The sequence below is a fragment of the Cajanus cajan genome, chromosome 11 (assembly GCF_000230855.2).
Source record: "Cajanus cajan strain Asha chromosome 11, NIPB_CcT2T_4, whole genome shotgun sequence".
Lineage (NCBI taxonomy): Eukaryota > Viridiplantae > Streptophyta > Magnoliopsida > Fabales > Fabaceae > Cajanus > Cajanus cajan.
In genome coordinates this window covers 34,597,040-34,657,987 of record NC_138527.1, presented here as the reverse complement: position 1 = coordinate 34,657,987, position 60,948 = coordinate 34,597,040, and the positions used below count along the sequence as shown (strand labels likewise).

Sequence of the window (60,948 nt, the reverse complement as noted above, 5' to 3'; positions counted from 1 at the left end):
AATCTCAATTAATTTCACTTTATTTAATCTGACTATCTTTTTATATAATTTTTTTAAGCAAAATCATTTAATATTGCATGGATCATAGAATTTATTGAAATTAAAACGAAAAGTAATGTAATTTTATACGAAAAAATAAAAAGATACCTTACATAAAAAAAGAAGAAGTGATCCTATGTTAAAGTTATTAAATAAATTACATCACGCACGCGTCATGCCGCAAGCACCGAAAGGACCGAGGAGCTATTAAAATTTAAAAGTAAAAATGAAGGGTGATTCAGTAATTGGAAAGAATAAAAAAAAGAATTAAAAATAAAAATATTCGAATTCTAAAGTCGAAACCTTGTGAGTGGAAAAGACGCCAGAAGAGAAAGAGCAAGTCGAAAAGTTTCTATCGCTCTCTCTCTCACACGAGCCATGAGCCTCTTCGGCATAGGAAGGTGAGTGCAAAAGTTTCCATTTTCACTACGATTCACACTTCATAACTTTCAATTTTCCTGCTTTCCGTCATTCGATTTTTTTTTGCATTTAATGGATTATTCTTTTCACAGTTTCTTCTGTGATCCGATCACTGCTTTGTTCATTATTTAAATGGGCGCTTTTATTTTTCAATTAAACAATTTTAATCTGGATCATGCTTTTGACATTCAAGTGTGCGTATTTGGGGCAATTTGGTTGGCAGTACTACGATGTTTTCAGTGATCTATTATTAATCCATCATACTCTTTGATAACCCCCTTCTAAATTTGGTGAGCACGTTCAATTGGAGTGGAAATTTGTCATGCATCATGCATGTTTAGGAATAGGTTATTTTAGGGAAATAATTTCTTTTTCTTCTAACGGAATAGGTTAAACTGGTTTTACTTGCTCATATGTGAAATTAGGATGAGTTTGGTGACTGGCGAGTGGGATATGTTTGGATATGTCGATCTTAAATTAACTGAGAAATATTCCATGGGATATAAAGGGGGCTTTGTGGTTACTTTGTTTATACACTGACATAAATTTGGATTGCTTGCATGGTGAACTTTCTTTCTGGTCATTGTTGAAGTTTCAGAAAGAATTAGCGTTTGAGATTTTGTGAAAGAGCCTTGTTTGTCTGGTTTAATTTTTTTCCCACTGTCCTGCAGAATATGATATTTAACCAATCTATCCGAGTTTCTGAATCTAAGTATCTTACATTGTTTGAAGTGTTTTTTCATTAATTTTGATTTGCTGTCCTCTTATCATTGCTAGACACTAATTGTAACTCTTAAACTGAGGAGATTTTTAACGTATTGCAAATACTGACACGAGTAAACATGTCTTTGTCCTTGAAAGTACGTGACAGGAGATATTTCTTCACGTCCCTTTTGACCAAGAGGAGACAGGAGATCACTCATTCGAATGACAAACAATTCTATGATCTCATTTCTGCAAATGTTATACGGATGACTTTAAATTTTTCTTTATCTGTGATATGTGGCATATGCCAATCGCATCTGTTCCCCTAGTTAATGTGAACCATATTTGATTTCTGAAGTATTAAATAGTAATCTATAACTAATAAATTATCACATTGTTGACTATTCATCATTTCCTCACTTCTGTAACTGTTTGTATTTGTATGGAAACAAACACTTGAATCTTTTAATTCTTTCAAATTTTAATATGAAGATGAAAAGGTTTCAGTTGTCTGTTGTTACCACTTCAATTTATTGTCTATAGAATTCCTTCACCGCCTCTAGGTCCTATCATCTGATCAGTAATCCATCTTTAGCATTTCAAAGCCATCTGGACCCTTTTATGTTGATATTACTTTTCCTTTTATTAATATCAAACTAACCTGATTTATTGTGGTGACAGAGACTGCTGTCATAACTACTCATATTTGGCCCACACTTTTTTATTTAAACATCTGCTGATTATTACTAGTTCAAGCAGATGTTTGTATGATTAAGACATTCAAGTTTATTAGACTTCCTCCCCTCACTAAATAGTTCCAAATGTGTGGAAATCACTAATTGTATGCTTGTCAAAAGTGCAAAAGATGTTGGTGATTATTTTTAGTTATTCAGTTTAGTTTGATTCTCTTAAATCCTTTGTTAGTATTCTCCCTGACATTATTCTGCAACAGAAACCAGAGAACTTTCCGCCCGAAAAAAAGTACTCCTTCTGGAAGCAAGGTTGGTTACTTTTATTTTTCTGGAATCCTTTGGATATTTAATTTAATATATTTTCTTTGTTTAAATTGTTCTTGAGTATTATAATCTTTTTTCTTCATTAAAATCCTTGGGCCTTGACATTATGAGCAAGTTAGTTTTTCATTCATTATTTCACACGTGCATGGGATTGGGCGTGTCTGTGGGTGGGGGCGGGGGGTGGGAAGGAAGTGATGGTGAAATGCTTATCTTACATACTACTCAACAAAAGACATCTTGAAACAAAAAATTAGATTTCTCTAACCACTAAAATGTTATTTTGTTAGAAAACTCTTTCCAAAAGCAACTAGGAAAATCTCTGCAACTAAATCATATTTCATTGATCTTAAAAATGCAATGTTAAAAGGATAAGAAAAAGGAACACATTTAGAAGTTATATAGATTGATCCATGACGCAAATGAGACTACTTTTTGTCAGTGAAGATTTAAGAAATGGATTTACATGATATTTACTGGATTCATTTTGAAGTATTTAAAATTATATTTTATAATATTACTTTGTTATGCACACGTACTCCAAAATTGATGACATATGTCTACTGAGCATGCATGTGCTACAACAGTAGTTTCCAAATTTTTGGTATATTTGTGGGTTATTTTTTGGAAGATGCACAAAATTGTCTTGATATGGCAAGTTGGCTTCTTTGTTTTTTATTTTTTTTCAATCTTTGTGGGAGTAGTAGGGGGAGAGGAAGGATGAATGACCAAATTTTGTCAATTTGGAATTGTGAGTGATTGAGTTATATATTTTCTCTATATTCGTAGATATATTTTAGATTTTTTATTTCACATCTTCCAATTCCCTGTATCTTAAATTTTTAGAAAATTGCGGTATTGACCAATAGTATTGTGCAATTATAACTTTCAGACTGCAAGATTGTTATCTACCCTTGATTTTAGTTATAATTTTAGTTTTCTACTCACTTCTTGTGATAAAATATGAGAGGGAAAAGACAATAATTGGATGGTCTGTCCTGGCTCTTATAAGATTCACCCTGCTCTAATAGAAGTTGAACAAAATTTTTCTGCTAATTATTATAATTATGATTATTGCAGGGAGCTCAACTTAGAAAACATATTGATGCCACATTGGGTAGTGGAAATCTGAGGGAAGCAGTGAAGCTACCTCCTGGGGAGGATTTAAATGAGTGGCTAGCTGTCAACAGTAACTATCTCTCTCTCTAATGCACTGTTAAGAGCAGTGTATATTCTCATTGCAGTTTTCTTTTGCCTTCCATTCTCTAGTTTCCTCAACTATGTATTCATACAATTCTGAAATGCAGTAATCTGACTCTTTTTCTCTGCCTTCAATACAGCTGTTGATTTCTTCAACCAGGTGAATCTGCTTTATGGCACCCTTACAGAGTTCTGTACTCCTGAGAATTGTCGGACAATGTCTGCAGGACCCAAGTATGGCATATTTAACTGACTGGTTTCCTTGTTTACCTTTCTTTTTGAGGGGAAAAGCATTTGTGTGCTTCTAGAAATTCAGTAGGTGATATTCTTTTAATTATCTTTGCGGTTGAATGAGAAAATCACTCAGCTCCTGTGTATCTATTATCTTGAGATAATAGGTAATTAAATTAAATGACTATATAAGTTTAAAACAATGGTTTGTGTTTTTGAAGCTTATATCACTTGCATAAATTGTAAAATCCTTTTGTGTATCCCCTTTTATAAGAATAATTTGAATTTAAGTTTGTTGCTTTTTGATAGTTGCTATTTATTCCATGTTGTATGCTTTTGGTCACTTTGTTGATAAATGGGGACCTCAATGCGTAAAAATTTAAAACAATTAATTATGTCTTCATTTCTTGCTATATGTTTTTGTTTAAAATTTGTGCCTGTCTAAAATCTGTGCCTTAACTATTTTTGGTAAAGAAAAAAATTTATTTTACATAGACATGTTAAAATTGTTATTTCTTCAATTATGTGTGTTCATTTCTTTTCTTTGGTTCTGCAAAATCATTATAGTTTGTAATTTGTATATTCAAGCTAGTTGTGCATTTTCTAGAATCTAGACAATGTGTAGTAATGAGTGAGTTTTGTGCCACCTTTCTGGAAATACATTAAAGTATGCCACTTGCATGTGTTCTAGATCCATTTGTACTAAATATTTATACATATATTGCTCTTATGTTGTCTTGTTTTTTGTCTGAAAACTTTAGGTATGAATATAGATGGGCAGATGGTGTACAAATTAAGAAACCTATTGAGGTTTCTGCTCCAAAATATGTAGAATATCTAATGGACTGGATTGAATCACAGCTTGATGATGAATCCATATTCCCACAGAAGCTTGGTGAAGATTTTAATATTTTCTTTCTTAAAGATTCTTAGATTCTATGATTATCATCTTTTTCATTTTGGTACCTTAAGCTATGAAATCATGTAGGTTCACCATTTCCTCCCAACTTCAAGGAGGTTGTGAAGACAATATTCAAGCGGTTGTTCCGTGTATATGCTCACATATACCATTCTCACTTTCAGAAAATTGTGAGCCTCAAAGAAGAGGCCCACTTAAACACTTGCTTCAAGCATTTTATACTCTTTACCTGTGTAAGTCTCATTTTTCTTATTTATTATGTATTGAAATAAGTTATTTGGCATGCTGCTTTCCAAAACTCTCTTTCAAAAAATAATAGTAATTAATAGTGTAAACTGCTAATTATTATCTTCATTTAGGGCAAGAAATTGTTCCTAATGTATGTAGGTTTTTTTTTCTTGTCTAACATTGTAGATTTTGTTTGAAATTTACAAGTTATTGCTTTGCAGGAGTTCGGGCTGATTGACAAAAAGGAGCTGGCACCCCTTCAAGAGATTATAGAAACCATTATCATCCCGTATTAGACATATGAACTGGGACCCACCCTCTGTGAAAATCTTATCCTAGGAAGCATAATTATTGTTTTACTATAAATAGAAACTGCTTTTTAGTACTTGACTTCAGAAAGTCTCGTTGTATTTGTTGTGTTAGATGTGCTTGGGAATGGGATCTAAGTTATCCTACTACGTAGTTTATACATGGCATCATATACCATGCATGGTATATGCGATCATATGTGCAATGAGGCATCATAATTAAAAAGTTAATTGTAATGGTTCATATATGCCAAATGAAGACCGTACTCTTGTTTTATCACGAAGTTGTAAGGTTGTTGCTGGAATATTGTTCATTATTAATAATTAACATATGAACTATGCTGATTTCTGTGCTTTTGTTCATGCTTTTTCAATAGGGGCAGTTTGCTTTCTAGTTTGCTCACATATGTATATACTTTTTGGAAAACTGCATACAAATCAAAATACGAGAAAACACTGTCTAGTGCAAATTGAAAAAGGTTTGGCTATTGTAATTTTAAAGTTAGATTGGAAGTGAATATAATTTTGATCAAATTGGAAATAGTCAAATACATCATAACAGAGAGTAAGAATTGTGGGTACAATATTTATAAGCTTAATCAAACATAAGTTCAAGTTGTATTAATAATAAGAATAAGAATGCAAGGAAGCTCATCTTGAAGTCAATATAATATTTTGTTTTTAATCAGTTGTGTCTATGAACATTGTGCTAAAAATGTTCCATGAAAATATAATGAGAAAGGCACAATAATAAATAAATGTAAGTTTATAAAATAATAGTGAGTTTTATTGTAATTATTTTTGTTATCTTGATTTCATATGTTTGAAGTTAAACATGAAAGAACCAATATCCGACAAACATTTGCTTGATAAACCTGTAGATGGGATATTGTAATTAACGTTCACAATTTGCTTAGTAAAGTCATAATTCCAACGGTAGTTTTTCTAATCAACTATTCTTTAGAAGAGTCCAATCGCAAGATCGAATAATTTCAACTTTCAACTTTCAAGAGAGGGCCAGAGGGTCATTCATTCATGACGTTCGTTACAAAAACTTAAGAACAAACAAGTTTAAGTATGATTCTCGTCGTATTTTTGTAATCTTCCTATTAATAATAATAAAAAATACTTAACACCAAAAACACGGTGACCCTAAACAAATCAAAACATGTTACTTAGCATGATAAAAAGAAGTTAGCCAGCGGGACCTCAAATTTTCAATCAATGAAGGTATCATGGCACAGCTTTTCATTCTTTATTATTTTGTCTATAATAATGGTCCTGGTAACGTGCAACACGACAGTTTAGCGAACGCATCATCTCAAGGAAACAGTACCAAAAACCAAAATCATCTTCTAATCACATTGCAGAGAAAATATTTTCCTTGTTCCTTTGACATTCGATTCCTAAACGTTGTTGCACCACAAAAAATGTATAACTTTTTTTTTTTTTTTTTTTGGGGGGGGGGGGGTGTGTTACTTCTCATCATACATGCGTGAACCTTTTGACTTCAATATACAGACACGTTCTATAAGAAACTATTTCCATTATCACCACAAAAAATAGCAACACTACTTCATTCTTCATCTAATCCTGCATGCAAGCTCATAACTTCAGAATTCCCATATCTTGAAGCTGCAAAGACATATGATGCCACAGTTCCCACAAGGACCGCAAGAACCGCAACAAAGAGCTGAAAGTTAGCAAGCAATTCACCCCGAACCTCACTATCAATAGAATTACACATGACATTATTGTCCCTGAGCTTACAACCACTTGGCATCATAGGGCCATAAAGAACAAACGCAGTCTGATAGAACCATAAGCCTTGAAGTGTTATAGCAATACCATTGCATAAATCCACTGGAAAGCTAGTTGGCAAAAAGGCCCCAGCAACTGAAGATAAAATGCAGAGTCCAACTTGGAAGACGAGGAGAGTGTGGTAATAGCCCTCAAGGCCCTTGTGTGTTGTTGAATGAAAGTAGAATAGGAGATACTCTGCAGTGAATGCAGAGGCAGCAATCAAACAAAGAGCACCTTCTGGCAAGGGAAGAAATCTGTGTAAGAAAAAGTCACAAAGGGAAAATGGTTAGAAAGATATATAATAAGAAGCTTGATATAGGTTTCATGCAGATCATGAAATAAAGTATATAATCAAGCACAGATCGCCAAAATGTTAGAAAAAAATATAGTTAAAGATTCAAGACTGATGAATTATGATTTGGAAAATAAAGACCTGTAGAAGTTGGAAAAAAATGAGCGGCATCAAACATTTTAGAACCAAATTTCAGAGTGTGCATGAAGTATGCGTCACATCACTCACAAGAGTCACGATTTCTTCACCTAATTTTTTATGATAATTAGACGAGTCTTTTTCAGTTTTTTCTTTACATCTTATCTGATTATTGCTTGACCAAACAAAACAAAGTATGTTAGATTGAAAAATTAGTCCTTACAGCTGAAAACTTTTTCCATTTCTTTTAGTCCCCACATGAAAAAACTTTACACTTTGTTACTTGCATGGAAAACGTTTATGAAATAATCTTTGTTATTTGTGGACATTATGAAGGTATTAAATTTAGTCCCTTAACAATATTTTTTGTCTTTTAGTGACCATATGAAAACAAATTTACTCGTTGTCTTGTTCCCTACATGAAAAACTAAATATTTTGGTCCCTATATCTAACTAACAATTTTCCAATTTAGTCCCGATAGAAATAATACTTTAGCACCATTATAGTATCAACGAAAAGTGGGGGACTAATTTGTATAAACTTGTTCCCGTAGAAACTAAAATATAGAAATTTTTGAAAAGGACTAAACTGAAAAATATGAAATGTAGACACCAAATTTTTAATTTAACCTAAAATAAATTAAGGTGAATAGCATAATTATTAGCCCACTCACAGCAATTTTTTTTTGTAGCCCCACATCCTCCAACAGACAATGATTCAATCATTGAATCAGTAACAAACTCACAGCAAATCAAACACAACTAAAAATTGTCACATACTACAGCCTATGAAATCTATAAGTGAAAAATGCAATGTGGCACAAAGAGCTAAGGATGCATCATGTACATAAAGTACCAAATCTTACGTTACACAATAGTGGGGACACTAGGCTACTTAAGAAATAAGAACTAATATATTTAGTGGACACACACAAGGAAACTTGGCCAATTCTTGAGAACGCCCATTTAAAGAACAATACAAATAAAAAACGTAGCTTCTTTATCGGGACACTCTCATGAAGTAGAAAGACAATTATGGGAAAGAATATATATGGTTATCAGATATACTCTGTAGAAGCAACAATATCCGACTTGAGAGTTAAATATCCAACAAAATCAATAGTGTGCCATTGTCTATCTAATGGAATAAGTGTTTATTTGACTATCTCTATTTTAAACACAAAATCTTATCTTGTATCTTAGCAAAGTTCTGTAACTATATTACTATCTCACCAATTTTTGTTAACTGTTTCAATCAGAATTCCATTTCTCATTTGTTTTCAACAATTTTAAAAAACCCAGTTTCCTTTGAAAGGTAACTTAGTACATAGTGTCACCACAACAGTATCAGTAAAACCCAAAGATTCATTTTGCACTATTTTTTCCTTTAGTTAATTTACAAATAAAACCAGATACCATGAATGAAAAAGGAAAAATCCAACTACTTCTGAAAAAACAAATCTATTACTATTAACCAATTTTTAACATTAGAAAAGGCAGAAAGAAAAGTAAAATCAAGACTTGGATTGACAAAACTCTAACCTGGGCTGATTAATTGAGTTAATCAGTCTTAATTCTTTAATAATAAATAGCATAGTTTATAGAATTATTTAAACAGGTATTGGAGAGAGGGGAACTAACCTGGTCTTTTGGGAAAGTAGGGCAACAACACCAAAGATGAAGAACATAAGAAGCATTCCTGAGTGCTCAAAGTCATTCATGTGGGAGGGGTTAAGGACTCCACCAACAAAAAACTTGAGGTGGGTTGAATATAAGAGCTCGATGCACATGTCAATGAAAGATCCAATTGCAATGACATAGAGCTCCAAGTGCTTGAGCTTCCCATCAAACCCTGGCACAGGATTCCAAACCCTGACTTGAAATGCCACAGGATTACGAACATATCTCACCACAGAGCCCCATATGTGCCACAATCCAACTAGAAGAAACAATGTCCCTGGCAAAGCATGACCCTTGAAAGAACCCATGCTTGTTGTGATTAACTTTTACTACTCCACAAAATATAACCTCCCTAGTAGTAATCAACTTGACTCCTAATGATTCCTTAGCTGGACCAAATCAAATAGATCGTCACCGAAGAATCCCCCCTTTATGAAGTTACCTATTATTCCTGTTAACAATAATGGCACCATCAGTTTTCAAACATCGAATAGCAGCCTTTTTGGACAGTATCTTATAAATTATAATTATAATAAATCTGCTTTTCAGTTTCCGTGCCTGCTCTATCTGCTGGAAAATTTTTAAATTCTTTATTACTTTTTGCTACAACTTAATCAAATTGTTTAAAAGCTCTCCTTTACAACAGGATCCGATAAGGCTGTTGAATTTCCCAGAGAAACTAACAAAGCCAAGAGCTGTTGACTAAGCAATCCTAGAGACGTTCTGGTTCAGTGCTTCTAGAGATTCACTTGAAAAAGAGTGATTTTCAGAGTCAAATCTGAATTCCCATTCTTCAAGGAGAGAAAAACAAACACCGACCAAATTTCTCTTAACCCAAGTCAACATTTGAAACGGTGAGGAGAAGTTGTTCTCATTCACACAAACCCATCAGAAAACCAAAATAGATCAACGAAAAGCCCCTCCAACCAAGTCAAAATCAACAGAACAAAGAACTCCACCAGGAGGAAAAATTTAGAGAAGGAAACGGAAGAAGAAAAAATAGAGATCCATCAATAACTCTGAAAAAATTTCAACTCCTATCATCAAAACCCAACAAACTCTAACCCATCTTGTTCTGTTGATTAAATCAGAAAGCATAATTTTCCATTCCCCTCCCTAGCATATCTATCAGAGACAGATTGTGTATGTGGGCATGAAAGGTGAGATTTTTATAATCTATATCAGATGCATAATTAGGCACTTTACACTGTGGATAATGGGGTTCTGAAAAAAAGGCATAAGCATAATAATAATCATAAAGTAAGAAAACAACAATGATGAAAAAGAGAGAGAGAGAGAGAGGGTGCTTTACTTACCACAGTAGTGATTGGTTTGGATGCAGAAAGTACTGTCTCCTCTCTTTTCTCTCTTCACTCTCTCTCTCTGATTCAAAAAGCTTCCTACGTTCGCTCAAATCACAACTTGATTGAATTCATAAACAGAGACAGAAAGAAAGAAAGAAAGAAGAAGGTTTGGTTGCGCAAACTGCAAAGAGTGGTGTGATGAGGGGGTTTGAGGGATCTGAAACGATTGCTGTTTGGTTTTTTGGTGTAAAAAAAGGTAGAACAACGTAGTTTAATCGACAACAAAAGTCTCTTTCCTCACTTGTTTTTGCATACACAACTGGGCACGTACATTTAACATTATCATTTATATAACATTATTTTTTATTTTATTTTTTGTTTTGAGGTGGGGTTAAAGCGATATAACAATAATTTAAAACGAATATAATATAGATTAGGTGGCTTATAAAGAAAACTGTTTGTCAAAAAGATAAATTACATGCTGTGTGAAATTAATGTCTCTGTCAATATAAGTATATTATAGAGTGTCTTAGAACAATCCGAACCTACGCTTTCTTTATTAATAATCGAAAACACGCTTAAAGTTTGACCTAAACATTTTGTTCATACTATCTCAACTTCATCATCATAAGACTGACTCTAATGAATCTCAGAACCTGTTTGTTTGATTAAGTTCAACTAGAAATCATAAAAATGTAACTTAAAAGAGTTATATAAAGTTTATTGCATCAACGAAGTCCAACTTGTGTTTCGTTGGTCAAGATTATGTTAATTAGAATTTGATTAATTATAGAAGGAAAAAAAAAAGGCATTCTCAATTGAGAGATAAATTTCATGTTTTTTTTTTTTTTGTTAAAGAGAGATAGGCTTCATACACACGAAAAAAACATTACAAATTTATTTTCAAAATAAAAAAATTGTTTCACTTTAATTTAATTTTAATTAAAATACTTTTATAAAATTATTGTCATTAAAAAGCTAAAATTAAACTTTTTCTATAAAATATATTTTTCAATTATAATTTTTAAACATAAAAATAAAATAAAAAATCTCCACTTTAAATTTAATTGAAATTATTTTATAAAAGTAATATAGCTGAAGATTAAATTTACAGGCAATTACTTAAACATTGACCCAATATTTTGCGTGCACTCTAATTCTTGATTATCAACAGAATATTGCGTAGGTTAATGAATTACTGTGATTATTACTATAATTATTATTATTAAATGATGCAAGAATTATAGTTTATGTAGGGTGGTGGGACTCTAGTGGGTTGAAGAATATGTTCGAGATTTGAGATTTCCAAATTTCAAATGTTCCAATCTTTTTATAGTCTGGCGCCTTTGCATTTGCATGTTACTCAAACGTGGTAAGGTACGCTGACAAGAATAATTTTACAAAAATAAATTTGTTTTCAAGTAATAAAATATACTTATTTTAAATTAATAAAAAAAATATAAATGGCTTGCTGAAATTAAAAATGATCTTTAAAACAAATTGTCGTGTGATTAAAACTCCTTTGTCTTGGTTTTGCTACTTCATCTCATCCAATCCAATCCAAATGTATATACTATTTTCTCTTTTTCGAAAAAAACTACAAGTTAATGCCTGTTTTGGCACTTGTAAATAAGAAAATAAGTCAATTTTACTAAAACAAAATTAAGTAAATATTATTAGTTGAAACAAGGTTGTCTTTAGTAAAAAAAAAATTGCAGTAAAAACCAAAGGGAATTTTTATATTTTTATGTTTTCTTCCTCTTCTCTTTATATATAAAATAATTTTGTAAAAAAAAGACTAATTTTTTATGTGAGAAACTAACATGTGTTTCTATGCTATATTTATACATAAATAAAGAGAATAATATTGTTTATGAAAGCTTTATGTATTCATCTATTTTAGGCCATTTTATCTTTAATCCTTAAACAGAAAAATATAAAAGTAGTAATTATTCTTATTTCTTCACCATTTTTTTTTATATTCTTTACCTTCTCTTTTATGCACATTTTATCAATCGGGAGTTACTTCTACTTTTACTACTCACATAAATTAACTATATGAATAAGCTATTCAAATCCTCCGATTATTAATAACATACTATTACTTTATTTAATCTTAATTATTTTATTTTATTTTCTAAATAAAATATGTAAAGATAGGAACTGTCTCGTTTATACTAAATTTTACCTTTTTAATTTAAAAAGGTTAATTAGTTTTTTTAAACCAAGAAATTTACTAAAGTTTCACAAATGAATCCCACTATAACCAATAGATTCAACATAATTGGTTGAACAAAATACATGAATATTGTAAATAGGATGAAATTGAATTTGATTTCATAGATTAAAAAAAAAATCCTATGATATACTTAATTTTTCACATTTTATTATTCATCTCAATTTCAATTTAATATATTTCAATGTTAATTGTTAAATAAAAAATAAATGCATAGTACATTTAACTTAAATTAAAATGCACTTTAAAATTTAAAATACATGAAAAATTTTGCAAATAAAAATTTATTAATAAATTCTAAGATTTAAATATAATTTTAGTTCTTGTAAAATAAATAAGTTTTGATTCTAGTCCCATAATATTTTTTTTTCTATCCCTCTTAAATTTTGAATTATTTTTGAGTTCTCCATTATTGTGTGATTTTTGTTAGTTACTTGAGTATTTATTAGAAAGTTAAGTGATCATCCTTGATGAAACTTTCAAATGCATGTGATATTATGACAACATGTGGCAATTCTAAATTTTTTTTTTATGGATTCTTAAAATATGTTATTCATCAATGAAATAAGCCTTAGGATCAAGTATACTCACTTTAGGTTTTAGAGAAATAAAAACATTAAAAAAAATATTGGGACCAAAATCAAAATTTATTTAAAGGGTGAAAAACAATCAAAATTTTTTTTTACAGAAACTAAAATTGAAACTCGTTGATTTTATAGGTGTTAAAAACATATTAATTCTTAAATCTTAAAACAGATGGACATGTATCTTAGAAAACTAGTTTAGGATCTTGTGCATTCCTAGAACAAATTGTGGGTGTCAGTGGTTCGAGTGAAGAATATTCCGAATGGCTCTCTCTTGTCGGTCAATGGCAAGCAAGGCTTTACCATGTGGAATGCCATTCTGAAGGCACTTTGTGGTTTTGAAGGAAGGCTTTGTCTTAAAGCTAGGGAAGGAAGGGGCTCTTGGATGTTTGGCACGTACCTTGGGTTCTTAAGGAGCCCTAGTTGGGTGGTTCCTTGGGTTGTCGTTTAGGATGTAAGGATGCATGTGAAGGATTTGTAGGATGGACATGTATGGAGGTTGGAGAAACTTTACACCTTGCTACCCAATACTATAGCTCCATAAATTTGTTGCTTGCAGTCGTGTTTGGTGGATTCAATGGATTCAACTACCTGAAGGTGCTGTTGCACTCAAAGTGGATGGGTAATCTTAGTAGCGTTAGTTTCCATGGTTTATGAAGGGATCACTAGGGGATGTTTCTTTTTGGCTTTTATGGTAGGATTGGGCAAGCCCTCATTCTTCATCCAAAGTTGCTAGCAATGTTGCATGGCCTTCACATTTGTTGGGAGAAAGGGTAACACACAATTTTCTACTACTCCAACTCCAAAATGTTAATTGATCTTATTCAGGGGTGACATTTCCTTGTTCCACAGGTTTGGCAATGAAATTATGGAGATACATGACTTGAGAAATTGGGATTGAGTTTGTAACATGAGCCATATTACGAGAGAAGGGTGGATGCTCTTGCAAAAATAAGAGCTCTTGGAGTTGATATAGTCTCATGGTTCCTCATAAGTATCCTGAGGCTATGGGTAGTATATTGCTAGTTGACTCTTTAAGGGTTACTTACCAGAGAAGTTCTTAATTTTGCATTACTCTTTTGTTTTCCTTTTTTTTATCTCTCTTGTAACCCAAAAAAATTAAAGCAAGTAAATTAAGAAACATAAAATAATACAATGCAAATTGTACCTCAAGAGTTTATTCTTATTTTTTTAAAGACATCAAATTGATTGAGGACATTGATAACATTGTTTGAACCAACAACAACAAAATATGCATGTCAAATTCACAAATTTTTCATTGCCATTGTTTATAAGATAGTAGTAGGATGAAGAATGAAGTTAAAAAAAAAAAAGCACAAGCAGAAAATAATAAAAGGATCTAGCAAAACAAAGTTATGCGATATAAATAATAAATATTAAGACAATATATGGATTTTAGCAACTAATTTCATCTAAGGGTTACTTTGATCTCAATAACTAGTTTAACCCAATGATTACATTGACCCCAACAATTAATTTGACTCAAAAAACTAGCTTTACCTATGACTATATTGACCTTAACAATTAATTTGACCTAAAGACTATTTTGACACCAATAACTACTTCGACCTATATCTTTCTATAACAATTTTACACAAGTAACTGTGATAGTGAAGTTGTGTCTCTAACATCTTAGTTGTATCTTCCATGAGAATATAAAACCCCCTTAAAGTTATATATTTCTCCTTATGACATCAATAATCTTTCATGGCCATCGATCTTTGATTTAGTTATTCTTGTGCTACCTTCATTTCTTGCAAAATTGGAACATGTTTCTTTATGTTTTGTTTTAGCTTTATTTTTTGTCATTTTTGTTCCCATTATACTATGGATAGGAGATAATGATATGTCAAATTTACAATTTGTTAGCATCTATGGGGAGATGATGAGATACACTCTTAAAGTAGATATTTTTGTTATTTTTTTTTTTTTGAAGAATTTTCATCCCATTCTAAATTTCATTTGAAATTATCTTTCAATGAACATCATGCATATTCTGAAGGATTTTCCTTCATCTTGATTCAAAATGACAAACACATCATTCACAATAGAGCAATTCTAGCTACAATCTCTCTAATACATTTTTTTATTATTGACTAAACTTTATTAAAAATCACAAATTATATTTAGATGTTAATTTTTAAATAAAAATAAAAATACAATACATGTTAATTAAATAAAATAAGTATTTAAAATTTTTTAAGAACATAAAACGTAAAAACGTAATGTAGACTAAAATTAATAATAAATTTTAAGACTTTATTAAATACGTTTTCAATCACAATAAATTGAATAAATTTTGATTCTAATCATTATATAAAAAATATTTTATTTTTTCATTATTAACTAATCATATGCTACTTTTGTTTCTTTTGTTTGATATTACTATCTTCATCCCATTTACACACACATTTATCTATCACCTATTTTTTTTTATTAAAAAAAACATAATTAAAAAATAACTTATAATTAAGATGCATTCCCTTTTTTTTTTTTTAATTTTATTTTACTTTTATACGTTTTCTTAATTTTGTGAAATTTATATTTTATTTTTCCCGTCACACCTTCTTCTTCCTCCTTTAACACTCCCTCACTCACCCTTTAATTGAGACTTTCATTCACTTTCTAAGTACCTCTTACTTTGTTTATTAATAGAAATTAGTTTTTTTTTATTATATAAAGATACACAACAAAAAAATATTTTTAATTTTTTATCGTATATTTTCATAAGACTTGTCAATATACACAAGAAATATATTTTTATTTTATGGTTTAGGATTTATATAGAATTTACATGTACGATAACAACACTTTCTTAGTTTCTTTATCAAATATTATTATTTTTATAATATTTTACGTAATTGTTTCTACAATGAAAAATTTCACAATTATACAAAATATTTATACCAATGTTTGACAAAGTATGATATAAAAAAATATTGCACATATAAGTTTTAAAATTGTTTAAATATATAACAACAATAAATATTTTTTATGCTATCACCGGATAATAATAAAGTTATTATATGTTATTTTTTTTATAACAACTATTTTAAAAATTATGATTGGATGACTTCTAATTGGTTAATAATATAAATTCTTTTTATATTATTAATACATGAATATTAAACTCTACGTACAAAAATATATGAATATTTGACCTAAAATGCAAGCATTAAGGACCTATACATGAGCTAAATAAGTCATTCTTTCAACTAAAATTGTACAAAATATTCCGATAAGATGGAGAATGAATATAAATAAATTCAAGCATAGGATTATATAACATAAATTATTCTTGAATGAATTAATATAAATATATTAGAGTGCGTAAAGACCTTCATTACATGAACTAGAAAAAAAGAGTTACTTTATGCTTCTATATATTAATATTTAAAAATATATTTTTTTTTGAAAAAAAAAAGTAACTGCATACGATTTAAAAAATAACTATGGATGCATTAATTGTGAAAGAGAATTATAAAAAGTTTGTATAAATTGAAATTAAATTTTCTAAAAGAAAAATAACATCAAAACAGATATCCTTTATTAGTATAGATCATAATATTTCGGGTCATAATAACAAGATGATTTCAAATTTTAGTATATGATGCCAACATGTGTGAAAGATCAGACCAAAGAAAGAATGAAGAATAAAAGACAAAACTAAGATCTATGTTCAAAGATTTGACGGAAAACGAGTTTGGGACTTTGATGCACCAAAAAATTTCTCTTGTTTCTGGTATACTAGGGAATAATCTAACTTTTCAAAGGCATGTACTTGTTTATTAAAGATGTATGTAATTGCATCAATTAGAAATGATTAAGAATACATTATTTTTAGTTAAACTAATTGTGTTCAGGCAATAATTTTGTTTTATTTTATTTAGGATGATTTATGACTTAAAAAAATAATAAATTATCAGTACTAATAGTCAAAATTTGGATAATACTAATTATGTTGAAATTTTGTTATTATTATTATTATAATTTTAACACATAAAAAAATAAGAATAAATTTTAAGTGAGATACAAAAGTATATATATTTTTTTTAAAAAAAATCATCGATAATTATAATAATAGTTAAACATATTATTAACTTTAAGTTCGTTAGCTATGATTGAACACAAAAATTAAAGTTTGATTAAATATTGATGAAAAGGTATACAAACCATTAATTGATGCATATAAAGAAAATAGCCTTTTTCTAAAATTCCTCTCTCAAAGGTTGAGACAATGTTGGGACTATAAAGTAGTCAAATCTCATGTTTGATGTTTGAACCATTAGATTGTTGAACTCCTTACAACCTAGTATTCGAAGTCTTAGATAATGAAATACTTAATGAATAAGACTCAAATATTAGAATGGTCGAATGTTTGAAGACCCCTCCAAATCATATAGCCAAACAAAAGGTAAAAAGAAAAGTAATCAGGAATACTAAGAACACTAATACACTAAACATGTATTAAAAAAATGGTCCATTAAGATATGTCTAAATAAGAAAATAAATGTCAAAGTAAATCTTTGTTCACTAATTTCTCATTAGCATTTATTGTTTTAAGTTGAATCATAACTTGACACCAAAGTATTTATTACAAGTATCTTATTTTTGAGAGTATTCAATAACCGACTACTTAATTATTAAAAAGACTTAACAATAGAAATATACATCAAAATAAATTATTTTTGTACCTTTGACAGATGTACATATTATGTTAACTTTTATAACCAAATAATTTAAGTCTTAAAGTTTCTCATAAGAAAATAGTATTCTTATTAAAAAGATGATAATTCTATCCTAAACTATTTTATTAAATAAAATTTATAAAGATTAATGAAATTTTACATTTTAGATATGTTTATTCTCTACCCGCTTTCCATTAAATCTATTGTGAAAAATATTATTCTTATTAAAAAAGATGATGGTTTTATCCTAAACTATTTTATTAAATAAAGTTTATAAAGATTAATAAAATTTTACATTTTAGATATGTTTATTCTCTATCTACTTCCCATTAAATCTATTGTGACTACCTATAACACATTAAAACACTATACAAACTAGGAAAGATATTTTGTATTTCATATATTAAAAAAAATAATTAAAATAATTAAAATTAAATATATGTAAGTAACTAATAATTATAGAATGCGAGTGATTTTGAGTAATTATTTTATAGATTCGTGCAAATTTTGAAAAATACATTAAAAACAAAGTAGAAAAAGACAATAAAAACTAAAAAGCAAAATAAAAACTAAAAAACAAAAAGTACATAAGAGAAATAATATTTTTGAGTCAAGAAACAAAACATGATTTCCGTCTCCCGGATGCAAATTTCGTGCAGATTTTAATTTTTTTTAAAGGTTTTATTATATATATAAATATAAATATTTTAGTTAAATAATATAAAAAGTTTGACTTAAATAAAAAATAATTATTAATTAAATGTTAATAATTTATAATATTAATAACTTAAATAAATATTATTTGTATAAATTAATAAAATTATTATTTATTAATATTATAAATTATTAACATTATACATTATTAAAATTATACATTATTAAAATTATAACTTATTAAAATTATACATTATTAAAATTATAACTTATTAAAATTCTAAATTATTAAAATTATACATTATTAAAATTCTATATTATTACTTATTAACATTAATAATAATTTAATTATTAATTATCAAAATTATTAATATTTTATACACATATATTTATAATTTATTTATACACTTTTTATAATATTTATTTTAAATATATATATAATAAAAAAACTTAAAACAAAAAAAACTAAAAAAAAGAAATAATATAAATAAAATACATAACTATTTTTTTTATTTAATTAAATATTTATATAAAAAATAAAACCTTTAAATGAAAAAAATTAAAACTTGCATGAAATTGGAATTCTAAATTAGGTGTGAGTGGAGACTGTACTGGTCAGAATTTGGCTCTCTGCAGATCAGATTCCGACCATGTATAATAAATAAGTTTAGTTTTATAAATATATTAACAGGGGTTCAGTTTTGTATTTTTTTTTAAAAAAATTTCAGCACGGAAAAAAATTTCAAAAATCACAGTGAATAAAAGGAATTTGTCTAACAAAAAGCTAACACTTCACATGTATTTTTGGCAACTGTTAAGGTAATTTTGACTTATATTTTTTAACACCAAACCCAACACAGAATAATTATATTTCAGCCTATTTACTTAAATTTAACTTATCACTAAACTTAACAGTTAGTATTACAACAAAGTTCATTTCACTAAAATACTTTTTACAATTACAGAAGCATCAACGGTGAGCAAATGCACAGAGTTAAGAAAAAAGTAGGTAAATTTTATATATATTCAGATGTACACTCATAAATTAAAACATCACTCCTAATGCACATTAATTAAATATAATGATTTTGCCTATTTTTTCCTTATAGCAGTCCCTCATTTGAAAAATTTCAATAATAATAATAATAATAATAATAATAATAATAATAATAATGTGATGCTTAGGTGTCCACAGTAGACAGTGAGGTGCTGAAATTAATTCCAATTCCTAATCCCAGTATACTGTTTGTAGGCGTAAATTAGTGGGCAAGCGCAACTAAACAATGACCATTACCCCAATACAAACAAATGTGCAAGCCACCCGCATCCAGGGCCATATCCGTCATTTTCAAAATGCTTAATATCACGTGGGACCCATCCCTTTTTCATCACGTACTCCTCAAACAATAATAATTATCCATTTTTTTTCTAATTGCACCCTGGTAGTGGTAACTGCTAGAGACTGGACGCCACCCCCGTTCAAAAATAGGGAAAGTGTCACGGCGCCAACACGCATTTCCCCCACACGGCCCAATCACATCGCTCCACGTGCCAAATGCTCCTCGCGGTCACACCCTTTTCTAACTTACGTGGGATCTCACACTTGCGCTAATTGCTAATTGCTAATTGGAATCTCCTCTTCAAAATTCTCTCTCTCCACACCACCGTTCCTCTCTACGTCGTCCATCGTCGTCGCCGATCCCGGCAAATCCAACTCCAACCAGGAACCGCTTCGTTCCGGGAATCGGAGAAGGCCAACTGCTACTAGCTCCAATGCGGAATTCGAATTCCGAATCGTAAGCTCCTCCAGAACAGACAACGAACGGGAAGTGCTAAAGTGGAATCGCCGGTTCCGCGATCCTCCGTCTCCGGCGCCGGTGATGACTCGTCAGGTCACGTAGCTCGCAATTGATCTCGCCGAAGCAGAGATTCTCCGTCTCCGGCTTCCGGCCCCGAATTGTGCTGATTTTTGGTTTTGGAAATTTGAAATTCGCTTTGCGGCGAAACGATGTCGTCGAAGGTGGTTTACGAAGGGTGGATGGTGCGGTATGGCCGCCGGAAGATCGGGCGATCGTTCATCCACATGAGGTACTTCGTGTTGGAGTCGCGGCTGCTCGCGTATTACAAGAGAAAACCGCAGGATAATCAGGCGAGTCTATCATTTTCGTCGAATTTCGCTTCTTCGTCCTCTATTTTAGGGGAATTCGCCGATTGTTATTGTTGTGCTTCAATTTTTATCGTTTGTTAAAGTTTGCGCTCTCCGGTATCGCCTTTTGGAGTATTCTGTAGAAAGGGATTTGCGATATTGCTTTTCGGCTTTTTTAAAATTATTATGCTTTCCGAACTTTTTTATTTTTATTTTTTTTTACTTTGTATCTCTTTTACCTTGTTGGAGAGCAGATGGTTCTGTAAACTTGACGACATGAAGTGTTTTTTCTCTTTGTGCTTTTATTAGGTCCCAATTAAAACACTGCTAATTGATGGCAACTGTAGAGTGGAGGATAGAGGCTTGAAGACTCATCATGGACATGTGAGTTCTACGATTAAATGTGCAATCGCATGCACACACGTATATATTTGTTTTTTTTTGGTAGTAGTGATGCTTACTGTGTGAACCTTCTGGTCTTGAAATGATCAATTGTCATGAACAGGGCTCAGTGTATGTTTGATATGTTTTGAAAGGTAACTTTTGGATTTGCATGTGTCAACTTTAATTCGATTAGGAAACTGAATGTGTGGAATGGAGGCTAGGAAATGGTTGAAGTGAGGGGATGTTGTGAAATGGTTTATGATTTGTGATGGATGCAATGATGGTTTATCAATAATACTATTTGCATTTAGTAAAACAACGAAAACAAATGGGCCTCAACATTTTTGAAGAGTAATTCTAGGCAATATACATAATTTTATGCACACGAAAATCACACCCTTTTCTGTACCATCAGTTTTACTTATGGAGCTGGGTAGGGTCCTATGTTGCCCAAGACAGATTCCCCCCCCCCCCCACTCTTTTAGATTTGAGGAAAAAATTCATTACAAGAAAATAATTCTGAAGTAGGAGGACAAGGTATCGTTCTTCAACGTGGCAGCAAAAGAAAAAAAGAATTCTAAAGTAGGAGGACAAGATACAATAACTTTGCAATCTTTCTTCATTTCTAAAAGGGAAATCTCCTGATCAAATGTATTACTGAACACCAAAGGGGTGGGAGTCGGGAAAGCTGTCATATACTCCTTATCCATTGTTGTCAAACACGTGAGTTAACTCATGGACTTTTCCGAGTTTACATGTAAGCTCATTTTCTGTATTAACCTTGTTGGTACCATCATTCAGATTATATGCTGGGTAATCCTCTAGAATGAGAGGTATGTGGGTTCACCTGCTATAGGCACCAGTAACTGGATTATCCATAGTCAGAAATTCCTTTTTTAATGAATAATTTCAGAAGAGGTAGCACATTTTTTCTCCTTCATGTAAAGTTGAATTAAACAATTTGACCATGGATGTTATTTTGGAAGTGGCATATGCTGGGTATTGGTAGTCCTATTTGTAGTTAATTTGTTAAAATATAACTGTAAACTATTTAAAATTTTTCCATACCGACAAAGATTTTGTTCTCTCTATTTGCCTGGAATTATTTATGTCCTTTTGTGCAGATGGTTTATGTTTTGTCGGTTTACAACAAGAAAGAAAAGAACCATCGAATTATGGTGAGTGGATTTTTCTCACTTTCATATATCTGACATATATTTATATCCCTTCTATCCATAAGTACTATCATGCCATTTTGTTGGTTTTTTTATTTATTTATTTATTTATTTTTTTACAGTTTATAATTTTTTGTTGTTGTGTAAATTTTGTATTCCTCTGGTTGTTGCTGCAGATGGCAGCATTTAACATCCAAGAGGCCCTAATCTGGAAGGAAAAAATTGAGTATGTCATTGATCAGGTGTGTTTCATCAAATTGCACAATCCTATTATGTTCTTTAAATACGGATCAATATCAATATTCCTAATTTTTGGTTAGACTGTATCTCTCCCTGATGAATGTTGGCATCGCTTGAAACATGAAAAGCATTTTCCTTGATACTAGGAGAAAATGTTGCATTGCAATATTACTTTGTAAATTCATCTCAGTAGCACATGCTTGTCTGTTATGTGAGATGATTCTATTGAGCTTCAATGCATGCAGCATCAGGGAGCACAACCATCAAATGGTAACAAATATATTTCTTTCGAGTACAAATCTGGGATGGACAATGGGAAGACAGCTTCTTCCTCAGACCGTGAAAGCCAGTAAGTATTTCTGTCCTTTGCTTTTTTCCGCTTACTGTTTGTAGAAGATGGCAATTTGTAAAGTTTACCTGCTTTTTCTGTGCTGTTGTTCATATGTTGTTAAATTATGTCTGTCTTCTTTCAGATTGTTTTCTCTCATTCCAATGTCCATTCTCAGGAGATGCTAATGAAATAATTGATTGGGACATACCAGAACATGATTTAGTTGTTTAGGGAATTTTTATTCAACTGCTGAGAAAATAGCTCCATTGTAGATAATTGTTGTATCCAATGTTATTGTTCATATTCACCTATATATTCATAACATCCAATATATTTTTTGGATCTCCAGGTTCAGTGCTCAGGAGGATGAAGATGACCCTCACCCAAATTTGTTAAGGAGGACAACAATTGGAAATGGTCTACTTTGTATCCCTTCAGCTTGTGGGCTTGCAATTACTCTGCTACGGTCTATATTTAAAACCCTTCCTTTCTTGAGATGCAGGTCCTCCAGAGTCAGTTTTTGACTGGACACGGGAAATAGACTCAGATTTGTCAAATCAGAATATCAATAACCAAGCATTCTCAAGAAAACATTGGCGTCTTTTACAATGTCAAGATGGTTTGCTACATTTATTTACATGATAACACAATTTCCTATCTTGATGACATAGAAGAAAAGTTATTCTAGGGATATATTAGTGTTAAAATAATTGGATATGTAGTATTTCTATAAACTGAAATAATTTTCTCTGAAATTGGCAGGACTTCGTATTTTTGAAGAACTTGTTGAAGTTGATTACCTTGTGCGTTATTTCCTGTCTTTCTTTATTTTCATGATGTACTACCTTTCATGGGATAGTTTGGGAAACACAATTATCTTCAATTTGCTTCATTATGTAGCCAAGGAGCTGTAGTAGAGCTATGAAGGCAGTAGGCGTTGTGGAGGCAACATGTGAGGAAATTTTTGAACTTGTGATGAGCATGGATGGGACACGGTTTGAGTAGGTTTTCCACAGAATTACCACTAATGTTTTTGTTTCTGCATATTTGTGGCTGTCATGCATGATGTATGACCAGTTTTTAATTTTTATGGAGGAATATTGTCGTGATGTATGGGAAAGTGATTACACCTGAGTCCTGACACAATGACACTAGAGGAGATTTTGATATCATCTAATGTTACTTTAGTAGAGTCAGTTTGGATAAACCTCTCAAGAAACATATAGGAAAAGAAAATAAAATGAATCAAGGAGTAAATAAATCAAAATTTTCTTACGTTAAAATTAACTTGAACATCTCAAATTTTCCAGAGGCTCCCTCATTTAATTTCTCCATAAGCATCTATAAACATAACAAGGCTTGAAATTCTTGTCTTAGAAAAGTCTTTACAGTAAGTTTTACAATTGAAGACTCCCATAAGCTAGAACTTAACAAACTGGACCATATTCTACAATGTCCTGGACATTGTAAAGTACCAAAACATTTGCTCATGGGTGTATAAAGTAGTCAGAATGTTAAGAAAAATACTAGGGGAGACTGGTCAAGGAGAGAAATGAGTCACTGCTATGTTATAAATAGTGATGAAGAGGGCATTGTTGGAGCTGAAAGCTACTTACATATTTTTGTGCTATTTCTGTGACTAGCGATAATTTTTTTCCAGGTGGATGCTGAAGTAGTGGGAAATGAGAATGTTGAGGTGGATAAGTTGAACAAACAAACAATATATTAAGATAAGAACATAAGGTTACAAATGGAATTATTTGGGATTATGTTTTGGAGTAACACCTATTTGAGAAGATGATAGTAACTTAACTATGATGGTTTGATCATGTGACAAAAAGAGCCGAGGATAAACAGAGGCCACGGTGCTAAAGTTGTACCAAATGGAGGAGGGTTACATTAAAAACGGTAGAGGAAGACCAAAGATAAAAGTAGGCCAAAAATATTGAAAATACATTAATTTAAATGAATTAATTGGAAGTTTGGTTTCCTTAGAGCTCAATAATGTCATATGATCCATATAGCTGACTTGACCTAGTGGGTTAACACTTGGTTGTTATCACAAAAGGTGAGCTGATGAGTCTTATTAAGATCATTTTGATTGATGAGGATTGAGGAATGTGACTGAGGTGCAAAATTGTTTAGTTTTGAATGCCAGGTCAGAGGAGTAATTAGTTTGGAACCTCTATTATCCTTTTCATAGTTGCAAAATAGATACGAGTGGATTGCAATTGATGCACCAAGTTGTTTGACATAATTGAGTCTGAGTGTGATATGCATAAACTGGGTTATAGAATCGATTTGGAAAACTTAGAATGGAAACTGCACATCATTATGTTCTTTTCAGAATTTTTTTTTGTCATCACTTTTGTTGTATAATCATTCATCATAAACACAAAAAGTTAAGCTTCATGTAAACTTACTAGATGGCAGTAGAACTGTTCTTGTGGACCTACAACAGGTCAAGGATGCCTTTAATCTGTAGTGATAAGGGAAATACATAAACTAAGTTTTTTTTAGATATTTGATGTTCCATAATTCTGCAAATATTTATTTTGTAGATAAATTTGGTTTGCTTCTTATTGTTTGCATGTCTGCAGATGGGATTGCAGTTTCCAACATGGTAGTTTGGTTGAGGAGGTGGATGGGCATACAGCAGTTCTTTATCACCGACTTCAGCTGGACTGGTTCCCAATGTAAAGATAATCTATCTTCTCTCCATTTATAATAGTTTACACTTTATATTAGGGTTAGCCTGATATATAATATATATATATATATATATATATATATACATATATATATATATTTATAAAAAAAAAAAAAATGAATGGAGATGCCTTTTCTTGAAGAACCAAGTTTACTCATATCTTTTGTCATAAGTTTTCTGAGTAAATTGTTTTATTTCTTGACATGTAAGCCACTAAGATTTGGGACTCGATAAATAATTAAAAAATTGGGAGCACATCCCCAAAGTAAAGTGGTTAACTGTATTAACCCAAACTGGCATGCATTTATCATTGCAGGTTTGTGTGGCCTCGTGATCTTTGTTATGTACGATACTGGCGCCGAAATGATGATGGAAGTTATGGTAAGAATTTGCTTTTTTTGTCAAAGATTTTTGGTATATGTTTATAGAAGTTGCTAATGGTGACACTTGTTGAGGAAACAAAAGTTGAGTATTAAATAAAAAATAAATAAATTTATTATACTGGGAACTCAAACATTTTATACTTCTCTTTAAGAAATCATGGTATTGAATGGTCCTTAATTAATGCCCTTAAAGCACTCGTTATCAAAATCCTACCATGTGTTTATTACTCTGGAAGTTTGCATGATGTTTCTTCTTCTTGCAGTTGTTTTATTTCGCTCTAGGGAACATGAAAACTGTGGTCCACAGCCAGGGTGTGTTCGGGCACATATTGAGAGTAAGACTCATTTCTTTATAGATTTGACTCTGTCCTTCAAAAGTCCAAGAGAGTTCAGGCACATTTGGCCTCTCTGGTGTTTTGCTAGTTTATTTTAAGTGCCTTGCTTCTTCTGATTTGTGTAAATGAGGCAGCTTTGCATCCTTTTTCGTTTTATTAGACCTTTTATTATTTTATATTTTCTGCTAAGGAGGATCGTCCCTTTAGCTCTTTTCCTGTTAGTATGATTATTTATTTATTTTATATAGAAGAAGAGGATGTGGCGTGCACATGAACACTTCCAATTTTAAATCCTAAAATCAATGGAGCTGTGTTTTGACATTTATTAATTTCATTAGAATATATTATTCTGAACAACAATTACCTTACCTTAGTTACCTCCAATTGAATGGATAGAATAATAATCTTTGGTTAGGAACAGCTAATCAGTTGGAAAATATCATGGAAATGCTACAGCTTGGATTTGAAGTTTCCCTCTTTTTATCAATTGAAACATGTGAAACGTTTCCATGATCTAAGAGATAAATATGGAACCCCGCATTATGTTTTCTGTCTGATTAAGATGAAGATCGATCTTTAAGATAAACTGATTTTATGTCATTTATTTATCAATTATCATTATCAATAGGAGACATTAGTTTTTGAAAAAGAATTCATTTTTTTTCCTTCTATTGATTGATGCATCTTACATATAGTTTACTTTATGTTCCTGTTATTTCTATAGAAATTTCTTAGGTCTAAGAGTAAGAACTGCTTTCTACAGGTGGGGGATTTAATATTTCCCCCTTAAAACCTCGAAATGGGAGGCCCAGGACACAAGTTCAGCATCTTATGCAGATTGATCTTAAGGGATGGGGTGTGGGTTACTTGTCATCTTTTCAGCAGTATTGTGTCCGCCAAATGTTAAATAGTGTAGCCGGTGAGTTGATTTTGTTTATGCAATTTACAATTTTCTTATAGAATGGTAACTTTCTCCCTTCTATCGTCATGTTATTTTTTTTATACCTTTCTCTCTCTTACTCTTTATCATTATTTTGGTAATTGAATGTTTAAGAGTGGAGATTGCCTCATTTTGGATCTCTCTCTTGTGGGAGACCCTGATGTGCAATGAGTTTCTAAATGCATGTATTTTTTTCTTCTCTATCTACAGGTTTACGTGAATGGTTTGCCCAATCAGATGAAAGGAATGCTCATCCAAGAATTCCTGTCATGGTTAATATGTCCTCAACATCTGTTTCTTCAAAGAAGAATCAGAAGCCAAATGATTTATCTGTCAATCCTCCTTCTCTTGATCAAATGAATGCTGCAAGCAGAAATTCTGCCTTGATAGATGAATATTCTGATGATGAAGAAGATTTTCAAATAGCAGAACCTGAACAAGAGGTTGTATTTGCATTCCCTCATCTATACTTTAGAGGTTTGCTTCATAATTTTTAAGATTTAATATTTTAATACTTCAGGCATACCAAATTGGCCTTGAGAATGATGTGAGAAGGACAGGTAACTGCTCGCTATACCTTATTTAGTTTATTGATAATTACAAACATATGCATGAAGCACCTGCACACAGAGATGCATGTACATCAGAAGCTCAATTAAATCTTCTCATAATGCTTTCCTAATCTGAAGCCTTGGAAGAAGAACCGGCAAATGAAATTGACTTATCTTCCTTTTCGGGCAATTTGCGCCGAGACGACCGAGATAAAGCTCGGGACTGCTGGAAAGTTTCTGATGGAAATAACTTCAGAGTCAGAAGCAAGCATTTTTGCTATGACAAGTCAAAGGTCTTCTCTTGTTATATTTTTTTATTCTTTCTGGATCAAAATATATCATTGTTTGGCTGTGTTCATTTTCCTTTGTGGTGAACTTTGAAGGTTCCTGCTGGCAAACATTTGCTTGATCTTGTTGCTGTTGATTGGTTTAAAGACACAAAAAGAATGGACCATGTGGCTAGGCGTCATGGTTGTGCAGCGCAAGTGAGTAATTTAACTTAACCTTGTCTTTTTTTGTTACTTGATGAAGATTGTCGTTAGGTGATTGGAACTAGGTATTTTGTTACAGAAAATAGGGGTAAACCTAATTACTGAGATCACAATTCCATCACAACACACAGAACAAAAGAAAACAAAAGATAGACCATTGTAGAACATCAGGGATCTGCAAACCTTCCTATCCAAAGGCCCAAAACTCACTTGGTTACTGAATCCCTTATCCCCTCTCTTTCCTCCCTTTTTATCTTTGCTTCTAACCCTTCTCCCTTCAGCCCTCCTTCCCCACCCTCCTTGCCAGGTGGGCCAGGTTGTTAAGATCCAAATCTCTCCTCTGCCCCTTACTAATTTTTCATGTGGTTTAGCACAGGAGGAGTTCCTAAGAATACTGTCTCCCAAAGGATCCTCCTTGTCCTCCATGTGGGAAGTCTGGGAGGTCATCTTAAGTATCCTGTAGCAACTGAAAGTTCTACCAGGTTCCCTAGTTTGAAGCACAATAGCCAAGTGATAACTGAAGAATAATAATTTGATTATTTCCTATCATTCCATGTCCGCTACACCTCAGTAATAGGGCTCTGTTGGTAGGTTTGTTATTTTACCCTGGTTTGAAGTGAACGGTAAGCTTGACCCACAGTAGGCTTCTTGTCACTTGCATACATGATTGATTTTTCTTGCACAGATATTCAATAATGTTTATAGTTATGGGAAGATTAAATTTCTCCTTTCTCAAGGTTTGTGCTCAGTTCATAAGATACCCATTCTATTTAGGACATAAAAACATCAACCCCTTTTAATTGAAATTGGACATGGTGGTGCTTAAAAATTTAAGGCTTAAATGCGTTTTTGATTCCTAAAGTATAACTGCTATGCAATTTTAGTCCTTCAAGTATCATAGTTATGCAATTTTGTTCTCTCAATTTTTAATTGAACAATTTTAGTACATCAGTACCACAATTATGTGATTTTAGTCTTTTAAATATTGCAATTATACAAATTTTTACCTATTTAAGTTACATATATTAGTAGTTTTAGTAATAATAAATATATATCATTTAATACATAAATGAAAATTATAATATATGCATAGTTTTAAAAACCGGACCGGTCATCGAACTGGTTAAGGTATTGGGTCAGTGGGTCAAAGGTTGAACCGGTGGGTCACTGGTTGAACCGCATGACTCGATTTTTATTTATTTTTATTAAAAAATATTCATATTAAATATATTTATACTTATAAATTTTAATAAATTCATATCTTATTTTAAATTTAAATTTTTCTATCTTATTTAAAATTATTTTTATTTTTATTTTATAAAAAAATACATTAAAAAATTACATGTTAAACGGTATATTAATACAAATTAAAAATATAAATAATATGTACATATATAATATGCTTGCAATTAATATCACAAAATAATATGTAATATTTACATAGATATTGAATTATTAAATATATAATTTAAAATTAATAATATACTATAAAAGTTATTTAAGTTGTATATATTGCAAACAAATATATTAGAACAAGTAGTCATTGTTATATTTAATAAGACTCCTTGCTTTTTCATTAAGAGATTTAATTTTCATTATTATTTTTGTGATTTATGGTCCCTTAAAAAATTTATAAAAAAAAAAAAAGTGGTTGAACCGGTTTGACCCACCGGTTCACCGGTTGAACCGGAAAATTGACCGGTTCAATCCGGTTTGAAACGGGTCGACTGCATAACCGATCCAACTTCAAATTCGGACCGGCTGGACCACCGGTTCCTGGTCCAACCGGTCCGACCGGCCGGGTCGGTCCGGGTTTTAAAACTGAATATATGTAACTTAAATAGGTAAAAAATTGTATAATTGCAAATACTTGAGGAGCTAAGATCGTAAAATTATGATACTCAAGAGACTAAAATTGTTTAATTAAAATTTGGGGAACCAAAATCGCATAATTGCGATATTTTAAGGATTAAAATTACTCAATTAGAACCTTATAGACCAAAATCGCACAATTATATTTCTAGAGGGATAAAAAATGCAATTAAGCCAAATTTAATGGAATTTCTTGTTAACTCTTAGCTAAAAATGTTATACGAAGATGGAGCAGAACTCCCCTCTCTTTCTAGATTGTCATTCATACCATATTTTTTTTAATACAATTAAAATTATTTGGAAAATTGAATGACTAAACCAAAAAATCCTTGTTCAATTTGATTTGTTTTTAATACCCTTCCAACCTAGGATTAAAGACACTATGCTTCATGTGTTATCCTTGTCATCCTTGTAAGGTTGCCGTGGCTGGTGATTGCAAAATGGAATGTATACAACTTGCTGCGACAACTACTGTTGTATTTTGTTGAATGCTCTCTCGGTTTAAAATACCCCACAGCTGCTCCATTTTTTAAACACCTTACTGCAGACCAAGACAGACCCAAATGCACAAACCCACACACTTGCAATTGAAACACATATATTAAAGGAGGATAATATCTTTGCTTAAATATGAGGGTTATCGGTTATAATATGTGCAAATCACAACAAGGTGAATTTGGTTACCTCATTTATTATTTAAGTTGTTGGGTGGTTGTTGGTATTGTAGTATGCTTTTTTAGGCTTTTGCTGACAATAGTCCTAATCTTTTGTGTCTATGTAGGTTGCTTCAGAAAAAGGATTTTTCTCTATTGTCATTAACCTTCAAGTGAGTTGCTTTATTCATGTGACTGAGTCAACTTTAAACTTCAAAGATTTTGAGTTTGAACTAAATGAATATGCTGTTTGGTTGTAGGTGCCTGCATCAACACACTATAGTATGGTATTTTATTTTGTGACAAAGGAGTTAGTTTCTGGATCCCTCTTGCATCGCTTTGTTGACGGCGATGATGAGTTTCGAAACAGCAGGTTTAAGCTCATACCATCAGTCCCAAAGGTATTTGCTGAAGTTTGTCATCATCATAATTAGGCAACTTTCTCTGCCTTTGCTAGTTAATTTTATAATCTGTGGTTGTATCATTCTTAGGTATTTAAGTCTTAATATGGGCATGTTAATAGCACTCTGTCATCCTTTGTTTATAGTGAGCGTGGTGTCTGTATATGTGCTTTGCCATTTGTTTCTTGCATTCACTATTTTTTTATATTCCCCGTCTGATTAATTTTGAGGAGGATGCTTTTATGTCACGTTTTTTTTCCAGTAGCATTTATCTTCTGCTTTTCTACAGATTTGGTGTCATAGTCTAGTAAATTACAAGAGAAAGTAAACTGTTTCCTTCCATTTCTACTGCAATCGAAATTATAGATGCTCCATACTGTATGTTACAAGCAAGTTTGTTAATCATGTGAACTTATATTTTGGGAGCACACTTGGGTGTGTGTGTGTGTGGGGGGGGGGGGGTTGCGGAAGGGATTTACTATAAGTATTAAAAAGACAGGTATCGTGTGAAATTTCAAAAGCCTCATCTTATTCAACTATGTAAGGTCAACTACATGGATTACACTATGCCTTTTGGCTCAGTTGAAGATTAAAACATCAGAGGCATTATTTAGTATTTACTATGATTCTTCTTTTCAGCTTTGAATGCATCACGCAACACCAATCTTTTTTCAACTAGATGGGGTTAGCTACATGTATTAAGCAATGCCACATTGTTGTGTTGTTAATCATGTGTAAAGGCAAATGATAAATCTCTATATCCTTAATGGTTTTGCTTATAGATTTTCTCAATCACCCTTTGCCTCTAGGGATTGAGCTACCCTTCATTTGCTTCATAAAACAGTATAAAAAGTCTGGAACAAACATGGAAATTGCATATTTCCAAGCTCACTTTTCCCAAGAGTCCTCAAAACAAATGTGCCTTAAGTTGATATATGCTGCTGTGGTGCTGCTTGCTACCAACTTGATGCATATATATTTTGGTCTGGCTCAATCCAAATAACTGAATCTCTTTTGGTACTATATTTTTGGTTTTATGACCTTCTCTTTCATTTTTTTCCTTCTGTTTATTTTTATGGTTTTTTGATTTTATTTCTTTTCCGCATCTATTTGTAATATGTAACCATCATCTTTCCTCTTTACAAGCATACGTTTTACTCTTTACACTCCTTGTTGATTTTCCATCTTAAAATTTCAGGGCTCATGGATTGTACGCCAGAGTGTTGGGAGTACTCCTTGTTTACTGGGAAAGGCAGTTGATTGCAACTATATTCGTGGTCCCAAGTATTTAGAAGTAAAATTTCATTCAAGTTCTTCGTGAATTTTTGTCTGTCTTGTTGTAGGAACTAGGAAGGTTCCTACTAATGAATGATGTTTGTATCCTAACTTGTCTGCAATGATTTTTCAATCAATTACCTTTTATTTGTAGATTGATGTTGATATCGGTTCTTCTACTGTTGCTAATGGAGTTTTGGGATTGGTTATTGGTGTGATTACAACACTGGTGGTTGATATGGCTTTTCTTGTACAGGTGCGTTTTATATACCAGTAATTTACATTTACACAAGTTTGAAGTGGAAGCAATTGGACTAGACCTATTTTCTTCTTGCTTTTAATGTGGAAACTTTCACGTCCATATTTGCACAAGCATAATGGCTTTGATTTCACATGTGCTAATAATACTTGATTTTAGTTTAATTCACTTCGGTAGAATAGACTCTTGTATGGACAGAAATGCACCTTAGAGATGATAGCTAGTTTTGTCCTCCTAAGGGTTGGGGAAAGACCTGCTTGCCTCTTTTCCCTTGCCTTTTTTTTTCAAAACGTGGAGGCCTGCTAAATGAAAACAAACCTGTGTTTTAACAAATTATGTTAAATTTCATTACCTGTCACCCTCCAACTGCTAGGAATTAATGTGTTTGTTTGTGATGCACCTCAACTTGTCTGAGGCCGAAGCATGGAATGGCGTTGAATGCCATTTTAAACAGAGATACAAATATGCTCTTTATCAAGTTGAGCTAGTTCTGTGTAAACAATGTCTTGAACTCTTGACCTTTTACCTTTGTGTGTGAGTTGAAGATTTGCGTTCCATAAAATTTATAATATTGATACTTAATAGATGTTTATAATGGCATAAGCAAAATGAACCACCAATTTGGTCCATCAAGTGTTACATTCTCCTAAGTATTGAATATTGTTCAATTTAGTTTCTAAGTTCACATATTTTACTAATGTTTAGGAACCAAGTTGGAGGATTTCTCTATTTGGGGGACTAATTAGCCTGATTTCTAATATTTTCACTTTAGGGACGAAATTGAGGATTTATTTGACAAAACCATGTACCTTGTGATATTTTGTTAATACCAACCGCGTGCTGCTTTTTTGCTTGCACTTCTGTAATGGCATGTATGTTCTGGAATTGAGTGCATTTGATTTACCTAGAAAAAATAAAAGTTTCACAGTTCACACGTAGTCATACTATTACGTAGACCAGTCTTCTATTAAAATATAACTTGAGTTTGTAAATCTATAAGCACCAAATAACCAGATGATTAGCAAACTTCGTAGTAAAAGTGGGATTTTGGTTGTTACTTGAGCTGAGGTCGGTATTGTACTGTGTCCAAGTGTCCATCATTTTAACTAATATGTATGGGAGAGATGGATCAGTAGATCATCATTATTAATAATAGCTACCTAATTTTTTGCTAAAAGTCCTCATAATTTGTTGTAAATATCTTGAATGTTCGAGTTTAAAATGTTGATTTTTCTATCACAACCTCTAATTTGTGTTCTGAACCGGGAGTATTGGAATATTGGATCATGTTCGTGCCATAGAAGGTTTTATTGCTGGATTTTATGTAAGAAATTATTTTAGAGATGTGATACACATAGAATTCATCTAATAATTTATATAATATCATTTTTTTTGTGTCTATTTTTTTTGCATTACATAATTTATTATATCTCAAATTTATCTCTCTTTTTCTTAAATGTACATATAACATTTTTCATTATTTTGCATATAGTAGCATTTCTATTATGCCCTGGCATGTGTGCATGAGGGTTAAAATTGTACTTGGTTCTGAATAAATGCTACTTGAGTTTAAACATTAATTTTCAAAATAGATTGGTAGACAGTTCGTTGATATCTTTTAATGTATCGTGAAATCGTGACAAAATTATTATTGACAGGCAAATACTCCTGATGAGTTGCCCGAGAGGCTTATTGGAGCTGTTCGAGTTTCTCATTTAGAGCTCAAATCTGCCATCGTCCCAAAACTGGAGCCGGATCCATCATGACCGACTGAGTCGTTTCTGTTCTTTTATACAAAATCATTTGTTCGCAACATGCACGTGTACCATTTTTTTTCCTCACTGGGATGTAGGTTCATTGTTTCCTAATTGCGTTCTTTTATGAAATATTAAAAGGAAAATTTCTTTTCATCTTTCCTTTTTTGTAGTTCATTTAAAGTGTTAAGCTGATAGGATCTGTATTTTGTCAATGTATTCATATTCGGATACATTTCATCTGATTATGAAGTATCACCATATAGTTCGAAACATTTTTTTTTTCTGTAACCCCCGAGTAACTTAGAAGAAAAAGGGAAGATTTCAGTCATTTCATCCCGTCATGGAATTTTCTTGTGTAATAATGTATATAGTTTTTTCCTTCGTGACATCTCCCTGCACCAAAGGTTGTATCTACATTTTGTAGTAATGCAGTTTCTTTGTCATTCCTAAGGTTCTCTAACCGAAAGGTTGTAATACTATTAGAATACGAGGGGAGAATGAATGTTGCCATTAAGATTCTGCACTGCCTTTATTTTATTTGGATTTGGAGTGAATAGAGAGAAAAAAAAAGTTTAAAAGTAATATGTTGGAAAAGATTTGCTGTGGATTCAGATCTTCTGCACTTTAAAATTGAACTGCCTGAATCTTAACCAGTGATTTGCATTTTTACTTAAAACAAACATTATTAGAAAAATAAAATAAAATATTGCTTCACAGGTTCACTATAGTATTCACCATTAACTTATCGTTGTCGAAGTCTCATGATCAGTGGTGGTGAAAGGTGATGACATCGAATTCAAGTTCCCTTTGGTTGACAGTAATCAATTAATATTCATCCCTCAATGATGTTGGTTTCGAATTTGAGGAAGACAAATAGTTAAATTTTAGGTATTAACCAAAGTGCACCGACCCAGGCTTGTCATTGCCATGACTGGTAGCTAAATCCATTATTTTAGTTGAAGGAATTACACTTAACCTGATAAACCGTCCACATTGTACGAAGAAACATACTGTTTTAAGTAACCAAGGACAAGAAGCCTAGACAGCTCTCTGCTTGATAAAATTCATAAAATAATCCAAAGCCTCCACCGAACTTCTCGGAAACCCATGCAGAAACTTTTCACCAAGAATCTCAGCATTCCTCTTCATCTCTTTATCACCCATCAACCTTTTGATTCCCTCAACTATATCATCCCTCGTTACCTTCACCGTCATATCTTCACTCACCATATAACCCACCTTAAGGTGCGACACCACCAACTTTGCATTATGGTACTGATCACCCCTAATGGGGTACACCAAGAACGGTACCCCTCGTCCAACACCTTCCACCGTAGAGTTCCAACCACAGTGGGACAAGAATCCCCCAGTTGAAGGGTGACTCAGTATCAACAATTGCGGGGCCCACCCACGAATTATCAAACCCCTATTTCCAACTCTACCTTCCAACCCATAAGGAAAAAATCCTTCTTCACTTTCATCACCCATGTTGGGTGGACCCGGTCTACCCGAACTGGGTTGTAGAACCCATATAAATGGTTCCTCACATGACTCAAGCGCTTGAGCCAGTTCTTCATACTCCTCCACGGTGGGACCCACCTCGGTGCCGAATGATATGTATAAAACTGATCCACGTGGCTTTGAATCCAACCATTGGGTTACTTCTTCTTCGGTAACACTCGACTTACGGTTCGACCGGACGTCCCGGTCGTGGAGAAGTGAACCGGTTGATTTCCAGTACTGCTCGGGGAGAAGCGGTCCAACGCCCCAAACCGGTTTTTTTATATGGTTCGCTATGAAATTAATAAACGGACGCTCCAGTTCGTCACACGTGTTGAACATCAACGCGGTGGCGTCTTCAAGCTCCTCCACCCACGGTGGCGGGCCTCCGAGCTTAGGCGGCGGCGGCGGAGGATGAAATCCGTGGCCTCCACCGCCGCCGTGCGGCGGTGGCGGAGGATGAAATCCGTGTCCTCCGCCGCCGTCGTGCGGCGGTGGCGGAGGGTGGTGAGGTCTTTGTTTGAGATCGGAATGCGTGAGCGCCATGTCTCGGGGCAACCCGGGAATTAAACGGGTCTCGCCGGGTTTGAGGTCTAACGGGTGGGCTTTCCAGGCGGCGAGTTCCATGGCGGCGGAGCAGGCGGCGGAGGTGAAGAACGCCACCGTGGGAATATGAAGTTTGGCGAAGATGGGGATGGTCCAGTTCATCATGACGTCGACGATGGCGCAAGCGGGTGGGGTCGGGTTGGCGGAGAAGAGGGTTTGGAGCTCCGGGACGAGGTGGTCGTGGGGTGGCGGCGTGGGTGAAGATGGGAAATGGGTGATTCGAAGCAGAGGGTGTTGGCGGAGCGAAGAGGGTAGGGAAGTGGTGAGGGTGGAGGGGATAATGAGAGTGATGGTGATGTTTCTTGAAGCTAAGTGATTGCATAGTTCCACGCAGGGGAATATGTGGCCTTGTCCCCAGAAGGGGACTATGCAAATTTCTAAAGACATTGTTTTGGTTTGTATTGGGTGTTTCTCAAAATCGGATTTTGTTATATAGATAGTGAATGCGACAAGGTTCTGTAACTGAAGGTCAAGGAAGGTAAGATCTTTACTCTTTAGTAAAAACACTTCCTTTGACTGTTAGTTAGGTAATGTCAAGTGTAATTCTTTAGAAAAAAACAGTGCCAGTGAATTAGTGATCTGGCTAGGACAATGTCACATTCCGAATTTCCGATTCCGGTTAGGACAATATTTTCTTTTTGCAGCCAACGCGTGTATGATTGAAAGAGAAATACTTTCTGAATTATTTTATTTTATTTTAACTAAGAATAAGAGACTGCATTAATTGTACACGATGTTGACTTTTCAACATGTAATAGAAATGTAAATGAAATTCAAACCAGGGTGGCCCAAACAAATTCATTCCAGGGATTAAAGTCTCTCTCTCTCTCTCTCTCTCTTTTTTTTGGTGAATAACTAAAGTCGCTTCTGCATACTCAAATGCAATTATCCATAAATTCAAATCCTTGCAACTGTGACTCTTCTCCTTTGGCAGCATGAAAGCTTACGAAATTCTTTTGTATAGTCTGGTTCGTTGTACAAGAATGAGTTAAACTTTTGTAGTTTCAAACCCGCAGATATTAAACTGAGCAAGTACGCATGGCTAAACATCATCTAAAATATATTTTGAGTTCTTAATTTATGTTTTGTTAGTCTTTCAATGCACTTACTTTAAAGAACTTATCTTGTTGTTTCTCGAAAAACATAAATAAAGTTCTTAATTCTCTTTATGAATTTCACATTATATTTTTATTTTATTTAAGTAAAAATAATAAAAAAATTATTGATAAAAACCAGTTCTTGAAGATTCTTATAAAAAAATAATGTATAAAGGTGGTTCTTACATCGTGACAACTACATTAACATGTTCCAATGGTAAGATTTTACAAGGACTAGGTTCTTATATTTAAAAATGCAACTAAAAACTCTTGAAGATGACTTGTTGATTGATATTAGTAGATGGTATGTTCATATATTCAAGATTTTTCTTTCGGGTAACGATTAAGAAATGTTATTGTTGTGCATAAGACATATACATCAAAATAATATCGTGGCTCTGAAAAAGACACCATTGTTGATTCACTATGTTATGGTACGTAGGAAACTAGAATTGCTTACAGCTTTCCATTCCTGAAATATCAAGCTGATGGAAGAATCTCAAGGGCAACTTCCTTGAGGGATGGCATACTTTTCTGCTGATGTATGCAAAAGTATCGACTATTCCCCACTCTTCTGAGGACCTTCCAGGGTCCTGGATAGCACCTGAGGAAAAGTTTAATACACACACAACCCGTTAGTAGTACAGGGACCAAAGATTAAGAGTCTGTTTGAATATATTTCTCTATAAACACTTTTAGGAGAATAAAAATAAACCAAGCTTTTATTTTTTTCTAAGTTAAAATTAACTTATATATAAGTTAAAAAATATATTTTGGTGAAACTAATAAAAGAATATTTAACTTTTTCTTCTTATTTTGTTTTTTTTTATCTGAGTAAGAGTAATTACATAGAAATTTATCTAAACAAACTAGGGCAGGGCCTATGTCTACTGACCGAAGTTCCACTTCATCTCTCAGCAAGATATTGAATATTTCCAGATTACCACAAATACTAAGCATGACATTCAACTAATTAGACCAATTGGAGTTAATTTAGCTAGCAGACCTAAAAAGTGTTCCTCCATTGCGGCCCTTGAAATTATGAATATAGTACACAGTTTCCATCATAGGTAGGAAGGTCTTTGTAAGTGCAGCAAGCCTTGGGTAAAAGAATGGTGGATAATCTTGATCCAATCAAGGAGAACAATTTTCTACAAAAGCCAAGAAAGAGATCGAGACTTTCTGATGTTACGCAAGTTTTCTCTCAAAATCACATTTTTTGACATTATTTTATGATCTAGCAACTCATTTTCTTATTACTACCAACAAATTTTTTTGGATGAAAATAAATCTTAATAAATGCTGCATAGGAGCATGTAGATCCATATTAAAAAACTGTACAATATGGTAAAGGATACATCCAGATCTTATACGATCGAGTTCTCCATTGAAAATAATCAGTTTTCGTTCAGTGTTCAAGACTGCCTCTTTATAAAGTTCTTCCACAACAAGCATTTCTGAAATGCAATGGAACACTAGTCATGAAAACTTTCATTGTTTATGTCAGCAAGAACAAAGGATATTTGGAACTACCATTGACATTAAAATATGGGTAGGCTACCAAGAAAAGTTCATCTCCAGTCTTCACTCTGTCTGACATTTTTACTTTCTCAACAAAACCAAAATCTTGAAAAAATGAAGGCTTTGTCAAATAGTCCAACTTAAAAGAAGATCCACTAAAGGCTGATTTTCTGGCAAAGTCAACTTCGTTAGCCTCTGGAAAAAACTGATCATTACAAGGTTATGCATCAATTTCAACTGGAAGTGATGAAACTGAATTATGACACTAAAATATTTTGCACGACCATCTTTATAGAACATGACAACAAGTCTGTTCATATACTAGCATAAAAAACTTTTGAGAGTTTTTTTATCGAAAATAAAAAAAACTTTTTTTCCAATAAATAAGCTCTCAAAACACTTTTAACTTATATCCAAACATTTTCTAACTTTTGTTGATAACACGTGTTGAAAGGAGAGACAAAATACATAAACAAGAAAGAGCTATTAGCAGAACCAATCAAATTATTGATAATCTCCATGGAATTAAAACTTAGTATCTGGCTGTACTACTCATAATTGATGTTTATATGTTTTGGGTTGGAATTATAAAGCAAGAGACTTGAAACTAATTGTAAAAATAGTTAGATTGTATGCTAAGAAAAAGAAAAACTAAAAGAAAAAAGCTTCCAAGTCAGTGAAAGAAATGCAAGGAGCACAAAACCATTTGTTACATGAAGAGAAAGGCTTGTTTTTCATTCAGAAACACAAGCAGGTGGAATAAAGAAGAACAATGCTTTAAATCAAGAAGATTACTATTCTAGTTCGTGTGGTTTTCTCTGAACTAATGAAGCGGTCACAAAATTCACGAATCAATTGCATGCTCTCAGTCATTTCTATTCCACCTTCCCCATCACCTGTAATGAGTGAGATGCATCAATTGCATACAAATTGAAACAACAATAAAACGGTTCTTGAAACAAAAAAGGAAACTGAAATATGTAGAACCTGGTACAGACCCGAGTCCAGCCGTGGGAAACTCAATCTCCTGTATAAGATTGTTCAATACAGACTCCATAATACTCTTCACTTTAGTGTGTGTAACTTTAGTTCTTGATTCCTAATAAAATTACTATCAAATGTGACTCACCATTAGCTGTCTGTCATCCTTCATAGCCAATTCCACAGCTACTCTAGCCTGTTGGTTTATTCAATAACAAAGAACTATTAGTCCCACCTTTTTCGCTATAAATTTTTGGGTTCAGTAAATTTTTCTTTCACTATTGCAAAACATAAGATTAACATAAAATATAACCGATCAACCAAATCACCACTACATTGGCCAATCAATATCAAAGCTAAACGTTACAATGAACATAAAATAGATGTAACGGGAGGATCAAGAAACACTTACTTGTTCCAGAAGCTCCGAGTAATCAGCAGGGAAATCAGTCTCAACAGAGGCGTTGCTATCTCTCGATACAGAACATGTTGCTATTTTTCGGTTTCTGGGTACCACGGAAGAAGCAGTCACTCCTCTAATTCTGGTAACCCCATCATTTTTCAGCAAAAAAGTTTCCAACTTGGTAACCTACAGATGCAGAAAAGCAATCGAGTACAAAGACAGTGGTAGGGATTTTTGGAGCAAAATTTTAAGAAAATTAAACTTTTTTTTTTGGTTGTTTATGTAAATTTTCTGGCAATTTGATGAGAGTGCTCAAAATTATCTTACCGTTGAAGTTGGTAGAGAAGGAGATGCGATTGGAGAATTAGAGAGAATCATGGAACTGGATAAAACCATTTTCAACCTGTACCTCTCATGCAAAGAGAGATGCCGCCAACAAGTACAATAGTAAACATGAGTCAATTTTGTGAATTATTCTAGTTTTATTCATGCGCCGTCAATTTTTATATGCTAGTTAATTTTTGTGAATAAATCTATGTATGCACACAATACATCTTTTATTAACCACTTTTTGATTTTGATTTTTATCGGACATATCTTTAAATTCATATCACACTTTAAGAAATAGTAATTTATGCAATAAATTATGGTTATATAATTTTTTTATCTTCAATTGATTTTAATTTTAGTATAAAAAATTATTAAACACTAAATTAAAGAATACAAAATATATTTTACAAAGTTATAAATAAGTCAAATAAATCAAATTTATCTTTATGTATTCTCAAACTTTAAATTAGACTTATTTAAACAAATAAGTTAAATGTAGTTGTTATACTTCTTCTTGGCATGCCATGTACTCTCGAGCAGCATGTAACAAATGGAAATGGAATGGTTATTAATGGTGGAAGGACAATCAGGACAGATGAGGAATTACAAGTGGATGAAGCACATGATACAACTCAAGAGCAGGTGGCAGCTGATGCGCATGATTTGGGAAAGAGAATGAGTGAGAGAATCAAAATAACCAATTGATATATAAGAGACTAAGTATGGTGAGGCTCAAATATTTAGCAGGTTTGGTTTTAAAAAGAAGGGGAGGATGCAATTCTAGTTTTTCTCGGTTGATTATTCTTATACACAACAAATCGGTATTTTCATTGAATTCACGGTGAAAAATACTTGTTTAAGGGAGCTTTAAACAAATGTAAAAAACTCATTTTGAAACCTATGGAGTTTTGTGATAAGGAGAACAATATTCGATTTGAAATTCTGGAATCTACAACGGATACATTGCTGATTCAGCTACTGAAGTTGAATCATCATGAAGATCGCAATCATTCTGTAACAGAAAGGGAAATCACTGGGGGCTTGGGACGTAAGGAAGTTGACATCATGGATGATCAAGGTCAGAAGGACAAGGAAGTAATTGAGCAATCAAGTGAAGGAAGAGATGAGTGGGAAGAGAAATCAAGGAATGAGGAGCATGTGAATTCGGTTAGTTCACAAGGACAGGTGGCAGCAAATGATGGGTTGGGTAGTGAAATCAAGGCCAAACGTGTGAGTAGGCCTAGTGTGCGAATGAGGGATTTTGTGTGGCAGAGGAATTAGTTAAAAGTCAGGGGGGTAGGAGAGAGAGGTAGGCAATGATAGAAGAGCTATTCTTCTCTCTCTCTCTCTCGGTGGACTTTTCTTCATTGTTGATGTTATTGTACTGCATTTCCATTTTTAATCGAGTTGAATGATTCCCTGTGATCCCGTTTGATCTCATAGGAAGTGCATTCTCAACATTTGATCCTTGATTCCTTGTGTTCATCTTAATTCAGTCATTATTACTTGTTATTTGTTCTGCATTTATCAATCTAGCATATTTAGCTTGTTACACATTCTTGGTACTCAATATGAAATTGGATTTCCCCAAATTTGATGGAAATGATGTGCTTCAGTGGATTCTTAAGGCAAATCAGTTTTCCAACTATTATAAAATACCTGATGAACAACTTATTATTATTACAATCCACTTGGATAAAGAGGTTGTTTCATGGTACCGGCTCGCAATAATCCCGTTTAGTCTTGGATTGGGTTTACAAGAGCTTTGGAATTAGAGTTTGGTCCTCTCCTTATGAGTGTCCTAGATCTCACTTGTTTCCGTTGATGCAAGTTGCTAGTGTTCATGAGTATTATGTGCAATTTATTTCATTAGCTAACCGTGTGAATGGTATTACATGGGATGCACTATTGGATTGCTTCATTGGTGGATTGAAACATGATATACATGAAGATGTTATTGCTCAAGTTCTACAACTTTAATCTGATCAGTTTTCTTAGCCAAATTGTCTGAAGAAAAATATGTATCAAAAAATAAACTATATCATTCCAACTCTATCTAGAAACCAATCAACCAATTACAATTTCCCGTCTGAAAACTACTAGCCTACCCCCACTCCAAATCCACCCCTGAACCCAAACACAAACCCACCAAATAATACCAAGTACCAACGTTAAGAGAATGTCACCTCAGAAATGCAACGGAGGCAAGAAAAAGGAATATGTTATATACATTTGATGAGAAATTTTCTCCAACTCATAGATGTCGGAACAAACAATACATTTGGTTGCAAATGGAAACACAGTATATTCACGATCTTGAACCTGATCCACCAGATAAAGTTGTTGAGCTTGAAATACAATAAGTAGAAGAACATATTTGTCTTACAATGTATTGAAAGACTCTTCTAGCTTAGGTACCATGAGGTTTCATGGAATAACTAATGGAATAACAGTGTAGATTTTGCTTGATAGCAGGAGTTCTGATAATTTCTTGCAGCCTCAATTGGCACATTGTCTCAAACTTCCTATTGAACCTATCTCAAGGTTTACGGTCATTTTCTGAAACAGTTCATTTGATACAGTTGCTGAAGTAGACTTGGTTTCGGGACCTGCTTGGTTGGCTACATTGGATCCTAAATTAAAGTCTAATATTTCTGTATTATAGCATTAATTACTCTATTTCATATAATTACATATTTATAATATTTTCTCATACATTTATCTAAATGTACCCTTTAAGGTTTTCACATTAATTTGGGGGCAACTCAAATTATATCCACAAACATCGATATATACCATAATAATCATAATTACAATAATTATAAAAAAAAAATTATAAGAAAGAATAAAATTCAAGAACATAAAATATTTGGGAAAATACTTTTCATACATAAACATACAATAAAGATAGGATTGGGGTCAATCTCATTACCTAATATACATTCCCATCCAGAGCGAGACTACTCAATCCCTTTTTTACTTATGTGTGTATAAATTGTCTTTGCATTCATACTTTAGTTTAGGCCATTTGCATATATTATTAACATTGTTTGAATGATTTTATCATGCATTATCTTTGTTTTATATTACATTTTTGGTTTTTTTGTTTTTCTTTGTAAATAAGTGTTTTAGGTGCTTAAATCATTGTTTAAAGAGAGCAAGTATCAAGATGGAAGAGTTGAAATATCACATACTACACAATAAATCTTGGCACTATGGCACTTAAGAAAGATTTTTAATCTACTTAAATAAAGTATAAAAAGTTTTAAGCTTCTATGGTGACACTCATTGCACTTGGTTACTAGAGAATTGTCTGCCTTAAAAAAAGGGAAAGTTGAAAGAAAAATGGTTCTTGAGTTAACTAGACACCCCTTTGAGGTCATAGGTTACTGGGGAAATACTGTAAGTACCCCTTTGAGACTGATTGACTACTGGGGAAATGTTAATGTTTAGTTTAAAAAATTCTAAAAATAAAAATTTCCTAAGAAAGACACTCCTTTGAGACCAAGTATGGCAAGTGCATAGCAATTGAGTGGAAGATCCATGCATAGTTGGGTGGTAAGTGTCTTCTATGTTAGAAACCTAAGAAAAAAACATATAAATAAATAGAAAAGAAAGGGTTACAAGTATTGTCTGACTTAGTGTCTAGTGCCTTGCTTCAATTAATCTCTAATTGCACTAGGGACCTAACAAGTTAGTCATTATTCTAAAAATTGTGAAAAGTGTGCTCTTGGATATCATTGTTTGAATTTGGTCTTGAATTGAGATGATATGTTTTCATTTAAATGTACTAATTATCTTGTTTTCATTTAGTTTTATTTGCTTGAGGACAAGCAAAAGTCTAAGCTTGGGAGATTTTGATGTGTGTATAAATTGTCTTTGCATTCATACTTTAGTTTAGGATTTTATCATGCATTATCTTTTTTTTATTTTTTATATTACACTTATGGTTTTCTTGTTTTTCTTTGTAAATAAGTGTTTTAGGAGCTTAAATCATTGTTTAAAGAGAGCAAGTATCAAGATGGAAGAGTTGAAGTCAAAGAATTCCGCAGACAGGTTGTGGGCTTGGGCCAAATGAAAAGAAGAGGAAAAGATAACTCTTAGGAATTAAAAAGAAAAGAAAAAGAAAAGAAAAAAAGAGTCTGAAAATAAAAGGGGAAGAATTAGAAAAAAAAAAAGAGGAAATGGAGGAGGAGAACTGATAGTCAGAGAGCGGAACGATTCATTAAGAGGAGATCAACTCACCATCGGAAGATGAATGACTTATCAGTCTCTTTTGGTTTTTCCTTTTTCATTATGTAGAACTAATTTTCTTTTTGTTAGAGTATTGATGTAATATTCTGGATCATAGTTTTTGAACCTTTTCAATTAATGTTTGGTTAATTTTAATTATTTCAGTGTTTTATCCATGTCTCTAATGTTTATTCTATGAACAATTTTACAATTGGGAGATTGGGGATTGTTTAAGATTATAGATAGAACAGATTGGGTTTTGTCATAATTGGGAAATTGAGCATATCTAGTTAGTTTGTGTTTGAGATGATAATTGTTCTTCATGATTCTATTAAATTTTATAATTGTCCTAAGGAATTGGGAATTAGGGTTCAATGAATAGATTTACTTGCCCAAGAGATTAGGGGTAAATAACTCTTAATAAACTCAAGTGAGTAATTACAATTCTTGCATTAATTGAAAAGGGTAAGAATCGATAGGAAAGAATATGAAATCAATTATCTAACAATTTTAATATTGAGTGAATTTTTGTTAATTTTCTATGTTCGTTGTTCCATCTATTTTTCAATTGCTCAAAATTAACGTAAATTAGTAATCTAGTATTCAACAAATTCAATCCCTAAGGACGATAATATTATTACTACAGTAACGATTGATACACTTGCCAAACGTGCAACACTTACCTTAATGAATACTTGATAAAGAATGTAGATCTTCGGCCTCCAACAATCTCTGATTTTCCTTCCCATTTTTTGGAACCTATGCGTAACATGAAAAAGGAGAACATGAAAAAGGAGAAGTATAAAAATAAAAGAACGACCATAATTCTCTTTTAAAAACTTAACACAAACTTAACTCTTCACTAAAAATACTTTTACTATAGTTTTCTTTTTCTAACTTCAAATATTTAAACTTATAAATAAATAATATATTAAATAAACATTTCTCTCAACCCAAATAATTATAATAAAATACAATAATTAATAATTAAAAATATTTAACATATAAATAAAATATATTTCTACTAACACCATTATAATTAAAATAAAATATATAAATAATAAATAATTATAATTAAATAAATTTTTTTTCAAATACTTATTATAAAAAAATATTATAAGAATACATATTTCTTTAATAAATATTATACAAAAATAATTTTTACAAATATTTATTATTTAATTAAAATTTTCATAATTATTAAAAGCTCTTAAAATATTGAATAAATTTTTTTAATTAATTAAAATATCCTTTTAATAATTTTAGAAATTTGAGGTGTTATACTACCTATTCCTCTTTCTCTCCATTCTTATCTTGTGTCCATTTAAACCAATTATGACATCACCTAAACTTATCTTATCCTAATTAAAAGCTTATAACCACCCAACCAACCCCTCCCTTGTTCTTCACACGTGAAAGCTACAAATCCCTCCCCTTTTCCCTCAAATTTCTCCTATTTCATTTTTCTTTTCCCTTCTTCTAAAACACCACACCCTTCATCTCCTTCCTTTATCATCAAAGAACCTTCATCACCTTCTTTCTTCTTCCATTATCATACAAATCTGTTGTTGTTTGAATTTCGTTGGAATATTTCTTGTTGTTATTTTACTCTAAATTTTTTTGGTAAATGCTCTAAATTAAGGGGGAGACTCTTCCAAAAATTTTCTAGAATTTTTAAGGTTTGTTTTGTATTTTTTACACAACCAAGAACCCTTACCCAAAAATCTGCCGACTCAAATTTAGATTGAGCACAATCTAATCAAAATTACATAACTTTCGTTCTACTTATTCAAATGATACGATCGATCTTGTTGGAAACTAGGCTTAAAAGGCTTCAATTTAGCCTTTGGAATCACTCAAAGAGTTTAAAACAAGTGAGATAATGATTCCGTAATATTGTATTTGAGTTCTTGAAATCTAGAATGAACTACTTGGGTTCTATGAATTTATTATATCAACTATGAATGATTTTCAAAATTATTTTATATATTCAAAAACTAGACTGGATGAACTTTTTATCCATATAAACTTTAAAACTTTTTATATGATTTACTATTTTAAATAAAATTGTTTTCTGGGAAATGAATTTGGGGTTTCTAGAATTTTGGAAAACTATTAACACTATATTCAAAAAATTACTATAAATTATTTATTATGAGTTAATTTATGATCTTTAACTTTTTGGAAAATTATCTAGATGTACTAAATACTACTAAAATATTTAATTATTTTGATAAGGTTTTGAACCTTTAAATTTTAGTTTTGCATAAATAGTTCATTGGAAAGTTCTTCAGGAGCATATGAGTGTAATTTTTGTAGAATTTTTGCTAAAAACAAATTTTACCATTTTAGAAATTAATTTTATAGATATTTTCAATGGTATAAATATTTTAGTTTTTAAAATTTATTTTCTATTTTAAAAATATTCTATAAACAAACTGGTTGTTTAAGGCAAATCAGTGGAGTTGATTTTCAACTAATTTCTTAAATAAATAAATTTTTAGGTGTCTTATTCCAATTATTTAGTAAAATATTTTCATACTAAGTTAATTATTTATTATTGAGGATAAGAAATAAATAACAAAAAATTATTATGAGCATTTACTATTGTTTATCATCTAGTTTATTATTTTTCTAAGATAAAATTATCTATATTGTTAAATAAATAATTATTCTTTCTTTTATAAATAAATGTATTGCTATGTATCCTTTCAAACCCAATAAAAATATAGAAAATTATAGTTTTAATATTACTTTCCGCTAATTTTTATCTAACTTTAATTTGTACTAAAATAATTGAATTTACATTTGTGAATTGATACCGTTATATCTTGACCTTAACTTGTCATGTAAGAAAGAGTAAGGGTGTGTTGTTAAAGATTGATGCTTAAAGTGACTGGAACCAATTAACTCTTTGAAAAGAGATGTCTAGGATTATATCTTAAGGAATGTAATGATGCTAGAGACATGTGACAACATGACGCCTTGTATTGGGAGTATTATAAAACAACAACAATTCAACATAATTTTTTGTTCAATTCATAAGCAACAGCAAGCCAAAATTAAATTCACAATTCTCGGTTTATGCACAACACAAGCTTTAAAAAAAATAAAATAACATACTTGATATTTAGTAAAAGTTGAAACAAGGAGCAGCACCATTAATAAACAAATACACTAATAAATGATAATTGAAATGAGATAGAAAAATATCATACTAAAAAAAGTTATTAATTAGGTAAACATATTTGAACACTTGAGTAGGAAAAAAATCATATCATAAAGAGAAATAAGGTTTCTTATAGTGAAGTGGTACCCTATAGTTCCATGGCCTAAGCAATGACGACGAATTGTTATCATCATTCAATGAGTATATGGTAAGTGTGACCACGTCTTTGTCTTCTTTAACATACGAAACAGAAATGATGAGTCGCGGAGTTAAACCATTAAGATTTATTTATGTATTTTTATTTCAATGTTATTTTCATTAGGTAAACTTAATCACTAATATATTGTTTAATGTCTCATTACATTTGCTTTTATACATGATCTAGTTTGTTCTTTTTTCTTTTTTATATTTTATTTTATGTCTGTTATTATTTTTTTCTAATATTGCCAGAGTGTTTTTACACTAGATATGTGCTCTTTATATGTCATTTTTTCAATTTGTTTTTCACTTTTGTTTGTTTCTTTTTTTTTTCTTCTTTTATTTTGTTACTTTTCTCACATTATGACTGTTCTTTTATTTATTTTTATTTTTATTTATATTATTTACCGTGAATATATGTAAGTTTGCATTAGAAAATTAAAAAATATATATTAGTTTTTGTCATGTACAGGCTTATATTTTACCTTTATAATGATAATAAAAATAATGTTATAATAGGATAAAAATCTTAAATTGAAATAAAGTTTACGATTTATGAGACATATAAAAATATTGATAAATAATAATATATAATAATAACAATAATAATAATAATAATAATAATAATTTAGTAGTCAATAATAATCTTTTTTTTTTATAACGACTCATGAGTCTCTTTTGATTTTTTCTTTTACATTATGTAGAACCAATTTTTTTTGTTAGAGTATTGATGTAATATTCTGGATCATAGTTTCTGAATCTTTTCGATTGATGTTTGGTTAATTTTAATTATCTCATTGTTCTATCCATATCTCTAATGTTTATTCTATGAACAATTTTACAATTGGAAAATTGGGGATTGTTTACGATTATAGAAAGATCATATTAGATTTTGTCATAATTGAGAAATAGGGCATGTCTAATTAGTTTGTGTTTAAGATAATAATTGTTCTTCATGATTCTATTACATTTTATAATTGTCCTAAGGAATTGTGGATTAGGATTCGATGAATAGATTTGCTTGCCTAAGGGATTAGAGGTAAATAACTCTTAGTAAACTCAAGTGAGTAATTATAATTCTTGCATCGATTGAAAAGGGTAGGAATCTATAGGAAAGAATATGAAATCAATTCTCTAACAATTTTAATATTGAATGAATTTTTGTTAATTTTCTACCTTCGTTATTCCATCTATTTTTTAATTGCTCAAAATTAATTAACGTAAATTAGTAATTTAGTATTCAACAAATTCAATCCTGAGGATGATAATATTATTACTACAGTAACAATTGGTACATTTGTCAAATGTGCAACACAATTGGTCTGCTAATCCAACTTTTTACATGTAGCCAGGCAATAAACATCTCTTTCATTTGTTCCTTGTTTCGAAATTAGGTTAGACCTTTATAAGGTTTATAGGATAGTCATTTGCAAATTACTTCATAGAGTAAGAGTTTGATCGTACTCTGCATGTTGTTTTTCTGTGCACCTAATATTTAGATTATCATCCATCAACATGATATGTAGCCATAGTCCCAAATACAAAACATGTCTTCCTTATCCTTTTAATTAACAGACAATGATTAAAATCCATTAAAGCATTAACTAATGATTTAACTATTGTGTTCAGCTTGTAAAAAGGTATGCAGCTGAGATTTTCACCTCTGTCATTATCTCTACCATGTTCTCATTGCACTCAACTGCCCTAGTTGGACGTCTAGTTGCTTTAGAACCATCTTTAACTGTATCCATTCTACCCAGATGTATAACAGTGGCATTGGCTCTCAGCACTGTGTCTTTTTTGAAGGTAAGTATCATGTTTTGCATAGCTGTTTATCATAATCATTATGCACCATGTGACTCTACATTGGAACTAATGCAATAAATGTAGAAAGGTTAGTCTGAACTGAATTCCTAATTTATTTATGGTCTACCAAGCAAAAGAGAGATTATTTGATCTCTGAAATTTTGCCATGTGGGCAGGTGCCAATGCATCTGTCACAGCAGCAGTGGTTGTGGTAACTGGTCTGGTTGGAGCAAATTTTGTGCAATCAACACTAGATAAACTTCGACTTCGTGATTCAATTGCTCATGGAATAGCAACCGCATCTAGGTATATTTTGCAATTCATAGATCATTCATTTGACTTAGATATCATCGACTCTGCTGTCCACTCTTCAATTACCATCGTAATGAAGAGTCTTAGCAACAAACTCTCTGACTTATGAGAGATTCACTAAATAAGATGTAAAAGTCACCAAATTTTGTGATTTTTTAATAAATAATTAATAAAAGAGAAGGATTGCATTTAAAAGAGTATGTCAGAAAGTATGTTTCTAGCATTTCTTCCATCATAATTAATGGTTGTTGGGATTTGACAGTAGTTCAGTTCACTTTGTCAAATTTAGTTGAGTTGTAGTTTGGATATGGAGAAATAATATTACTTTAGGAAATATGGCATTGAGGAGATAAACTATTTTCTTCCTCAAGCATATATGCTTATTTTCCTTTCTCTTGAATCAATTTATACAGTGCTCACGGGCTTGGAACAGCAGCTTTATCTGCCAAGGAACCTGAGGCTCTCCCATTTTGTGCCATTGCTTATACTCCTAAGAGCTATATAAGTGTATAGCATTATTAAGAATCTGTTTTTGGTGCAAAGCAATATTAAGAATCTGAGATTTAGTAGCACCATTTCTTATATTATACAGGAAGTAATAATACCACTGTAAATCCTGTATATTTTGGAATCGTATCTTGCAAGTCAAGCGTTCCACACTATAGGTTTTTTTTTTTTTTTTTTTTTGGCAAAATTGGTTAGTTCAACATAACTCGCTACTAAAATTTTCTTTATTACTTGAGGATTTTCTTGCAAATTTTTCTCAAAAATTCGCAAGAAACAAGTTACCTACAAACTTTTCTGCAAATTAAAATTTGCAAGTAAAACCTTCGTGGATAACTCATTTTCCACGGATTTAAAAATTCGTAAGAAATTTCTTGCGAATAATTTTTGCATGAAAATAATAAATTTTGGCAAGGAAAATTATATTTTAAATATTTCCTGCGCATTTTGCTGCAAAAAAATCCGCAGGTAATCTTTCCTAAGAAAAAAATTGCAAGAAAATGTGTAGGTACTTTTTTACATACCTAAAATTTGCAGCAAAGTTTGTTGCAAATTTCAAAACCGCAAGAAAAGTCGTAGAAAACTTACCTGCCAGTTTTCAAAATGGCAAGAAATTATTACGGAACTGAAAATAGATATTTATTTACAAAATTTTAGTTTTTAACGATGATTTTTTATTTATCAATTTAAATCAAATTTTTTTTAATGTAAATTGATTTAAATCTACATTAACTTAAAGATTATATTGATAATTGGTTTTACCTATTAAAGTGGCTAATTTGATAATGTTAAAACACTATAAATATTAACTCTAAAATTTTATGTATTCTTAGATTAATTCATCATTTTAATTATACTTAAAATAGAACTGTTGATTCAAAAAAAGTGTATACAGATACTGCATACGAATGTCTTAAAAGTAAAGAATGTTAAAACTTTAGTTTCCTCTTATTTAGTTTTATAGAAAGTAAGGGAAAGAAAGAAATATGTATATAAAATGATATAAATATTTCAAAAAAAAAATAATAAGGGTAGTATGATATTTTTATTTCATAAAACCAACTGTCTTTTCCCATCTCCATTTTGGACGGATCATAAATTCTATCAGTCTCACATCCTTTTCTAATTATTCCTTCTCTCTTGAAACGAAACAAAACAACAGAAGGAACAAAATTGCTGCATTTTTTCATCTTCCCTTGTCATTCCTTCGTTTAAAAGTTAAATCAGGACCGGTGTTTGAACCTTTTCAACTAAACAGACTTCTAGAGAAATCATGACATGATTTATTTATTAAATTGGCTTAGCCTAGCTTGGGCTTAACTAGGTAATGCCATAAACATCCACCAAGTAATTTTATCTATTTTCACTTCTAGGGTCTGTTTGAGTAATTTTTTCAGAAACACAAGATAGAAAAATAGAAAGGAAATAACTTCTTCTATAAGCTAGAATTAGGTTTGTTGACTACTCTTTTCCCACCTAAACGTGACGATGGAAATAGTATTATCAATACCTAGTGGAATGTGTAGCATCATAAAACCAAGTTGACATTCAGATATTTTTTCAACAGGCAACACATTGATACAACTCAAGTTTTTGAGAAGACAGAGTTATGCTCAGATACAAAGCATATTGACCTCATAGAAGAGAATGTGGATAAAGCATGCCTGAGTGTTTTTAGAGCTATCCCGGTACCTGTAGAGAATGTAGTCCACATGGCAACAGATCAGGTGAACATTCAGGCAGTTGGAGACAATGAATGGAGTGATATTCAGGCAACAGAGGCAAAGATAGCTAATGTAAGGGAAGTAGCACTTGAAACTGATGGAAACAACTTGGATATTCCTATGGTTAGCCAGCCAGGTACATATATATAGCAACTATTGAACCCAAATATAGCAGTCATTTCCCAAGTTCATAGCAAGCTAAATATGAATTCTTCTGAGAATGAGGTCTACAATAACAGTAAATGATAAATATTGTGTACTTTAGGAATATAGATAATTAAAATATGTGTGCAACAATTCATCATATAGCGTATGCATGATAGTAAAATCAATTCATTTCTGAAAAACATATCATTCATGGTAGTGAAGGAAAGCAACACAACCAAAAAGAATCAACAACAACAAGAAGCTTACGATCCTTACAACACAAATGACCAAATGGTTAGTTTAATCAATGTAATTCGAAGGTCTAAAGCTAACTGCTAACCATTCATACAGTTAATGGATGAACGCATAAATTCTCTTTGGGGAGGGAGCAAGTTACAGTTAAAAGATAACATGGAAGTATTATATATTGACTATAATCAAGTATATGGTGATACACATATTTGATATAGATAATGATGCACCAACCTGTACTAACTTCTTGCATATTTGATATATACAATAATATTTTTACAACAGATGCTGCATAATTTAATGTAAGTGGGAAATGAATTCAATCATATGAAGAGCAAATCAAATTCACAAGACACTTACGTTGTCAAAGCTAGGGAAGTTGTCAAATCTGCATGAATCCCCAATAGGGGTGGGTATGCGGACGGGTCCGGTCCGTTTAAGGCCTGGTCCGCGAAGTCCGCATTTTTAACGGGCCGGATAAATCCGGTCCGCGAAATAAATAGACTTAAATCTTTAAGTCCGTATCCAGCCTGTGAAGCCCGCGGATAAACGGATAAGTCCGCGGGCCCAATTAAATCTAAATTGTTTAAATGAATATTGACTCAGATTTTTAATTTCTTTTCCTTTATTTAACCTATGAAAACATGAGGGAAAAAAAACATATAAAATGATATAAATATACTTCTAATAATAACATCAAACATTGTAAATAATAAATCAAAGTCTTAAATAACAAAGTTTACACATTCTAAATTTCTAATAGAAATATTTAAGTCTCAATGCCTTTAAAATTTAAAGTCCAAGCATACCAACTATTAACCAAATATTAAAGCCTTACTACCTTAAAACTTTAAAAGTCTTAATACACAACCAAACAAATATAAAACATTTGTAAGTCCAAGTACATCAAAGTCTAAATACCTTAAAACATCAAAGTCTTAATTAATATCTTAAAAATGAACATAGAATATTTGTAAATCTACATTTAAATGGGTAATCCGCGGGCTCGCGGATTAAATCCGCAAAATCCGCGGACTTTACGGGCCGGACCTAAAAAGTCCGTATGATTATACGAATTAAAAAACATGGGCCCGTTATCCGTGAAGTCCGCGGACTTACGGACCGGTCCGCGGACTCAAGTCCATATACCCACCCCTAATCCCCAATAACACTGAAGAACCATTTAAAGCAACTCCAGAAGAAACTTATGCTTAGATATTTTCCAAGCTGCCGAACTTGATTCCTGTAAGATTCTCATAGATAGATTAATATATATTAAAAGGAAGAAGATGGAAACAAAATAATCAATGCATAAGAAATTTAGAGGGGCTAAAAGGTTAAAGGTGTTGAAGCAGGGGAGAGTTACTAGTAATCCCTTGCCGATCAATCTAGCTACTTACAGCACAAATCAATGTTCAAATCATAACCTTTAAATCTACGAGAAAGACATTAGATACACATAATACCGTGTTACACCACCCAGGTAAAAGGAAGAAAAAAAAAATCTGAAGTCCATAATGAGATTATACAAATCAGTCATGCATATTTTCCATCTTGATGACTTAAGAAAGTAGTTCTATACAGGTTGTTAAAAATTGTTTACTATGAAGTAAGAATCCAAATTATATATCATCTATTTTATCAGAATGAACTCCTAACATTTTGTGACTTTCATCCATAAGAACAAAAATTAAACCATGAAATGAACTCCTACGGGGCGGGTTAGATTGTCATGCCTACATATAAACAAGCCATACACTGGAATCTAAACTCTTATGTTATATTTGAAAAATCTAGACATGGTCATTGGTCAGAAGTCATCACAAATAGTCAAAACTTAAACAGCAACTGCTTGGAAAAAAACAAAATGAATGCAGAAGCATGTATATGTAATTAAAGTGCATACACATCTTATTTATAGTTAGCAAGAAATCCACAATGACATTCTTCAAGAATCAAGACACTAAAATAGATGTCCCATGCTGACTGTACATTCCATAAATCATCTTAGGGAGCATTTGTTTTGAGCTTTATTAATTTATTCTTGGGAATTTGAAGATGTGAATGACATAGTCCAATGTTTCGTTCAAGTTCATTTTTAAGAAGAAAAAACTAGAAATCAATTAATGCAAGTGGCATATGTTTTGGCCCTTTTTCATTCCCATGGAAAGGGTTAGGCATTATCTGTTCCAAGAAGGGCATCAAACCTATGAAAAAAAATAGAAAATAGCCGTCTCTTTTGTTCGGCATTGGCTTCACATTGTTCACCATCACCATCAGGGACTGCTGCAACATTCACCTTCAGCATCAGGAACTGGTGAATGTGGTTTGATTACCCTTTCTTGCTATACTTTCTATTTTTCCTTATATATTACTTGACTCTTGTTATTAAATTCTGTGTTTTGACTTAAAATTATGAATTTTAATTATCAATTATGAATGTCTTTAATTTTGTGTATTATTTTTTTAATTTTTGAGCATTTATATATATGTATAAATATAAATTATTTAATTTATATCTATAAACTTCATAATAGTGGTCATTTCATTACACACTTTCCTGTTATAGCAGTTTTGGGGTCAGGCACTCCATGCCACTATCCAGGATTGATAACAATGCACAAAACTCATTGACCAGATTAGCACAGAAAGGGTGGCCTAGACTAGCCTCACCAGTGAGTCTAAAGGGTGAAGATGCAATCAACATTCAATTGCTCATAGGTTTATACCAGGGGTACATTGATGGAAAATTTTATGGGAGCATAAACCATGACCAGTTCTGATATCAGCTTGGGGGAGGTCAACAGAAGCAATGAAGCCTGATAAGGGAATGCACATCAGGTTTGACTGAGTTGTACCCAGGTGGTACAAAGTTCTTTAAGCTCTAAGCTCAAGAGAAGCAGTGGACCTTGATAAGGGGTCATGTCAGGCTTATCAAGTCATATCCAGACAGTACACCAACCAGACTCTATTAAATAAAATTTTATTGCTTCATAGTAAGAAGCCTTGGCTAACTAGATATATAGTCTATACATTAGGATCTTTGGCAAATACATGTGCAACCAGATTTGAAAATTTAAACCAGACATGAACCATTTCTTCTTAGAAAAATTACTCGGTCATCAATTTCAACATACAAAGCAGGTGAATCTTGACACGAGACAGAATGATCAGTTTGGCCCATTGAAACCATCTAATATTATAATAGTATATATCTAGAATTGTGACTTCATAGAAGAATACACATCCTAATACGCATTTGCATATAAAATAAGATAAATTAAAGACTAATCAGTTTGTATGACATCTGAATCATTATAACAACAAGTTGTTCCACCACATTAACTTTCTTTTTATTTATATTATTTTAACATTGTTCTAGATCAATTTGATTTAAAATATAAAATACATAACACAAGCCAGCAAAAAAGATTTTCCTTTGATCACTAGTGTATTTTCTAATTTTCTTTCTTGTACCTCTATTTATGTAAATATATAATGACCTCCGTTAGTAATGTCTGAGCCCCAACAAATTTGTTATCCCAGCTGAATTCAGACAGCGCATGACTCCAACCTTGGTTGCCAATGATGTAGCTCAAGTACTTGCTTTCTCCACTCGCCTTATATAGCCAAGAAGCAGCCCATAGCAATTCATCCTATTTTGTACAGAATACGAATCACGACATTAATTCTACACATATGATACATTAATTTGATACCAACGAAAAAGATTTAGCAACTTTCTCACCTAATTCTACACAGAGATAGCTTTTTTTACAGGACCTAGTTAACCTTGTCTAAATTTCTCACCTAATCCAACCAACGTCTTACCTCCAACCAACTGCTTTTACATTTTTCAGATTACAAGCATTGTCTTCTATCTCATTGAGTTGGTACTTCAAATCTACATGCAAAAGCACACAAAAAATGAAGTGTTGTGCGGTGAGAAAAATTAGGAATAAAGGAGAGAAAACAAAAACCCTAACATATGCGGAACGAGAAAAGGAGAGAAATGTTGTGGATGTGGCACGGTGGAGGTGATGAGGAAAAGTTGAGAGAAGTGTTACGGTGACTTACTTGAGAAAAAGTGTGCGGTGTGCGGTGTGCGGTGTGCGGAGGTTTACGGAGGTGACTCAGTTATGCGGTGTTACGTGATGAGGAAATCAAAAGATAGTGAGTTTACGTTTACGAAGGTGATGAGGTGTCACTATCTCAAGTAGTACAGTGAAGGAAGAAGGAAATGTGTATTCAAAAATATTTTCAGTTTTTAAATTAATAAAAATAATCATAAATAAGAAAATTTGCAGGAAATACTACTCACAAAAAATAAATAAATTACTTGCGAATTTATATTTAAAACAAAATTTATAGGAAAATAAAAAAATTACTGCAAATTTTTTTAGAAATTTTTATTTGCAACAAAAAATTCATATAATTAATATTTTGTAGTAAAATTTGTAAGAATTTTTTGAAAATTTAAAATTACAAAAATATTTGCAATAATTTATTGGAGATTTATATTTGCAACAATTTTTGCAACAATTTCTTACAAATATTTTTTCGCATGAAAATCCTTAGATAAATGACATATTTCTAGTAGTGTCGCTGTTATGTAACATTTTAAATACATTAAATAGAAAGTGTACTTCTCTTGGCTGGCCATGACTTGATGAATTTTGTTTTTCCCATCATTCTTCAATATGTAAAATGGGGCCTCAAAATTTTAAATTATATGTAAAAAATATTGAACATTAAATTATACTCAGAAACAAAAACTTTGAAAGATGCTATAAGTATAAAAACTAAAGCATAACTTGAAATATTAAATATTGTAGAAAAGGTAAATTCTTGTCTAAAAGTATAGATAATGAATAAATTTTAATTATTCATGTTACCATTTATTTCAGTAGAATGAAAACTTTCAAAATTAAAGTTAATAATTTCTTTTGTGATCATATGTACTTGAAGAGATCGAGTAATTTAGTTATTTCATCAATAGAAAATATTTAGTTTTTAAATTTGATTATACAAATTTAAAGGTAAGTGTTTGGATTAGTTGTGAATAATAAATTATTTTAATATTTGATTGTTGTTATAATTATATGAAATAAGTTTCATGTTTGGACATAGCATTGAATTGGAATATATCCGTGTAAAGTTTTTTTATATTAATATTTTTATCTTATTATGAATATTATATAATAGGAAATTATTAAAATTATGATCCTTGATTCAAATGGTAAAAATAAATACGGCATGTCTTTGATTTAAATGGTAAAAAGCTATGCAGGATTATCAAATTTTGTACACGTTAAATTTTAAAAAATTACTCTTTTAAATAATGAGAAAGGAGCATATTACTTAAAAATTAATTATTGATAAAATTATTTTACTCAATAAGTCATGCTCATGTTGTTCAACCATAAATTAAATATTCTTAATATAAAGATCAAAATTATAATTATAATTTATTTTTGAAAAATTATATAATATTTCATTATATAAATTCAAATCAACTTATAAAATAATTATTCATTAATTTAAATTAATGAAACAAAATATCAAATAATTTTTAATTTTTTTAAAAATTTATAAACTTGATCTATGCATTAAATTTTTTAATTTAATTTAAAATTTTACTATAATTTTTTATAAATTATTTTTTAATTTAATTTTGTCAAATTTCTTATAAATATATCATATACATTTATTTATAAATATATAGTGTTTATAACAACAAACTAGTTTATTTACATGGACTAAAAGTATATTTAACTCAAAATTCTATTATATTTTTTTGTTAATTATTTTTTAATTATATTATTTCAAATTTCTCATAAATATATGATATACATTTGTTTATAAATATGTAACGTTTATAACAACAATCTCGTCAAGTTATTACTCTAAATAGAGTCAGTCACATTAGAAATAAGTTTATAACATGATTGTTCTTAAACATAAAATAGAAAAGAAATCACATAAATTGTCTCAATTACTTAGTCTTTTGATGAATTATTGATTCATATCCTAATGAAATGAGATTAGATCCATGAAGTAACTAATAGTAGGATAGATGGATGTCCATTGCCCATGTAAGTCCGAAGATGAAACCTATACAACACAGATAAAAGGGAAGGTTCAACAATCTCATCTTGAACAAAAGACATATCAATGTAACTATGCTGTTACATACTTTAAGTTCTTTTTGTTTTACAAAGTTACATACTTGAAGTTGAAAATATAACATATACCTTCCATGACAGTGTTACAGTCTGCCGGGAATACATATGATAAATAGAATTCACCAAAGCCACCTGAAAGTAAAATCATGGTTATAGTGAGTAAAAGGTAATGGATTGGAACCAACAACAAAAAAATTGAATACAAAGAAAAAGTTATTGGTCAATCACATTAATGATACAGTGGGGAAAAGAATTAGATGGTGTGTGGTAGATCATTCTTGTTTAGAGTTATATTAATCCCAATTCTCAAACTTATAATTTTATTTGCTACCCAAAAGGATTCTTCTTCTTTGTAAATGAAATTGGGTCTGCTACTGTCGGGTGCGTTAAAGTTACTGTTGTCAAAGAAAAAAAATTGGATACCAAAAGTCCACTAAGGATGAGATTTTAACCTAATGATGAACAACAATACTCCATAATACACTTCCTAATTCCCTTCACCATATCTTCTGTCATCTTTGGATAACTAAAGAAAATAATAGGAATGAAAGTGAAAAGGAAAAACATAGTAGAAAATATTATTTTTTTAGATCTATAAAATAGGGTTCTTTTATTTTTAATCTTTTAAAATAATATTTTATATTTTTTTCAGTATTTTATTTTATTTTATTTTCATTTTTGTTGTCAGATTTATTGTCAAATCTAACAGAAAAAAAAATACAATATGATCAAAATATTAAAAGAAGAAGAAGAAAAAAATTATGATATCTAAAATGAAAAAGGACTGAAACAACAATTAAAATTTGAAAAGACAAAAATAAAAATAACTAAAATTAAGAGGATATAAATGAAAATTATTAGAATTTAGAATATTAAGATTAAAATAATTTTATTTTAAAAGAATTAAACTTCAATTAATCTAAATTTATAAAATTTAAATCTTGATTTGCACTTATACAAAATAAAATTATTAATTTTTAGGTCAAAAAATTAAACATTAAACATAAAATTTTATAAAAATCTACTAAGTTATAATCTCTTTTAAATGAAAGGGATATACCAAATGATGAGTAGTAAAAATAAATATAAAACATGATAAATGTGTGACTGCACATAAACATGAAATAATAAAAAGTGATTTTTTTGAATGTAATCTATAAAAAATATTGTTGTGATATAAAAAAGATGTTAATGTAATTTTTGTTCGATCTTCTTCTTATTTTTTTTATTCATGCGCATGTGCTAAGATATACTTGATTATCTCTATCTTCTTATTATTTTAGTTTTTATTTATTTATTTATTATACTTTTTTTTTTTACATTGTGAGAGTGATTTGTCATAGAATAACTTTTATGGAAATGCGAGTTTATTTTTTATAATTATTTTTTGTTAAATATGATTTGTATATTTAAACATAATATATATATATATATATATATATAATTTATTATAAAATTTAATTATATAATAAACATGTCTTGTACAAGCGAAAATACAGTTATATTTAAAATTAAATTTTATAAATTTAATTCATTACATATTTAGTGTATATAAAATAAAATGTTTTTAGTTTTAATTTTTTATTTTAGTTCTTTCAAATTTGTATTATTTCG

The 60,948-nt window shown here is 31.3% G+C and overlaps 7 protein-coding genes and 1 long non-coding RNA gene across 15 annotated transcripts in view; 3 read left to right on the top strand and 5 right to left on the bottom strand.

Annotated features, from left to right (window-relative positions):
• The first annotated feature begins 281 nt into the window (after nt 1-281).
• LOC109801286 (Mob1/phocein family protein) lies at nt 282-5,408 on the top strand. Of its 2 annotated transcripts, none has more exons than XM_083066184.1 (7): nt 282-440; nt 2,117-2,165; nt 3,258-3,366; nt 3,518-3,611; nt 4,370-4,503; nt 4,581-4,760; nt 4,977-5,408. In XM_083066184.1, coding segments are annotated over exons 1-7 (591 nt in total). In that variant the 5' UTR covers nt 282-417; the 3' UTR covers nt 4,979-5,408. The 2 variants fall into 2 exon arrangements, with proteins under 2 accessions (XP_082922310.1, XP_020217908.1); XM_020362319.3 differs by having other exon boundaries at nt 283-440; nt 4,597-4,760.
• Nucleotides 5,409-6,396: 988 nt separating this feature from the next.
• On the bottom strand, nt 6,397-10,611 carry LOC109799799 (plant viral-response family protein). The gene is made up of 3 exons (XM_020360432.3): nt 10,293-10,611; nt 8,938-9,427; nt 6,397-7,120 (listed from the first exon to the last, which is right to left on the bottom strand). The coding sequence occupies exons 2-3, from the start codon at nt 9,282-9,284 to the stop codon at nt 6,640-6,642; spliced, it is 828 nt and encodes a 275-aa protein (XP_020216021.1). The 5' UTR covers nt 9,285-9,427; nt 10,293-10,611; the 3' UTR covers nt 6,397-6,639.
• Nucleotides 10,612-19,967: 9,356 nt separating this feature from the next.
• EDR2 (ENHANCED DISEASE RESISTANCE 2) lies at nt 19,968-34,811 on the top strand. 3 transcript variants are annotated; one of them, XM_020361412.3, is made up of 22 exons: nt 19,976-20,612; nt 20,919-20,993; nt 22,118-22,171; nt 22,345-22,410; nt 22,660-22,757; nt 23,089-23,156; nt 23,242-23,358; nt 23,502-23,542; nt 23,640-23,740; nt 25,340-25,435; nt 25,766-25,830; nt 26,096-26,167; nt 26,931-27,086; nt 27,318-27,550; nt 27,628-27,667; nt 27,797-27,951; nt 28,042-28,143; nt 30,803-30,847; nt 30,935-31,075; nt 32,274-32,369; nt 32,505-32,606; nt 34,268-34,811. In XM_020361412.3, the coding sequence occupies exons 1-22, from the start codon at nt 20,472-20,474 to the stop codon at nt 34,373-34,375; spliced, it is 2,172 nt and encodes a 723-aa protein (XP_020217001.1). In that variant the 5' UTR covers nt 19,976-20,471; the 3' UTR covers nt 34,376-34,811. The 3 variants fall into 3 exon arrangements, with proteins under 3 accessions (XP_082922649.1, XP_020217001.1, XP_020217000.1); XM_020361411.3 differs by having other exon boundaries at nt 19,978-20,612; nt 22,654-22,757; XM_083066523.1 differs by lacking the exons at nt 30,803-30,847; nt 30,935-31,075; nt 32,274-32,369; nt 32,505-32,606; nt 34,268-34,811 and adding an exon at nt 30,438-30,672 and having other exon boundaries at nt 19,968-20,612; nt 22,654-22,757.
• A 178-nt stretch (nt 34,812-34,989) lies between these two features.
• LOC109800622 (UDP-glucosyltransferase 29) lies at nt 34,990-37,220 on the bottom strand. The gene has a single exon (XM_020361414.3). It carries the CDS (start codon nt 36,857-36,859, stop codon nt 35,405-35,407), a length of 1,455 nt encoding a protein of 484 aa, XP_020217003.2. The 5' UTR covers nt 36,860-37,220; the 3' UTR covers nt 34,990-35,404.
• Nucleotides 37,221-37,839: 619 nt separating this feature from the next.
• On the bottom strand, nt 37,840-40,962 carry LOC109800595 (LOW PSII ACCUMULATION protein (DUF1995)). 2 transcript variants are annotated; one of them, XM_020361376.3, is made up of 9 exons: nt 40,802-40,962; nt 40,484-40,660; nt 40,220-40,267; nt 40,078-40,117; nt 39,886-39,986; nt 39,103-39,295; nt 38,928-39,026; nt 38,576-38,693; nt 37,840-38,173 (listed from the first exon to the last, which is right to left on the bottom strand). In XM_020361376.3, exons 1-9 carry the CDS (start codon nt 40,868-40,870, stop codon nt 38,050-38,052), a joined length of 969 nt encoding a protein of 322 aa, XP_020216965.1. In that variant the 5' UTR covers nt 40,871-40,962; the 3' UTR covers nt 37,840-38,049. The 2 variants fall into 2 exon arrangements, with proteins under 2 accessions (XP_020216965.1, XP_082922651.1); XM_083066525.1 differs by lacking the exon at nt 38,576-38,693 and having other exon boundaries at nt 38,911-39,026.
• A 9,057-nt stretch (nt 40,963-50,019) lies between these two features.
• Nucleotides 50,020-51,203, top strand: LOC145953150 (plastidal glycolate/glycerate translocator 1, chloroplastic-like). Its single transcript, XM_083066859.1, has 3 exons — nt 50,020-50,210; nt 50,387-50,516; nt 50,936-51,203. The coding sequence occupies exons 1-3, from the start codon at nt 50,165-50,167 to the stop codon at nt 51,033-51,035; spliced, it is 276 nt and encodes a 91-aa protein (XP_082922985.1). The 5' UTR covers nt 50,020-50,164; the 3' UTR covers nt 51,036-51,203.
• Nucleotides 51,204-52,286: 1,083 nt separating this feature from the next.
• Nucleotides 52,287-57,356, bottom strand: LOC109800896 (uncharacterized). 4 transcript variants are annotated; one of them, XR_014430703.1, is made up of 5 exons: nt 57,227-57,356; nt 56,981-57,053; nt 56,627-56,805; nt 53,510-54,392; nt 52,287-52,718 (listed from the first exon to the last, which is right to left on the bottom strand). It is a non-coding gene; the product is annotated as an uncharacterized LOC109800896 (long non-coding RNA). The 4 variants fall into 4 exon arrangements; XR_014430705.1 differs by lacking the exon at nt 53,510-54,392 and having other exon boundaries at nt 52,442-52,977; XR_014430704.1 differs by lacking the exon at nt 53,510-54,392 and having other exon boundaries at nt 52,442-52,718.
• Nucleotides 57,357-59,033: 1,677 nt separating this feature from the next.
• Nucleotides 59,034-60,948, bottom strand: part of LOC109799880 (disease resistance protein RGA2-like) — a 5,785-nt gene continuing 3,870 nt past the window's right edge. The window contains exons 3-4 of the mRNA XM_083067193.1: nt 59,404-59,466; nt 59,034-59,263 (exon numbers count right to left, since the gene is read on the bottom strand). Of these exons, the coding sequence (XP_082923319.1) occupies nt 59,454-59,466 (13 nt within the window). The 3' untranslated portion in view covers nt 59,034-59,263; nt 59,404-59,453. The remainder of the gene's footprint in view (nt 59,264-59,403; nt 59,467-60,948) is intronic.

What these genes read in the sequence shown, in the direction of transcription:
- LOC109801286 (XM_020362319.3), top strand. Translation starts at nt 418, where the DNA reads ATGAGCCTCTTCGGCATAGGAAG. An exon ending in GTACTCCTTCTGGAAGCAAG is followed by an intron (nt 2,166 to 3,257) that starts GTTGGTTACTTT and finishes TGATTATTGCAG; the next exon opens with GGAGCTCAACTTAGAAAACA. An exon ending in ATTTTATACTCTTTACCTGT is followed by an intron (nt 4,761 to 4,976) that starts GTAAGTCTCATT and finishes ATTGCTTTGCAG; the next exon opens with GAGTTCGGGCTGATTGACAA.
- LOC109800595 (XM_020361376.3), bottom strand. Translation starts at nt 40,870, where the DNA reads ATGGTTTTATCCAGTTCCATGATTCTCTCTAATTCTCCAATCGCATCT. An exon ending in ACTCGGAGCTTCTGGAACAA is followed by an intron (nt 40,268 to 40,483) that starts GTAAGTGTTTCT and finishes ATAAACCAACAG; the next exon opens with GCTAGAGTAGCTGTGGAATT. An exon ending in CCCATATTTTAATGTCAATG is followed by an intron (nt 39,027 to 39,102) that starts GTAGTTCCAAAT and finishes ATTGCATTTCAG; the next exon opens with AAATGCTTGTTGTGGAAGAA.
- LOC109799799 (XM_020360432.3), bottom strand. Translation starts at nt 9,284, where the DNA reads ATGGGTTCTTTCAAGGGTCATGCTTTGCCAGGGACATTGTTTCTTCTA. An exon ending in CTACTTTCCCAAAAGACCAG is followed by an intron (nt 7,121 to 8,937) that starts GTTAGTTCCCCT and finishes TTTCTTACACAG; the next exon opens with ATTTCTTCCCTTGCCAGAAG.
- LOC145953150 (XM_083066859.1), top strand. Translation starts at nt 50,165, where the DNA reads ATGTATAACAGTGGCATTGGCTCTCAGCACTGTGTCTTTTTTGAAG. An exon ending in GCACTGTGTCTTTTTTGAAG is followed by an intron (nt 50,211 to 50,386) that starts GTAAGTATCATG and finishes CCATGTGGGCAG; the next exon opens with GTGCCAATGCATCTGTCACA. An exon ending in GGAATAGCAACCGCATCTAG is followed by an intron (nt 50,517 to 50,935) that starts GTATATTTTGCA and finishes CAATTTATACAG; the next exon opens with TGCTCACGGGCTTGGAACAG.
- EDR2 (XM_020361411.3), top strand. Translation starts at nt 20,472, where the DNA reads ATGTCGTCGAAGGTGGTTTACGAAGGGTGGATGGTGCGGTATGGCCGC. An exon ending in AAATGATGATGGAAGTTATG is followed by an intron (nt 25,831 to 26,095) that starts GTAAGAATTTGC and finishes TTCTTCTTGCAG; the next exon opens with TTGTTTTATTTCGCTCTAGG. An exon ending in TAGCAGAACCTGAACAAGAG is followed by an intron (nt 27,551 to 27,627) that starts GTTGTATTTGCA and finishes TTAATACTTCAG; the next exon opens with GCATACCAAATTGGCCTTGA.
- LOC109800622 (XM_020361414.3), bottom strand. Translation starts at nt 36,859, where the DNA reads ATGTCTTTAGAAATTTGCATAGTCCCCTTCTGGGGACAAGGCCACATA.